Here is a 63959-nt window from a genome sequence, read left to right on the forward strand (position 1 = left end):
CTGCAAAAAAAAAAACCTATACCTTAAAAATATGTCACTGTTGGGTCGAGAGTTACTGTCGTATTTGGTAATAAGTCACCGATGGTTTGCAGAATGTGTCACTGCAGGATGATTAACCAATCAACATTGCTGCAACAATCGTCCTCGATTCTCCAAGGATGGTCTTCCACCACACAGTTAATCATCCAGCCATTCAACAAAGTATGGGTCTCTAAGACGCTAAAAAGGACAAGACTTCCTTACAACAAAAAAGTTTAAGAAAACATGTTTAACAATAATAATTTTCGGCATCACTTATGTAGTATAGGGCAGCACGGTGGCGCAGTGGTAGCACTGCTGTCTCGCAGTAAGGAGACCCAGGTTCGCTTCCCAGGTCCTCCTTGCGTGGAGTTTGCATGTTCTCCACGTGTCTGCGTGGGTTTCCTCCCACAGACACGCAGGTTAGGTGCATTGGTAATCCCAGATTGTCCCTAGTGTGTGTGTGTGTGTGTCCTGCGGTGGGCTGGCGTCCTGTCTTGCGCTCTGTGTTGGCTGGGATTAACTCCAGCAGACCCCTGTGTTGGGATATAGCGGGTTGGAAAATGACTGACTGACTTATGTAGTATAATGAACTACAGTGCTACCTCGGTAAACGTCTGCTTTGGAATAAGTCCAATATGGTATATGTCCTGTTTGGATGCGAAAAATTTTGCTTGGTATACGACCTTTGTTTGGAATACGACTCGCGTGCTACCCTTGTTTACCTCTCTCGAGACAAAGCCAGGACTGCCCATGAGCGTCAGTGTGCCAGTTGCTAGCATTCAATGAACAACCCGCACCATAACTCTCTGTGAATTTTCACGTGTGTGGTATAGCGGGTCCACAGTTCCTGCCAAAGGCCAGTTTTAAAATAAATAAGCACCACGTTCGCTGCGTGCTGGCTCTGCAAGTGGATAGTATTGGGCTGAAGTGGTTCTCAGGGCAATTCACGATGTGGCCGTTTCTCACCCAAGTGCACAGGTGACAGACCATCCGCATTCGTGATTGTTCCTGGGGCTGCTGATTTCAGCTGCCATGCCCTCTTGATAAACAGAAGCGCATGTCGGCTAGAAGGGGAGGAATAAAGAAAGAAAGGACGGACGGGAGGTTGCAGGAGAAAGGAGGAAGCAGCAGCAGCAGGAGAGAGAGAGAGAGAGAACAGAGGCAGGCTCGCGTTGCAGCTGAACAGGGAGCTTGGGTGTTGGGCCTACACCCGGTGAACAGTAGTAGTGGTCACTCCCGCTGACTGATCATGGAGCGGGATTGACCAGAAGGAGGTCGCTGTGGATCCCAAGTCGCTGTCAGGAGGAGCCTACCGGAGCCAGCGATTGGAGAGGTGAACTGAACAGCTGAAGTAGGCAGAGTCAAGGTCAGCTGCAAGTAGGGCGACTCTCCTGTTGGGAAGCCCAGTGGGGAGAAGCAGGGGGGCTGCCAGGTAAAAAGGCATCGGGCTTCTTGTTATTTATTTATTTATTTATTTTTTAAAGAATGCTTCCTACTCTATTTTAACCTTGTTGTTTTTAAGAAGACTTTTCTATTGTTTTTAACCTCCACGTTTCACTTCTGATTATATGGAATTATTTATTGGAACTTTGGAGACTGCACTTTAATTTGAACACCTTGTTCTGTTGATTGTTTTAATAAAAGCACTTTGCACTTTTTCACCATCCCATGCTTTGTTGTGCCTCACTGCTAAGCTCATCTGTAACATTACCGACGGTGTAGGGTTCAAGGGCTCCCCGACAGCAGATGGGAGCATACAGCAAACCCGCATCGTCACAACGTGATTTTGTGTTTTTCACATAAATTTGAATTGATTGTTGAAATGTATGAAGGTGGTATGCGTATCCGGGACATGGCTGCTGCATTCTGTATGCCGAGAACGACGGTATCTACGATTGTGAAAAACAAAGACATTATTAAAAAGTAAAGTGAGGTTAAATTTTCATTTATTTAATCTAATTGCTTTTGTATTTATGTATTTTAGTATTAAGCAGTGTTTAAAGTTTATACAACCCCATCAATGTAAAATATGCCAATAACAGGATTTTTTTTCATGGGAACGGATTAATCATTTTTCCATTATTTCTTATGGGAAAATTTGTTTGGTATACGTCCTGTTCGGTATAAGTCCAAGGACCTGGAACGGATTAAGGACGTATACTGAGGTACCACTGTAGAATTATTCTTCTGCATATATTTTGTTTAAAAATCATAAGAAAAAAAGAAGCTGTGACTACAGCCACTATGCTACTGACTTGCAAACAGACAAGCTACTGTCTTTCTTATTCTGCAACCACCATAAAACAGAACGAAGGCAGACCTTCCCATCCATTACATGTGAAAAATCATTGGTTTTTATTTTAGGTTGATCGTTTTCTGGGCCTCAGGGACACAGGATCAATCCATTAAAGAAAAACATTTTTCCTTCGGTTGTCCCAAAATAGCCAAACATTTCTTGCTTTTGAGTCAATCAGGAATTTTAGATTTCACACACAGACAGCAAAAATTGTACAGGTAATTGTTCATAATTCTATACAAATGCTATATTTCAGTGTGTCAAATAGGTGTAAGGTCCCCATGTAAATAGAAAACCTTTAAAAACGAAGTCTTAAAAACTTTTCTCCCTGGACTCACGTACACCAATGCATTTTAGGATTACTGTACCTTTATCAAGGCCAGACATAAAATAAATGAAAATACATCCATCCATTATCCAACCCGCTATATCCTAGCTACAGGGTCACGGGGGTCTGCTGGAGCCAATCCCAGCCAACACAGGGAGCAAGGCAGGAAACAAACCCTCCACGGGGCACACACACAGTAGGGACAATTTAGGATCGCCAATGCACCTAACCTGCATGTCTTTGGACTGTGGGAGGAAACCGGAGCACCCGGAGGAATCCCACGCAGACACGGGGAAGCGAACTCGGGTCTCCTAACTGCGAGGCAGCAGCGCTACCCACTGTGCCACATGAAAATACACACATAAATAAATCTATCAAATGAACGACTGTTTAAAATTTGTAATACGGAGGCTGAGTCTACGTTGTTGTCATTTATCAACATAAGTACTTTTACATTTCATGATGTCATTGCCATTCTGTACTTTGCTTTGCATATTAAGTGCAATGCAGAAATCAGTCTATGATGGAATGGCAATCAAACTGAAAACACACCCAAGTACCAGACCAGATTAAAATCACAATCAACCTCACACCCCTAACATCGAAGACTTTTAATCCAGTTTAAGATTATGGGAGCTTGAAACCTATCCATGCAGCATCAGGTGCAAGGCTTGAATCTCCTCTGCACAGGATGTCAAACTCAGGAAATGTATCTAATATGCATCTCTTTCAGATGTGGGAGGAAAACTGCAGTACTAGGAGAAACAAATTCCAACAGTGACGGGTACTGCAGACAAACTCAATAAAGCCACTGCAAAGACTATGGAGATGTGAGGCAATGTTTCTAACAACTGTGCCACATTGGCACCCAACTATTAATTTTACGTTATCATCATTTACCACTGAATTATTCTATCTGTTTCATTTTAGCACTTGTAAAAGACAAACTGAAATCACAAAATATAAGCCCTGCTATTTTTTTGTGGCTGACATCTAAACATTAAAATCTTTGTCATTAAAACAACAGCCGGCAAAGTTTTTGCTCATCCACAGGTTTCCTTGCTCTCATGTCTTCAGCATTAGCAATGGAAAAGCCTCCGTAGTAAGCCTCCAGACAGTAAACAACTTAATACTTAAGCTACAGCTTCAAGGTCACAGCTCGAAAAAGGAAAGAATCAAGAAATCTTTGAAATTACCATTCACATCATACGTTAGATTTTTTTTAGTACCTAATGTATTTTTTTTTACTAAGCCGTCGTTTTATACATGAAATCATATTACTACTACACGAAGATACCACAATAAACACAATATTATTAAAAGAAATGACTCCTATTGTTTTCAGATTTCAAATAAAATTTGATTTTAGCAAGTTGTTTTTAAACACAGCGACAGATTCGGAAGTGGGCAGCCCGTAGTTCCAAGTTTCGATTTGCCGTCACCGCTAATCGGTTTCATTTCTTATGGTGTAATTCGACACGTTGCTCAAGCGCAATGACAAGAATAATATCGGTTCGGGTAATAAGAAAGCCTTAAGAAAGGGTGCGCCACGAGGCCAAAAATTATTACGAGATGGACGCAGTTTCAAAGTATGGGGAGCGATATGTACGTAAATCGCTTTCTAATTCGCTTCCAAGCACAGTAACAACTTCCATATCAACTTACCCAGCTCACCAAAGTGGCACCAAGAACGGCTCCCATCACTTCAGGTCAATTACACAGATTCAAGAAAGCTTTAAATTCTCAACCTCCGAGGATCCACTTGCAGGACTGTTATGTAGCCTTGCTCATCCAACTAGTGGAGGACGACTCCACCCCTCGCCTGTCAAATACTGCCGTGACGTCATGCAAATGCAGAGGTGTGAGGGCAAGTTGTTTGGGCATCTAAGCCGAATTCTTAAAATTCACGTCCGGGGCGGAATGGCCGCCGGTAACACCGGCAAATTTCCTGGTGGGCTGGTGACCTTTCAGGGCCAAACGAGCTGCTGTGCACACGCTTTTAGATCCCCTCCTCAAGTGGTATAATCCCGCTTCGTCCAAGAATTCCGGGAAAATAAGGCGACTCTTTCCCCAAATGGCATAACTCCTAAATGCATGAAATTGAAACTATTTTCGTAACCCGCTCATTGCATTTAACCGTTTTACAGTTTACACCAGAAGTAAAAGAAAAAAAAAACAAAAACGTAGTGCTGAGAAAGCAAGGATTAAACGAAAAAAAAAAAAACAGGACTGGAGTTTTTTTTTAATCCTTTTGCATGCCATCATTGTTACAACGGTTTTAGAGATTACTAATGCAGAAGGAACAAATATGTATTTTATCAATTATTCATAATACAGTAAAAGTATATTGTAACAGCACTGACAAGTTGAATCAGGATTGAGGATGGGTCCATCTCAGGGTTAGCACACACACACACTCACACTCACACTCACACTCACTCACTCACTAAGGCCAGTTCAACTAACCTGCATATCTTCCTGGGGTGAGATCCAGCTTTCACATGATCCTGCCCTGGACACACAGGATGGATAGATGGGGATAAATCACCAACATCATTAGCCGGTGTATGACATTAAATTGGTGCGAGAATTGGGACAAAGAGAAGTCAGACAGTCCAACCTCGTAAAGCAGGGGTTCCCAAATCTGGTCCTGGAGGGCACCGGTAGCTGCAGGTTTTCATTCTAATCCTTTTCTTAATTAGTGACCTGTTTTTGCTCCTAATTAACTTCATTTAATTTGACTTGCTCTTGAAGACTCAGACCCCTTAACTTTTTTCTTTTTCCTTAATTAGCAGCCAAACAATAATGAGACACAAAATGAATCAAAACGGGACCAGCAAAACATGACCAACATTGTCCACCATACAATATCTGAAAATAAAGAAAGGTGAAGGTCTCGGGAATGTTGATCTGTTCAGGTCCCCAAAACATTTTAGCAGTGCTCTTAAAAAAGCAAAATTCAATAATTTAGAAAATGTTTGCTATTGCACAATGACAGCAGCAACAAGCCATACATCCATCCATCCATTACCCGATCCGCGATATCCTAACTACAGGGTCACGGGGGGTCTGCTGGAGCCAATCCCAGCCAACACAGGGTGCAAGGCAGGAAACAAACCCTGGCCAGGGCGCCAGCCCACCGCAGCAGCAACAAGCCATGAAATTAAAAAAACTGGTTTAATTAACGACAAGACTCTGCACCTAATTAAGCAACTGGTTGGAGTGAAATTGGTTGGAGTTTCAGGTCCTGACATAGAAGGTCTTCTGTTGGATCACTCACTTCACATTTCATTTCTTCTTGGATGCCATTTACAAAAAGAAATGAAGCAATTCAGGGGAACAAATCTTAAAAAAACAAGTCAATTAAAATTAATTCAAAGATGTTAATTAGCAGCAAAAACAGTGCACTAATTAAGAAAAGGGTTAGAATGAAAACCTGCAGCCACTGGGGACCCCTGTAGTAAAGTGTTGAATGCTCTGGAGACCTAAATTAGACTTGCTGGGCTCTTCTGAGCAGCTGCTGAAGAGTCTTGAGACTGATATCTGGGATCTGGAATGCCAGTTGCATAGTCCTGGATTACTAATTAAGCAAAATAAGACACAACCTTAGAACATCGGCTTTTCACTGCAGAGATTATTCCCCATGATACCAAGCCCTTAAATCTTTCATTGCTACACTCAAGTTTTTTGTAATTGTCCTTGTCTGTTGTGCTTGAAATACTACTGATTACTTGACTACAATGCCCTCAAACTTGCCAGCGTATGACTTAGAAGGTACCCAAAATGGAAATGCATCAGAAGTACAGTTTATATAATTATTGACAAACTAAAAAAGCAGATGAGAAGAAAAGGATAGATGTACAAAGAAATAAAGACAGACATTCTTTTCTGTGATGTGTCTAAAAATGTAACCTCACCAATTGAAACTGAAGGGTGTTGTATCTTTGCACAAATTCAGAATTAAAACAGGTGTTGTTTTCATTTCCTGAGCATTCCACAATCCTTCTCTGGATCACTCTATTCTCATTTGAATTGAATTGATCTCATCTCATCTCCAGATCTAATCTGATGCATTTTCCTCTTTTATATTCCACCTTTGGACTTTTTAATCTTTACAAAAAAGGTTTGCTTAAACTGAAATTTTCCTTATATATTACTAGCCATATGCCCTCGGAGTAGTGAAAAAGGACAGTGAGGAGGGCCCGGCCCGGCTCTCTACTCCTCACGTCACTCTTCCCCCTCCCTTCAGCCCACAGCCTCTGTCTTGGATTAGTGCAAATATATTGCTCCTGCAAGCAAACTATGATTCTTACCTCAATGAGAAAAGTCGCAAAATCAACCGAAAATTATAGAAAAGAAAATCTAAATTGGTTAAGTAGTTCTCTCGTTCGCTATTTAAGCGGAGTTAAGGTTACATCACAAGGCAGATGCATGAGTCAGGAGGGTACCACCTCCCTCCCCGCAGCCCAATGAGTCTCTCTCAGATTCATACTAATAAATTGGTACCGCAAGCGAACTATAATACTTAGCGCAATGAAAAAAGTCGCAAAATCAACGGAATGTTCAAGCAAATTATAGAATTTGGACTATGGCCAGTCCGTCATCCTGGTCAATACCCCCAGGCAGCCAGTTGAAGCTCTCCCAGCAGCATGGAGGTGCCCTGAATGCCAGCAGGGAATTCGGAACATTGGAGTTTTCATTCACAGACCATCTGGATACCACAGGGGCCCCTAGAGGACGCTGCAGGGAGGCCCAGAGAATCATATGTGCCCTATAACCCGGAAGTACGTCTTAGTCACAGCGACAGGGCAAATGACGTACTTCCGGGATGAAGAAGAGGACTTTTTATCTGACCCGGAAGTGATAGGAAGTCACATGGACTGAAGGATTGGAAACACTTCCGGGTCAGGCAATATAAAAGGAAGATGGGAAATCCCAGACGTCGAGCTGAGCTGGGCGGAAGGGTGGCAACGTGTCTGGGAGAGTTAGAGGATTGTTATTGTGATTATTGGTTTATTGTATGAGTATTGTGGAGAGGAGGGTGCTTTGTGCACGGTGTATTAATAAAAAGTCGAATTATTGGACTTTTACCTGGTGTCTGATGTATTGTCTGAGGGTTCAAGAGGATGATAGCGCCCTCTATCTGTCACAAGAAAAAAACCCGATCTAAATCCGTGAAGTAGTTCTCTCATGAAAAGCAGACAGACATACAAATGGGTTTAAAAACTATAAGAAATTTCATGCTTCGACCACAAAATTTTTAAAACTGTTTCTTAGCGAGCACCTATGGGCCAAGGGTTATGGAGGAATATTTCGGACAAAATGAAATAAATAAATAAATGCGTAAATAAATAAAGTACTGTCATGTGAGCATAAATAAATAAATGTGTCATGAAATGAGAGCCTTAATAAATAAATATGTCATGAAATGAGAGCATAAATAAATAAATGTGTCACGAAATAGGTTTTTCGTTGCTTATTTATTTATTTCATTTTGTCCGTAACATTCCTGCAAACCGTCATGAAATACGGCTTGAAATAAAACTGTCACTTTCACTCGTCAAAGTTGAGAGGGTGGGCTCTAACACGCCCTCTAGTTACTGATTGGTGAATCGATAGCACAAGAATTCATTAGAAAAATGGTTACTACTACCGATGAAATGGATTCTGGCGAAGATATTACGTATTTCAGAGAGAGAATTGAAGATTTATCGGAAGAAATTACAATGTTGGCGGCCCTTTTAGAACTGAGTATTTGACCCTTGTTTTACGAGTATAAAGTCAGTTGCATATTCGCAGCTACTTTTCAAACAACTGTACAGCTCTGATCAGTGGCAAAGTTGTTCATCCATCCATTTTCTAACCCGCTTGTTCAGTTCAAAATATTACTTGGCGCTGCTTTGGGCATTCCATGTCAAAGTACCTAAACTAATACAGCCGTTGCAGCTTACCGTATATCAAACTGGCTCATTCGCCTTGTGATCGTCTTCTCCGATACACCTTATAGATCTGTAATCTGTCGTACTTTTAAACCGCATAACAGAAGGTGTTCTATTGACTCAGCTGGAATGTCAAAGGATGGACGTCCAGAGCAGGGAACTGCGTCACCAGAACTGGAGTGTAGTAGAGTTCGTTCCACCTGTTCTTCGATAATTTCAAAATCAGTTTCATCTATATCGGAGTCTAAAAGGGCCGCCAACATTGTAATTTCTTCCGATAAATCTTCAATTCTCTCTCTGAAATACGTAATATCTTCGTCAGAATCCATTTCATCGGCAGTAGTAAGCATTTTTCTAATTTATCCGTGTGCTATCGATTCACCAATCAGTAACTAGAGGGCGTGTTAGAGCCCACCCTCTCAACTTTGACGAGTGAAAGTGACAGTTTTATTTCAAGCCATATTTCATGACGGTTTGCAGGAATGTTACGGACAAAATGAAATAAATAAATAAGCAACGAAAAACATATTTCGTGACACATTTATTTATTTATGCTCTCATTTCATGACATATTTATTTATTAAGGCTCTCATTTCATGACACATTTATTTATTTATGCTCACATTTCACGGTACTTTTATTTATTTACGCATTTATTTATTTATTTCATTTTGTCCGAAATATTCCTCCATAAAGGGTAACCTACATTCCAAATTTCAAGTCCCAAGTCCTGATGGTTTGGGAGATTTTGTGATGAGTGAGTCAGTGGTATTTGGCTTTTATATATATATATATAGATATACAACACAGGTAAGTAAAAAGAGACATTTCTATAATCATATTTATCTATCCATTATCCAACCTGCTATAGCCGAATCACAGGGTCATGAGGGTCTACCGGAGCCAATCCCAGCCAACACAGGGTGCAAGGCAGGAAACAAACCCCGGGCAGGGCTCTAGCCCACTGCAGGGTGCACATACACACACTCACACCCCAAGCACACACTAGGGACACTTTAGAATCGCCAATGCACCTAACCTGCATATCTTTGGACTGTGGGAGGAAACCCACGCAGACACGGGGAGAACATGCAAACTCCACGCAGGGAGGACCTGGGAAGCGAACCCAAGTCTGCTTACTGTGAGGCAGCAGCGCTACCACTGCGCCACCATGCCACCCCAATCATTATATTTAACATAACCAAAAAGATTTCAATATATACATTGTAGTTATTTTTCCCATACATATCAAAAGGTATTCTCAGTATTCTCAAAAGCTAATTGATGCTTACCCAGAGGACTTGGACACTAATCTCTCTGCTAAGCTTCAGCAATTTCACAAATATGTGTGGCACAAATTAAGTGCAAAACAAAAAATCTGTGACAACCCGATTTATTAATCTTTATAAAATAATTTTAGAAGATAAAATTTAGTGTGCGTTTGGAAATACAAACATTGCCTTGCATATATACCAGATCATACCATAATATTTTAACCTGAGCAGGGTATTGGGTGGGCACCTTGCATATATTTTTAACATTATAATCACATTTGCACAGCTCAGGCATATTAAAAATCCCGGCAAAACAATTATGGGATAAGACATGCTGGGTTAAGTACAAAAGCAGATTTGAAACACCACATTTGTTTTGAAAACTTGATCAAAGACTCTGGAATTAAAAAATGTGGACATTTTTAAAGTATAAAAGTTATAAGTAGACAACAATAAGCATTTATTTGCATCTTTTTTGATCCATGTATTTTGAAAAGCTATATATATAGTATCTTCAAGGTTAGAAAGCAATGTAATAAAACATGTTTTTTTTTTTTCGTTTTTTTTTTCCATCAGTATATCTTAAAAATCTTTTTCCACCTATATTGATTTCTGTAGAAAGAGGATTTTCATAATTGAAAAGTAAGCTGTTTAAAAGAACATGATTTAAGTAGATAACATCATTTCTTTGATCAAATCAAAGATCTGTGGCAGATGAAATTGTAATGTTAGTAAACGTATGTATGGGATTACATTATCAAGGCACATAATCCAGGCTGATCTACTAGACTGCGTATACTCTAGGTAAAGCTCACCTGATTTTTAAGTTCCAGCTGACTATTGAATTACCTGATGGCCAAAGGGAAAGTGGCCACCCGCAGTGGCATGGTAACCACAATGGGAGATGTACGTTAACTCACATAGACAGAGAGACTATTGTCGATGTCAAAGCAATAAAACCGTGGATGCAACCAAAAGGTGAATGGGCAGAAGTTGATAATAACGAAAGACGTACTGTTACAAAATCTAACAGCCAAGCTAACAGTGAACAGTCAAACTTTGTATTACAAGGAGCTGAAAACCAAGTGACATTTAACACTATGAGTACACACACTTAAAATAAGGCTTGAGTCTTTAAACCAAGGATTAATAAGTCAAAGCCAAAGTGTGAAGTGATGATTAATGCCAAAATGAGAAGTGGTAGGAGTTGAAACCAGAAGGAACATTGCAAAATCAACAAAATCTACACTTTAAACTATATTTATAATCAGAAGATGTGCTAACATCTAAATATAGATGTAAATGCTGTAATTATCTGAAGACATGCTGCCAACAGAATCTAGATGTGAAACTATACAAGAGTCGGATAGCATAAAGTCATCAAAACCTAGGGGCAAGACTGTTACAGAAACTGAAACAAGGATTTCTATGAATCAAAATTCAAAAGCCGTTCATCTCTGGAGGAAACCCACGTAGACAAGGGGAGAACATGCAAACTCCATGCAGGGAGGACCTGGGAAGCGAACCCGGGTCTCCTAAATGAGAGACAGCAGCGCTACCCACTGTGCCACCGTGCTGCCCAAAAGTTTCATACTTTTTCAAATTGTTCCATTTTTATTTTGGTATGGTTGTTGCCATTTTGAGAGATTATCAGATTAGCGATTAGGATTGATGTAAAATTGATTAGACTTTTAAGTTTTCAAACTCTTACATATATTTTTGACCACATTTCATCCTTTTGATCTTTGTTCATAAATTTTTCTGTATCTCAGTGATAGTAAAACCATTTGACTATTGGACCCAGAATCTTGGATCCTGGGAAGCATCTGTGGTATGGTGCATAGTGCCTTCTGGATGGCAATCCTTAGCAACAGTTAATCACATTTTAAGCAACATAGTCACAGAATATTGAAGCTACAAAATGCTGACACATTCAAAAATTAAAAAGAAAAAAATTTGCAGGTAAACTATTAATAGAAAACATTCATGTATTAATATTCCCTGATACATAAATCCTCCAAGAATCCACAAGGCAGCAGGAAAAATTCTCCTAGATCAACAAACATTAACAAAGTGGCCCAAGTCATATTAATTCCCAACTGTTCCATTGCAGGATGTAAAAAATTCCTTAATGTTTTCTGTGACAAAATTTACAACTAAATATTCTACTAAGACCAGTTCGTCTTCTTCTTCTTCTTATGGCTGTTCTGTTAGGGGTTGTCCTCTACACCGTGCTCCGTCACATTCATCACCTGCATGTCCTCCCTCACCACATCCATAAACCTTATCTTAGGCCTTCCTCTTTTCCTCTTTCCTGGCAACTCAATTCTTAGCATCCTTTTCCCAATATACCCAGCATCGCTCCTCTGCACATGTCCAAACCAACACAATCTCGCCTCTCTGACTTTGTCTCCCAGTCGTCCAACCTGAGCCAACCCTTTAATGTACAGTACTCATTTCTAATCCTGTCCATCCTCGTCACACCCAATGCAAATGTTAGCATCTTTAACTCTGCCACCTCCATCTCTGTCTCCTGCCTTCTGGTCAGTGCCACCATCTCCAACCCATATAACATAGCTGGTCTCAATACAGTCCTGTAGACCTTCCCTTTCACTCTTGCTGATACCCGTCTGTCACAAATTACTCCTGACACACTTCTGCATCCATTCCACCCTGCCTGTACTCTCTTTTTCATCTCTCTTTCACAGTCCCCGTTACTCTGTACTGTTGAACCCAAGTATTTAAACTCATCCACCTTCGCCAACTCTACTCCCTGCATCCTTACCATTCCACTGACCTTCCTCTCATTCACATACATGTATCCTCTTAACTTTTTCCCTGTACTTCATCTCTTTCCACTTCCTTTACCAAATTTTCAGCAATTTTATCTTCTGCTATTAAAACCCCTTAACGCGCACACATACCGGTCCCGGGACATAACAGCGTTTTAAAAACGTTACAGTAATGTGTGCATGCCCATCTGCCATGCATCTCGATATACTACCCATCAAATGAAACTTCAAAGTCTCGTCTTACCGATATAAACCATTTTGACACACAACAACCACAGCACTGACACTAAAGCCTTTTTTACAGAGAAATACATACTTTTAAGAGTTGACTTTCCCTACCTTTGAAGACCCCCTGCAAGTCAAACATCAATATTTCCGAGCAGTATTGATCCCATTGTGTCCGTAAGGCTCCAGCGAATATAATCCAGTAAAACGATTAGGTCCAAAACACACGATATATCCTCAAAGGGACAAAAACTCCAGAAAACGTTTCATAACTAGAGACTAGCTACGTAATTTTTTTTCATTTCTATTGATCATATTAGACGTAATTTGTTTCTGTCGGCGATAACCATGCTACAGCATGTAACACGGAAGTGTTAGCTTCTGATTGACACCTAAGTTGGCCATTTACGACGGGTCTGGGGTTGACTACAACCTCGTATTGCCAACGAGTGTCACAGACAGCTGAACGATGACGTACAACACCAAACCCTGGTAGAATCTACCAGTTTGATTGGACACTGTGAGTGACACTCAAAACTTACAGCCAATGAGCAGCCGAGCATTTTGATATGTAACTTGTCATACTAACTTGTAAACAAAACGATCGGAGCTGCGCGAAGGTGGCATTTGTGCCAGTCTGCAGAGTTGGTGCGTGGTTGTTTATTGTGATTTCGCCAAGTTTTTTCGCATTTTAAATATGAATAAATGTACCGATAAACATAAATAAAATCTCGATTAAATAATAGATGCATGTACGCGGCGTGAAAGTAATCAATCGGCCCAGGAGACGTCTAATGGCAGAGAGCGACATGTGACATGCCCTTGTGCTTTCTGCTTGCTAGTGATTGCTGCCATCAAGTGGCACATGGAAAAAGCTGAGCTGTGTTGTAACAGTTTGTAAAAGAAATGTATAGAATTTGTGCGCATTTTATAAAAAAAAAAGTAAAAAATAAAAATATATATATATTTTTGGCCCATAAGACTTGTATTGACTATTTTTACATAGAAACGTGTATTTTTTATTGTTTTTATTATTTTTAGAACTAATAGAGTGACACTGTGTGTGTAGATATAGATTCCTTTAGGTGTAAGCTTTCAGTAGAGCCCTCATTGATATCTGTGGGTTGAAGCATTCACAAGTTATTACACTTTTTCCATACGTTCCAAAATGTGGATAATGGTCCCTCTAAAAGCACCTGGGCATTCCCACATAAAAACTGGTGTAAAATGTCATTTTACAGGTATTCTTTTCAAATTTGAAATGTGAGTAGTCAACAAGTTATTCTGTTGGTACATAGTGTGTTTCTGTCCCCACCTACCTACTGCAGCTTTATTTTCCTTTATTTTCATAAAAAAAACTTAGGCGAGAACAAAAAAATTTGTTTTTTTTGTGAGTTCTAATGTGCATAACTTTTGATCAGTCTCACCTACAGTGATTCTGACTACTAAGGGTAAAACTAGAGAATGTTACCTTTACAAAGAGACCAAACATGTGTTTATACTCCAGATAGTTCAATAACAGCAATGATTCTAATTTGGAGAGGTCGAATTACAAGCGATTTAGCAAAAATGACCCCGCTTGATAAGGGGTCCTTAGGGGGTATTACATGAAGCATTTCTAAAGAAATTGATACTTGGCTCAGGAGTCCTCGCTTGAATAAGCGTCATTTCCCAATCGAAACTCAGTTGATTCTTTGAATGCCAAGTGTTTCTCCTCAATTCAAGTTAGTCCTCGGCAATCCATGATTACACATGCACTGATTGTCAGTAATGTCTATCAAGGCTCAAAAAGCATAGATAAGCAACGATTGGGTACTTGTGATTTTAAGCATGACTATTGCTTTGTATGGTGTATTATGGGATAGCTTTGGAAAGTTATGTTTTATTTAATTGTCATAAAATAGAAGAATATGTAACAGTGGCAGTGAAGGTTCTTTCACCAGTTGATCAAGAAATAATTCTTGATCGTTGAAGAAGACTACAAGGAAACTAGACCAATGCCTAAAATTATGTTACTGAATGTTACTGTTACTGAATTTGTGCATTGCATAATTAACTATTAATAGCATTATTCACATACAAATCTAAACATTAATTTGTAAACATCATACAAGAAACTCTTAAAACAGGTATTTATCAGCAATATCAAGCACATCTGGCAGCAACTAAAAATTATGTACAAAGAGCATACTTCAGAATTTCTGCATACGATATATTGTGGAATGACAGGCTGATACACAGTTCAGGTTTGGGGAGCCAACCCAGCCATCTCCATTTACTTAAGGTTCTTAAATAAAAATAACTCACAATGGTGGCCAAAAAAACAGGAATTTCATGAACTCCTAATCTACGGCTTTACACTAAGTTTCACTTGTATCCTGTTATGGACCAGACTAAGACATGAAGTTTAGTTGCCTCAGCTACTGTGCATGGCTTTCCCTAATCCTCTTTGGTGGAACCGAAACTGGCTCAGATAAGCTCGGTGTCTTCATTTAAGTGAGGCTTACATGCTAATCATGCTTCATTGAATAACATATTGCTTTGCAAAATTGGGTCTACCACTACAGTGTACACTCTTAAAAGTTAAGGAGCCAGAGTGGTTCTTCAGAGTGACTACATAGGGGAACCATTTTTGGTTTCCAAATTATCCATCCACATGAATTCTCCGGGTAGAACCTTTATTTATCTAGATTTATCACAGGAATCATACAGTAAAACACCATGGATAGATGGTAACAGATTTGTGAAATACCAAAGGGTGGTGCTTTGCAAAGGACTCTTGCTGTATTCAAGACCACAAGCTAAGTTCGGGTTTTCTTAATCTGTTAGTGTCCTGCTAGGCAGCCTACAGTACATTAAAGATTTCCATTTTTTCCATATATTAGGAACTTTTTCAAAGCCCAAAGAACCAACTTCATATGCAAAGAACCCTTCCCATAATGAAATGGTGCTTTGTTAAGAAACGGGTCTATGAGGAACCACACAACCCAGTAAAGAACCATAAAATGTCATTAAAGAACCATTATTTTCAAGAGTATCCTGTACATCTGTCTCTTTGTCTTCATATGTACTGTTCACCATGGTTAATGCATCGCTGTAAACTGTTTGATGGTGTAGAGGCAAATAACTCATTTATGGCTGAGCACAGCAAGTCATTCTTTATTCAGACTTTGTATACAGGAGATCCAAGGACAGTGTAATGCTTTTAAAAATCTCAGATATTCAAAGCTCTTGCAGTTAATTATATACACAAGATAAAGGATCCTCCCTCACATAGAGAAAGGATGAAGATAAGCATATCTAATGGCCAAGGCCATTCTCATTAAATTAACTTCACTTCTGAAAAAAAAGGAGACAGATCAAGTTACTTTTACATCTGCAAATAATGAAAACCTTCAGGTCATATTAGGCACACAGCCAAGTTAAGTAAACGAGAAACACCGTCATTTAAAGTGCCATCACAGACAATCACACTGTCAATATAAACATATATTTTAATAATGAGATTAAACAATGGTCACAAAGAGCCCAGCTATGCACAGTGAGGGCAGTTTTTTGCCATAGTATCAGACCAACTGCTCTGACAGATTGTAACATAAAATTGCCGAATGCCTAAATGAGACTTCATTGTGTTTTTATAAGCAATGTTTTGTCTAAAATTGAACATAGGGAACACAGAGTTAAAGTGGTTAACACTTTTACTGTATAAGTGAACAAAATCAAGTTTTCTTTATGAGGTTCTGTTCACAATTTGTCAAGAATTCATTAATATAATTCTAAAGCAAACACCTGCGATGAACCTTTTATTTTATTTGCTGTTTTATTCTATATGAAATGCCACTTTAAATGAGATTTCTTGTCATATCACTCTCTAAGTCAGACGGGGTCTGATTGCTGACTTTGTTGTACTTTTTTTTGATTGGATTGTGTTTTTTGAATCAGTTTTTGATCTCTAAATAAAAAAATATAAAGGATGTTCTCCTGTAGATGGGAAGGAAAGTGAAAAGGAAAGACCAGAAACTGAATCAGTGAGGCTAAAGGGGCAGATATTTTTAGGATTTGTCCAGGGAATTTTATGTTTGCATCTATAAACAGGAAGAGGGATAGAGACTGTGAAGAGCAGAGAAACCGACATGTTGCCAGCAGATAGGCCAGATTTACAGACCAGGCTCAATACACTCAAAGTGTGATTTTTTTGGAAGATCGTAAGTCAGTTTTGTGTAAACATTCCACATAAATAAGTAACTCACACTTAATTTACTGTAGTTGTAAGAGCCAATCTTAGAAAGTTAAAGTTTTGAGTTAAAACTATATTAGTGTTTGTTAAATTTCAATAGAATATAAATTTCTTTCATAGTCATAGACAATGGTATAGTCGATAACACTTTACAATAAGTGTCCATAATTACACTGTAACTACAATGTAATTACCTACATAAATACAGTGTAACTATGAGTTAGTACTCTGTACTTGCTGTGTAATACAAAGTAACGTTATAGTTAATTACTCATTTGTCATTGTTATTCCACAGTTAATATCATTACAATGTAACACTTTATCTCTGATCCAAAAACAAATGTATTTACATAGTTACATTGTATTTGTACTTTCAAAATGTAATAAATACATTAGGGTATGTAACTACAACTATGTAACAGATATTCCATGGTCTGGGCAATTTTAATGGAGATTTGCAGTGATAACTGCATAGGTTTTTGATGAAATTTCAAGATTTTTTTTTAAATGTTGAAAATACCTACAAATTGTTATAAAAAGGAATGTCTGGAAATGTTCGAGCACACACACATGAACCTTGCAGCTTATGTCTGGGTGTGTGACAATAAACAAAATCCTTGCTTTGTACAACTAAGGCATAACAGTGTCTGTGATTTATTTTATTTAAGTAAATTCTTACTGAACCCTTTCATAATGCTGCAACTTCATTAGTTTTATGGCTTGTGTTTATTCGTGGAATGAGTGGGACTCACCAACTTTGTTATGAAGTTGACTGCTCTCGCACACCCCTATGATTAACAGACACACACACATACTCAAACTAAAGTACTGATTATGAGTGATGCCTGCACAGTATATCATGCCTCAATACTCCACACAGGAGCCCACTAGCTTTGGTTTGACTAGACCACACCAGTATCCCCTAGACATAGCAGAATAGTATAACTTCTCATGCTTCAGTCTGTTGAAGGTGTCCCTTCTCAGCTGCTAGCCCTGTGGGATGGAAGTCACTATTTACCCACACCAGTGTTTTCCTAAGTCACCCTTGATATGCATGCTAACTCTAAAAATTTCAAAACAAAGCAATACTTATAAATTATTAATTAATAATAGAATAGTCACTATATAAGGCCCAACACTTTTGTCACCTATAAAGGCTGAAAAGTGAGAAAGAATGTTGAAATGAGGTGCCATGTCATAAGTCTAGTTGTTTCAAGGACAGTGTCCTTGATGTTCAGGTATATGGTGTCTTTTCTTCTCTTAACAATTAGTGTGTCTTTTATGCCAAATCCTCAATGTGGAAATGAATACTCTTTGATGTTACTCCCAGATAATTGGCTACATTTTCTAATGATGGACATTTTGGCCTAAAAAGTGTTAATAGTGAAAATATGGGTAAAATGTCTGATCTTGTTGATCTTGATCCCTAGGATGAGACTACTCATTTGGCTTTTAAATTATAACCTAACTGGACATTCTAATCTAAAATTGTAACTTCAGTTACCCCTTAACGCGCACACGTACCGGTCCCGGGACATAACAGCGTTTTGAAAACGTTACAGTAATGTGTGCATGCCCATCTGCCATGCATCTCGACATACTACCCATCAAATGAAACTTCAAAGTCTCGTCTTACCGATGATATAAACCATTTTGACACACAACAACCACAGCACTGACACTAAAGCCTTTTTTACAGAGAAGTACATACTTTTAAGAGTTGACTTTCCCTACCTTTGAAGACCCCCTGCAAGTCAAACATCAATATTTCTGAGCAGTATTGATCCCATTCTGTCCATAAGGCTCCAGCGAATATAATCCAGTAAAACGATTTAGGTCCAAAACACACGATATATCCTCAAAGGGACAAAAACTCCAGAAAACGTTTCATAACTTGAGACTAGCTACGTAATTTTTTTTCATTTCTATTGATCATATCAGACGTAATTTGTTTCTGTCGGCGATAACTATGCTACCGCATGTAACACGGAAGTGTTAGCTTCTGATCGACACCTAAGTTGGCCAATTACGGTCTGGGGTTGACTGGCACCTCGTATAGCCAACGAGTGTCACAGACAGCTGAACGATGACGTACAACTCCAAACCCTGGTAGAATCTACCAGTTTGATTGGACACTGTGAGTGACACTCAAAACTTACAGCCAATGAGCAGCCGAGCATTTTGATATGTAACTTGCCATACTAACTTGTAAACAAAACGATCGGAGCTGCGCGAAGGTGGCATTTGTGCCAGTCTGCAGAGTTGGTGCGTGGTTGTTTATTGTGATTTCGCCAAGTTTTTCGCATTTTAAATATGAATAAACGTACCGATAAACGTAAATACACTCTCGATTAAATAATAGATGCATGTACGCGGCGTGAAAGTAATCAATCGGCCCAGGAGAGGTCTAATGGCAGAGAGCGACATGTGCCACGCCCTTGTGCTTTCTGCTTGCTAGTGATTGCTGCCATCAAGTGGCACATGGAAAAATGCTGAGCTGTGTTGTAACAGTTTGTAAAAGAAATGTATGTAGTTTGTGTGCATTTTTTTTAAAAAAAAAGTAAAAATAAAAATATATATATATTTTTGGCCCATAAGACTTGTATTGACTATTTTTACATAGAAATGTGTATTTTTTTTATTGTTTTTATTATTTTTATAACTAATAGAGTGACACTGTATGTAGATATAGATTCCTTTAGGTGTAAGCTTTCAGTAGAGCCCTCATTGATATCTGTGGGTTGAAGCATTCAAAAGTTATTACACTTTTTCCATACGTTCCAAAATGTGGATAATGGTCCCTCTAAAAAGCACCTGGGCATGCCCACATAAAAACTGGTGTAAAAATGTCATTTTTACAGGTATTCTTTTCAAATTTGAAATGTGAGTAGTCAACAAGTTATTCTGTTGGTACATAGTGTGTTTCTGTCCCCACCTACCTACTGCAGCTTTATTTTCCTTTATTTTCATAAAAAAACTTAGGCGAGAACAAAAAAATTTTTTTTTTTTGTGAGTTCTAATGTGCTTAACTTTTGATCAGTCACACCTACAGTGATTCTGACTACTAAGGGTGAAACTAGAGAATGTTACCTTTACAAAGAGACCAAACATGTGTTTATACTCCAGATAGTTCAATAACAGCAATGATTCTAATTTGGAGAGGTCGAATTACAAGCGATTTAGCAAAAATGACCCCGCTTGATTTAAACACTGAAATAAAAAGAAAATGTGCATAGTGTAATGCATGAGAGCATGGTGAGTCTCTCACATTCATTTCTGGGTAAAACAGGGTTGTAACAACTAGGTGGAACATTTATTTACTCAGTCTCAGTTTCCTTCCTTAGAGAGGAAGAACAGCAGACTGATGATGCGTAGTGCCTCATCTTTCTCAATCTCAGCCTCTTCCGTTCTGCTGTGATAAAAGCCCAACTGCAGGGTTACAAGATGTTCTTTATTGCCTGGGACAGTCAAATATTTCTTGCCCAATTTATTTATTTTTTTTTAATTCTCATTTGCTCCATATTCTAAGCATAACCAATTTCTCAGTTCATCAACAATGGCAAATCATTGTATAAAGAACATTTTGGAGTGTACATGTTTCAATTCAATAAAAATCACCAATCACATCAATTCTGAACCTCTTAAATTCAATATCAAGCCCCTTACTTCTGAGACATCTTGCTTTAGCCACGTGCGTAATCCATCAGCAGGTTAGTAGGTTTATTTATTAATTTCAGCCATCATAGTCTCTAGGACTTTTCTCCTGGTGTTACATTCATACATATATACACACAAGAAAAATGCAATTAAAAACACAACATTATATACGGTAGTAAAAAAACTATATTGCAGAAAACACAAATATATAAAACAATATAGTAAAGTAAAATTGCACTCCCACCCATTAAATATCAAGTAAGTCTTAAAATAGACATGATTTAGATGGTATGGAGGAATTTAGATATCGGAAAGAACAGAGATAAATAAGAGACTATGTTTAAACATAGTGACTGCAGTAGGAAAGAAACTGTTTATATGTTCAATAGTTTTTTCATTTACTGATTTAGTGATCATGTTTCTTTGATGGTAACAACTGAAGAAGATGGAAACCCATGTGAGTGTAGTCTTTTATTATAGTATTTCCAGCATGTTTCCTGGCCTGTGATGTATACAGGACCTCAGTGACGTGCAGTTTCGGGTCTACGTTTTTTTCTGCTGTTCAAACAACATGCTGAAGGTTATGTTTCAAGTGAGCATTGCCATGTCAGACTGTTATGGAGAAAGTAAGGATGCTTTCAATAGCAGCTCTGCAAAACTATACCAGCACTGACTAAAACAAGGTAAACTTTTTAAGTTGATGGAGAAAAAAACAACACTGCAGACGTTTTTTGATAAGAACAGTTATGTTTTCATGCAAGTTCAGACTATGAATGATAGTTGTGCCAAAAACACAAATGATTCCATCCTTTTCACAATTACACCATTTATAACTAGGGTGTAGGAGGTGAGGAGTGTCTCATAAAGTCCACAAACATTTCCATTGTTCTCAGGGAATTCAAGTTAAGACTCCTGAATGTGCACCAACTGGCCTGCTGATCCAGTTTAACAGATGAATTACTGAAGGCGCTGTCATAGGTGTAGAGAGAGAAAAGGAAAGGATATAAAACACAGCCCTGAGGGGAACCTGTGCTCAGAGTTCACGGCCCAGATTGTTAGTCTCCCATCTTCACTATATGAAATATATATGTTCTTTACAAAGTCAGGGATCCAGAGACATATGGCACAGTCCACATTCATACTGAGAAGTTTGCTATGTAGAATATCTGGTATGCTTGTGTTAAATGCAGAAATGAAGATCACAAATGAGATCCTACTAGAAGTATCTGGAGAGTCTGAAAATGCTGCAAAATGTACTGGAGAGTCATGTTTAATGGCACAATAAGCAAATTGGGGTATGTCAAGGATAGAACTTGTGACAGATTTGAGATGGTAAAGAATCAGAATCTTTATGAACATTTAAAGAAGAATTTCATAGAGATTTAAATTTCTGAAAAAAAGATGTGTTTGGTTCCAAGAACAACAAACTGATATGAAGATGTGGAGGCAGATCTTTTCTGGGGGAAGCAGATATATTATTCAGCATAAAAATACCAAAAAACACAAAGATAGCGTACAAGAGTAAGTCTTCCAAGCTGGCCAGGACTTGAAGCAGGAACAATTTATGCAAGCATAAGGCTATATTGTATGCATATCATTCAGCAACATAAATAAAATATGATTTGAAAGGCTATAGGGTTTTATAATTTATAATTTAATTGAGTAGCGTTAAAGTGGTTGTAAATAGTATTGTAACATAGCAATACACCTCCCCGGTAAGTGCATAAAGTGTTGTTTAAAGAACACAGAAAATATTATACCTTTTTGTGTGTGTGGCTTTGAATGCTAGATTTATTTGGTTTTATTCTTTAATGTTGTGAGTATGAGCAACTAAGGTAGAAAGTATGGAATTACACTAACTTTCATTACTATACTTGAGTAGATTTTGTAGGGAATTGTACTTTTTAAATCTTAACTTTAGTCTTTTAAAAAGTGTATATTTATTCAGTAACGACTTCATTATATTTCCAAGGCGGGTCATTACAAAGTTCAATTATTTATTCATGTTCAACATCTGGATATCCTAGTGGCCAATTAAAATAAAACTATTCATAAATTGTGGGCATTAAAAGTCGTACAGAGCCCCGTAGGAATCAAACAAAAGAAAAAGAAAAAAAAGAAAAGAAAACTCGTTCAAACAAATTACATAACTCATTCGAATGGATTATTTTATTTTTTTCCCTGAATCTTACTTCAGTAGTAAAGAGCCCCATTAATTTGTTCAAACAGATTATCATAATGTTTCCCCCTTGCAATCAAGATCTTATTACAGAGCGCTGTACGGTTTTTGTGGCATGCAGTTTAGTGAACCGTACTGTAAGTGAACTGTAAGGTCTATGTTAAAATCAGTGAACCGGAAGAAGAACTAGTTTGAAGACTACCGTGGTTGAAACAGTTATTTTGAGGAGTCCTGAAATGAGTTTTAAATACAGGAAAAGTTATAAGAATGGATTTAATACATTTTCACAGAGAATGTAACATTCCAGAGTCAATGTTAATAGGAGAAAAGGACGGTTTAAAATCTAGTTTATAATGGCACTACACAATGCAGTATAGACAAACTATTGGCTGACAATGTTCTTCTGATTCTGGCTCACTAAACTGCATAACAGGAAAAACAAATAGCCACTGAAATAAGAAAAATGTAAAAATACTCCATCCATACGAATTATGGAATGAGTTACTTGATTCGTTCGAGGGAGTTACTAACTTTTTTTTTTCATACCTGACACCTACGGGGCTCTAAAAAGTCGATCTGGAAGTGTGAAATATTTTATTAAATAGCATAATGGCAATCAGTTTTCTTTTTTTACCAGGCTAAGTAAGTGGACGCATCTCAATATATAATGGCCCAGTTTATTGGCTATGGTGGCTTTGATCCTGCCTTTTGTCTGCAGTAAATGTAGGGTTTCTGCTGCATGTGGAGGTATCTGCACAGTGGAACATGCAGCAAAAAGTTTCAGGTGTAGTGATACATGTGGCACTCTTTATAAAAAAAGAGATGATACAATACATAACTGGTCATATTTAGAAAAGCTGTTCAGTGTCAAGGACATAAGACAAAACAGCTACATTATGCAGTGTAAACTGTACCCCAAAAGTTGGTACCAAAACATACTCTGAGAGCAGCTTCTTCCAACCATCTAAGAACAGTTTGGTGACCAACAATGCCTTTTCCAGCATGATGGAGGACCAAAAGGCAAAAGTGATTACTAAGTGGCTCAGGGACCAAAACATTGGAATTTTGGGTCCATGGCCAGGAAACTCCCCAGACCTTAATCCCATTGAGAACTTGTGGTCTTCCTCAAGAGGCAGGTGGACAAACAAAAACCCACAAATTCTGACAAACTCCAAGCATTGATTATGCAAGAATGAGCTGCCATCAGTCAGGATTTGGCCCAGACGTTGATTGACAACATGTCAGGGCGAATAGCAGAGGTATTGAAAATGAAAGAAGGGCCAACACTGCAAATATTGACTCTTTGCATAAACTTAATGTAATTGTCAATAAAAGACTTTGAAACCTATGAAATGCTTGTAATTACTGTATACTTCATTACACCATAGAAATATCTGACAAAAAGATCTAAAAACATTGAAACAACAAACTTTATGAAAACCAATATTTGTGTCATTCTCAAAATGTTTGACTACATTGTACAAGAACTCTTCCTCAAACATACAAACTTCTGATAACCAATTCTTGCTATGAACAAAGCTTTATACATTTGCTGTCCTGGGTCCCACATCCTGCTCGACCACAAAACGTTTACTGTAGCATATTAATCGATGCTCTGCTGTGCTATTTAGGGATAACATATTAAACATGGTTTAAGTTTTAAATCCTTTCTTCTTTATGTTGGTTTTATACAGATTGCACTTGCCTAATATCAACATGATTCAAAAGCTTTCTGTCTCCTAATGCACTTGATTTGCAAAACTGTTTTTTTTTTTTGCTATCTAAAATTATACTTTAAAATGATACCTACATTGAGCATCATCTGCTGATATTTAGAGATAAATTTGATTACTTGCTTACCATGCATTTCTTGTCATGTCATTTTGCGTTAAGGAGAGCAACCAAGTGCATCCCAGGACTTAATGAAATGTCCTGCTCTGACAAACTCAGAGAATTAAACCAGTTTAGTCTCAAACAGAGGAAACTGAGTGAGGACCTAATCCAGGTATTTGAAATCCTTGAAGGCATTAATGAAGAAGACCCAGAAACATTCTTTCAGTTTAAGTTTAAATCACATACTGAAGGAGTGGAATTTAAGGGGAAGTGCATTTAAAACTGAAGTCAGGAAGCACTTCTTTATGCAGAGTTGAGACACTCTGAAACAACTACCGAGACATGGAGTTAAAACAAAAACCTTGACAACCTTTAAGAAGAATCTGCATGAGATATTGGGACAACGTAGATATTGTTGTGGAGAAATCTTTAGAAAAAACAAGCAGAGTCTTCAGAAAAGCAATCAAAATTTTAAACTTTATTGCACAACATATAAAACAATTGCAGAGCACATAAAGCCTGTCTCAGTTCATGAAGTGAGACCCAAGTGTCCAGAGACTCCCGAATATATTACAGTTCTTATCACAAAATGCCCCCATTCCAGACTAGTTTCCCAACATCTACTGTATAGAGTTTCCCATTATGTTTTCCCCACTCAGCACCTTTACCCATAACAATCACCCGATGTTCCAAACCTTCTCATAACAATATTCCTGCCCCTGAGGACATCCCCATAATAGCCTCCTTCCTGATAAACCTTCTCATAACAATATTTTTGCTGGCAAGACATATTTGCCATCTGGCGATAAACATCACCTGATTACCCCTCTCTTCATTCTCACAACCTAATCCTGAGCTGTTAAGATCGATGGCCTTTCAGTTGTTAATCAATTCTTAACAATTCAATACGTACCAATTAGGTTGAGATCAGAAGGACCCATGTATGAAAGCTGGACTGTCTAATTATAATTCAATTAATGATTACGTGTTGCACTAGCATCCTGTAAGGCTAAGGCTAACATAATAGGCAGCGCACAGCTTCGCTGATAAGGGCCAAGCTGCGAACAACCTTGACACAGTGCTTCATGCTTGAGAGAAAGAAGGAAAAAGAGAAGCCTTTAACAATTGCTTCTTTAAGCTAACTAATATGTGCTACTGTATCTTTTTCATAATACATTGTATTTTAATTTTATTGCCTAAGGTATTGATGAGCCCTAATGCTTCTAAATGTCATTTGATTGCTTATATGTTTTATGCGCTAGCTTGAGAGCTTGCCTTTTACTCACACAGGCAAAAGCCTTGCATGCAGTTGGTTTTGTTTTCTGTCAGTAAGAAGCTCCGCACCTGCATTTTTGCCTACTTGCTTCCTCAGAGAGCACATGGTGACCTCGGCTCACAGCTTGACTCGCAGCAATTCAAAGCAAAGCAAGTAAGAAGGAAGGGCAGGCAAGAGGCCTCTCTAACAAAATAAATGGTGTCCTTTAAAAGTTGTTTTCAGGCCTAGACTCCTTCATAGCTAAGAACACAAAAACTAATAATGCAGCACATTGATCCTTGATCAAAATTCTCAACACTATTAGCTAAACAAATGGGTTTGATGGACTGAATGACCTCCTCTTGTTTGTCAAATTTCTTATGTTCTTATGATGTCATTTTTTGCATATTTTAGTTTTGGAAATGTATGTTTCTTCAGTGATGTGCACTGGTATTGTAATAGGGGAAGACGAGTGTGGCCAATAACTTTTTAATAAGCTAAATAATATAGCATCCTTATTAGTTTCAAATTGTAATATGTATAGTGCACATGTAGTAATAAAAATATATTGACATGTTTTCATAAATTTAAAATTAATTCCAGGTGAGACTTGCAGTTAATGAAGATCTCAGTTTCCAAGAAGCAGATACAGTAATAATAAATACAGTTTGAAAACAATCGCGGCTGCTGTGCTGTTTATTTGGATTTCAGTTTAAAAATCAAAATGTTTTCATATGTGGAAATCCAGATGACACTAGATTGTTCTGTCATTTTTGGTCTATGTTTGGAATTCAGCCACTGTTGAAATTTAATAAAAAAAACTGACAGTTGCAGTTTTGCGTGTAAGATTTTCTGCTTAGTTCTGCTAAGGTACGTGAATTTCTTTTTAAACAAGATATAAATAAAAAACATGGCAACCTCATTGAATTCATATTTTAATTATCCTTGTAAACTTCTTTTGGCAAAAACACATGGCCTGCTTCCATAACTTTAAATCTCATTCCAGTAGGTGGGAGTACAATGTGCTGTACAACTGATGATGGGCCCATTTTAAATGAAGTGTACAAGGCTGCCATGTGCTTTTTTCAGATTTTCTAGGAATTTTTTGTATTTCATAAATTTGCAGGCAATTTTTCATTTTATTTAATTACTATATAAACTACAATACACTATTTACACACTTTTTGTCTATCTATCTTATTACTATGCCTATTTCTTTATGCTTTCCAATGCACAACATGATTTGTGAATATTTGCCAATTAATTTTTTTTCTATAGAAACTAAATTGTAGTTTGTGATGGACAGCTCCCGGCCAGGAGGCCAATGTACTGGAAGGACCGGGGAAGCACTGCCTCACCCAGAGCTCTAGATAGCAGCCCCCATTGGTTGCAGCAGCACCTTGGATTCCCACAGGGTCCATGGGAGTTGCAGTTTGGCACAGCCCTGTTGGGTTCCATGTGGGCCACCAGGGGACGCTGCAGAGCTCTACTTTGGGTTTCCACCACACCTGAGAGTACTTACAGATTAGGCTGTGTAACATAAAAGGAGCTGCCTCACTTCACTCAAGAAGCCAGAGGGATAGGACAATGCTTGCAGGAGGAGGAGGAGGAGAAGGAAAGAAAGTGTTGGCTTACTGTGCTGCTGTAGGCAACAATGGAAAAATTCTTCCCCAACTGGAAATAAAAAGTGTGCATTACAGAGACTGCCTAGAGTCTGTCTGTGTCGGGGTTGGCGGCTGAAGCGTTCCCTGCTGGCCACAACTTTCAATTGAGCAGTTTTTCCTTGTCTACTTTTTTTCTTTTACTTCAGTAGTTTCCATGTCAGACACTTTTACCTGAGCACATTTTTGTCTGCTTTACAATATTTCTGCTTGAGCAGATTTCTTTAGCACATTTTCAACCTGTGATGAGCAGTGTAAATGTGTTGGTATAAAGCACTGCAAAACCGCAATACCCCTCATCCCTGCACCACAATAAACACACAAAGAGGCCATTCTGTATTCCTTCAGAAAATAATGTGTTCACCCTACTCAACAGGAACCATCTTTTCTGACCAGATGAGTTTGAGCTAATAATATGGTCCTGACATTCTTCAAATCACCCACAAGAGAGAGCCAAAACTCCATATTGAGGTAAAATAAACTACTTTCTTTGAAAAAAATATATATATATATATATATTTTGTGATACCTCACATTAAACGGCGGTCTCCAGGCTAGAGCACCAAACCTTTTTTCATTTCCTTTGTTCCTCTGTATAAAACAATTGTGAGTAAAGTTTCAAATTTGTGCATAAAAGGTTTTGTTTACAATTCACCATAACTCATCTGTGCAAAAGATAATAATAATAATAATAATAATAATAATAATAATAATAATAATAATAATAATAATAAAGTTTATTTTTTATAGCGCCTTTCCCATGCTCAAGGCACTTCACAGAGTTTAAGAAAGAATGGCAGGGTATACAGTATATAGCATTGTACTAAACCAGATAAATAAATAAAGAAGATAGTGAGATAGTAAATTCAGAGAAAAGCCTAACAGACAACATAATTAATGGTCTAGCACACACACACAAAGGTTACATGAGCATCTTGACATGGAGATAAACTGAGAGAAGGGTAATAAAGTCAAGTAGAGCTAAAAGCCTTCCTGAACAGATGAGTTTTGAGTTGTTTTTTAAAAGAATTCATGGAGTTAGCTGACCTGATTCATTTTGATAAGTCATTCCAGAGTCTGGGCGCTTTACAGCTGAAGGCCCTCCTGTCACCCATGGAGTGAAGATTAGTGTGAGGCACAACAAGATTGCCAGAATCAGAGGACCTTAGTAGGCGGACAGGCACATAGTGATGGAGAAGGTCACTGATGTAGTTTGGCGCAAGGTCATTTAAGGCTTTGTAGGTTATTAATAGAATTTTATATTCAATTCTGTAAGCTTCTCCACAGCAAAATTCAACAGTATGAATGTGGACTACTAATCATACAGTGAAGATGGGCGAACATCTGTCAGGGTCCCTGACCATGATCACAGTTTCACCTCACAGCTGTGTTCTGTCCCCTCTCTTTTGCTCTGTGTACACCAATAACTGCATTCCCACTGACCCATCTATTAAATTGCTGAAGTTTGCTGATGACATCATCCTGTATGGCTTGATCCCAGACAGGGAAGAGGAGTTGCATTGGAGGGAGGTGGGTCAACTGGCCTGTTGGTGCACCCTCAACAATCTTAATTTGAATTACTTGAAAACAGCATAGATTATTCTGGATTTTTAGGAGACACTCCTCTCCTTCTACTCCATTAGTTATAAATGTCAACAGGGTAGAATCAATCATTTAAATTTCTTGGCACAACTATCACTCATAATCTCAACTGAGATGAAAAGTAACTGGTCTTATCAAAAAGAAAAAAAAAGAAAAAGCTCAGCAGTGTATGTTTTTCCTCCAACAGCTTGAAAAGTTTAACTTGTCTCATTCAGTGTTGGTATATTTTTATAGAGCCATCACTGAATGTATCCTTACTTCATCCATAACAATCCAGTATGACAGTGCATCTGCTCACACCAAACCTAAATGTCAGTGTTTTATTCAAAGAGCAGAAAAGATTGTGGGACTGAATCTGGACTGCACTGAGGAGTCTGGAAACAATCTGGAAAAATAAACAAAGACTACACTTAGCTGGGCAACTATCTCTTTCAGTAATTACCGTCAAAAAAATCTTACTAAAAGCAAGAACTTCTCGATATAGAAAGAGCTTTTTTTCCTATTGCCATCACTACGGTTAAACATGGTCTCTGACTCATCCGTCTCTTCCCGATTTCTATTCTCCACTTTTCGTTCTAAATGTTTATTTTATGTAGAACGTACCTAATATATTACTGGGTAGAAGTGCTACTACTTTATTAGATTGCTTTATTTATCTGTGTTTATTGTATGTAATGTTGTGATGGTGTCATTTATTGCATATTGTGTTGCTTAATTCTATGTATACTGCTATGCGTATGGATATAACACAAACAGAAATTCCCAACAACTATTTTGCCTAGAAATAAAGTTCAAAACATGCAGCAAAAAGCATAATGATGGCTACTGGAAGCCCTGGAGACAAAATGAATATCACTCCCTTCCACAGAAATGGCTGATTAATTTTATTTGTGTCAAACTAGGATGTGTGGCAACATGCAGAGGGATCCAAAATGAACTTTGTTACAGAAGACAATTAACTCATAGATCATAAACCTTCGCTTAATTTTCCCATTAACATCGTTACAACTACAGTGAGGCCTCAATGTTCAGAATAGTTATAATAAATGAGCCAACTATCTCATGGAAGGAAGGCCTGAATAAGTCATAAAGAAGCAGAGATTGCAGCAGAGAGAATGGAAGGAGGACAGACCGCAGTCATGTACAAGAGGAGTTGGGTTCCCAAGGCTTTGTGGGCTCATCCACTCCATGCTTCAAAGAGGCATGGGAATGAGAGCAGAAAAACTGATTAAGATACTGAAGAAGCTAGCTAACTCTTAGCTGTGGTTAAAGAAGGAAGGCAAAAGCTGGGGAAAAACATGGCTCACAAGGCCAGCAGCAGGCCATGAAAGTATAAGGAGAGGGACTCCTGTTGTAATTAACACCTCTGAACATCTATGATGGGTGGATATCAGTTGATGACCAAGATGCAACATGGAAGACAGCAAAGAAGACTGTATGGCAAGCAAAAGTGCCCAGCAGACAATACATCTACTTCTACATTTAACTGGTCTGCTTTAAGTAATCTTAGAAATGCATGTTCCATGTTGGTCTGGCACCCACTCCAGGATAGGTCATGGCCTTGCAGTTGTGGCATTCAGACCATGTTGACCATAAGTTGATTTCAAATCCATGAAATGTGTGAGGTTTGCATGTTTTCCCCATCGGGATTTTTCTCCCACATAGAAAAATTGGAGAATGTTAGTGGGGCTGGTGATCCTTGTTTCCCCACCTACAGTGTCCTTTTCTGTATGTTATTGAAAAAGGCACAAGCTCTGCAACTCTGAAAATGAATTAAGCAGATGTGTTAAATTAATGAATTAAAATTTAATTAATAAAAGTAACTATTCTAGCTGGAATAGGCCATAGCACCCCCAAAACCACTTTGATCTGGATTAAGCGGGTTAGAAAATGACATGACGAGAAACGAACATAACAAATTAAAATGATACGGTTAGCAATATTAAAAAAACAAAAAACATGAAAATGCAACACATTTCAGTTCTTGCAAATAATACTTAATTTCTGCAAAACAAAAAAATGCAAACAGCCATTAAATATATTTACCACTAGAGGTCAGTAAACTACAGCTATTTTAATAGTTATTCTCTCATCACAGATGCTTTTGACTGGACCAGTCTTGTAGTGAGGAGGCTTAATGGACAGCTCTGACAAGGAGTTTTTCTGTTAGTTTCACAAGCCTGCCATTGAATTGGCACAAAAAAGGCTCTGTGGTGGTCTATTGTGTTCTTGTAGCTGATTTTTGGAAAGCTCTGAGGGTGTTCTATGTATTCTTGCTGTTGATTTTCTTAGATTCCAATTGTGGTTGCAGGCACAAAATACTTACAAAACAAGGCTGCAGACAATAACAGGAAATGAGAGCTAAAAAATAAAGAATGTATACAATATACTACTAGTGACAAGACTTCAGTTTAAAAACAGTAAAGTGAAGCAGGGGTCCCCAACTCCAATCCTGGAGGGCTCCAGTGGCTGCAGGTTTTCATTCTCACCCTTTTCTTAATTAGTGCACTGTTTTTCTTGCTAATTAACTTTGCTTCAATCAATTTTAATTGACCTGTTTTTTAAGATTTGTTCCCTTGAATTTCTTCGTTGTTCCTCTGAAGTGCTTCATTTCTTTTCTTAAATGGCACCCAAACAGAAATGAAATGTGAAGTGAGTGAGCCAATTGAAGACCAAGGTAAGTCAGGGCCTGAATCTCCAATCAATTTCACTCAAAACATGATTCTTGTTGTTAATTAAACTTGTTCTTTAATTCTGTAGCTCGTTGCTGCTCTCATTGTGCAATAACACAGATTTCCAAAATTGGTGATTTTCTCTTTTCTAAGAGCACCATTAAAATGTTTTGGGGACCTGAGCAGATCAGCATTCCTGAGACCTTCACCTTTCTTTATTTTGAGATATTGTATGATCGACAATGTTGGTTGTTTTGTTGGTCGTGTTTTGGCTCATTTTGTAGCTTATGATTGTTTGGCTGCTAATTAAGGAAAAAGAAACAAGGGGTCTGAGTCTTCAAGAGCATTTCAAATAAAATAATTCAAAAGAAGTTAATCAGGAAGGATTAGAATGAAAACCTGCAGCCACTGGTGCCCTACAGGACCGGAGCTGGGGACCCCTGGTCTAAGATATATCTAATGCAGTGTGCAATGGACCTGAATCCCTTTCAGTATTGATTCCTACCAGGTTTTTATCTTGTACTGGACAAAGCAGGTTATGAAGCTGAAAAATGTGTACAATGAAACTTAACTTTAGTCCAGCCTGCCTCCATTCTGCCTGTGTTTTCTATAGTAGTTTGTGTGATGTTTACCCATAATAAGTTTTCATTTGTATCCCCATATTCTTGTTTAAGAATTCATTATGAAATAACTGGGATCCACTGTACTAATTTTGGTCATAATTCTGAATATCAAACACACCAGTTCATGTCATCTTCATTACTTGAATTTGTTCTGGCTGCTACTCTGGAAACGAGTAGCTAGAAAAAAATATTAATTTTGTATTTGTTGTTACGTAACAACTGTGGCGAGCGGCCAGTGTTCTTACCCCGCCGGGACGCCCTGATTATGAAAGGACCGGGGGGAGAGAGTACTTCTAGGACAGCTTCTCCCCGGACTGACAGAGGGCAGTCCCCATGGTTTTCAGTGGGGCCACAGGTCATGAACATGGCAATAAAATGGATGAACTCTTGATTTTCTACAGATATAACAAGGGTTTTTCACTTAATTCATCTGTTTCACAGAAACCTGACTAAATGCATCTCTTCTGGACATTGAATTACACTTGTAAGGTTTCATCTTCATAGTGCCCAACCACACAGATATTAAGCAAAGTAGTTCAAGGCCATGAACTACCTACATTTATACAGCATGTGAAGGGGTCTGCCAAGAACAGAAACACTCAGGTCCATTGTTATACAGCGTTAAACAATGTCTACCTCACTCTCCCTCGTGCAACTTTGGGACTGGTCTGATTTACCTGCTCTCAACCTACAGAAAAAAGTTAAAAGGTTGGACAACTAATCTAATTCTTAGATTAACACTGCAAGAAAGTGGACTAATGAGGTCGAAGTGGAAGGTGCAGGCCTGCTTTTCAAAATGCAACCCATTTGTAAGGGCCAAGTGATGTAGTCACATCCCAGACTACCTTTTGTAAGAATACAGAGGGAGTCAAAATTATATTAACACTAATAGCACTGTTACATATATACTGCATACAATTTATGTGCCACATATGGTAAATGTGTTGAACATGATGGCAAAACAGGTTGAGACATTCCTGTAAATCTTGCACATATGAAATATTTTGTGAATACATGGTTTCCACCATTCAAATGTTAGCAGAATTTTGACTCAACCTGTACGTGTGTCTCCACCAAAACCTGGTTAAGATTTCATAACAGATCATGGTTCATTCTGAACTACTGTGGAGAATTATCTGCATGATTTGCCAGTGCCCTGACCGACACTCCAGAGTGAACACACTACAGGACTAGAACTCACCAGAAACAGTCCAGCTTCACTACACTATTTAAAAGTGCTGTATGATCAAAATGCAATACTTCAATGGAAAAAGGCTCTACCTTGAATGGATGGGTGGCTCTGAAAAGAGCCGTTGATTTGAATAATCGCACCGTCCTAGTTTACTTGCTCTTAGCTGGTTTCTCGGTCTTCTTGGGCAGAAGCACAGCCTGAATGTTCGGCAGCACGCCACCTTGAGCGATAGTCACACCACCCAATAACTTATTCAGCTCCTCGTCATTACGGACAGCCAACTGCAAATGGCGAGGGATGATCCTGGTTTTCTTATTGTCGCGGGCGGCATTCCCGGCTAACTCGAGAATTTCAGCGGTCAAGTACTCGAGCACAGCAGCCAAGTACACTGGAGCACCAGCGCCCACCCGCTCAGCATAGTTGCCTTTTCTCAGAAGCCTATGAACACGACCAACAGGGAACTGCAGACCAGCTCGAGAAGATCGAGTCTTAGCCTTAGCGCGTGCCTTACCACCGGTCTTTCCTCTTCCGGACATATTGAGATACAAACACAACAGTGCTCTGTAATAAAATGTTCCAGGAACCCGGAGTAGCAGCCTTTATAAAGGCTTCATTCGCGCTCGAAGTGCTGAACGAGCTGACTGCTGATTTGCATCTGCTGTTACGTCACTCGGCTGGCGGGAGTCCTGGGCACTGCCCTCGAACCCTTCTGAACAAAGCTTCACGTTGAAAACTAAAGCTGAAACGAGAGGTGGAAACGTGCCCGTTTCGTTGTTTTGATATTTGTGTAACTACATTCACAGATACATACAGAGAGATTTATTTCTATCTATTACCTTTTCCTGGATTTCAATGCACTGATTTTTTTTTTATTTTATCTTGTATATATATATTTTGTCTCTCTTCCTTCATTGCACCGGCTAGTCTGACGTCTGAACGCTGCTTTGGTTAACACGTTTCATCTTTAGATGACTGTCTTTCAAATCGCTATACGGGGAAAAATAGGAACTCCTTCAGCAACAAGTGCAATAAAAACCGTTTGCTTTATTCTGTATAGAGTGCCGCGTAGCCCCCATATGTTCACAAGTTGAGCAGGGCTGTCTACAGAAAATTATCGTATCTTTAGTATTTGAAGTATTCTAAAGTACAGTATTTTGATATTTTTGCAGAGATGTGCAAGTTACTTTGTTTTCCCTCCTGTGATGAACCGACAGCATGTATTGAATTCACCACGAATATCCAATTGTCCTGAGGCAGATACGAATACAGCCTGACTTTAGACAAAAAAACCCTCGATGTAAACATTTAAAAGCAGAAAGCTCAAATGGAAAAAGTGTGCGCGAAGTTTATCCCACCCATTAACACAAAGGCCCCGTCTGAAATGAGGGAAACGGCTCCTCCCTCCCTTGTCGTCAGCGGCTACGTCGTCAAATGCTGCACTGCCTGGTATTTGCATGACTGGCTTTAAAAGCAGAAACCCAAGGACGCTGCGGCTGTTAATTTCTCGTTGCTATAATTTGCAATTATGCCTGAACCTAAAGCCGCTCCTGCTCCCAAGAAGGGCTCGAAGAAAACCGTTTCTAAAAGCCAGGCGAAGGGAGGAAAGAAACGCAGAAAGACTAGGAAGGAAAGCTATTCCATCTACGTGTACAAAGTACTGAAGCAAGTTCATCCCGATACTGGCATTTCTTCTAAAGCGATGGGTATCATGAACTCGTTTGTGAATGACATTTTCGAGCGCATCGCCGGTGAGGCTTCTCGCCTTGCTCACTACAACAAGCGCTCAACCATTTCTTCCCGGGAAATCCAGACTGCTGTGAGGCTCCTGCTACCGGGAGAGCTTGCTAAGCACGCCGTGTCCGAGGGCACCAAGGCAGTTACAAAGTACACCAGCTCCAAGTAAACGGCAAATGCTTGCTTAAAACCAACGGCTCTTTTAAGAGCCACTCACTTTCTTTGAAAAGGAGCTCCATTAAATCGAATAACCGCATTTGTGCTATTTATTGTATCTTTTTCACATACTGCATGTGCCTGGAAATAATTTTTCTCCACGCAATGGGAAATGCGAAAAACCGCCCGGCAACACTTTCCCTCGAAGGATTAGGTAGATTAGGGGTTCCCACAGTTTTTCAGCTTGTAAGGTACTTTTAAAATGACCAGGTCGAAATGATCTACCTACATTAAACATGATTGGGTGGGTTTGTGTGTCTAATAGATAGAGATATATATATATATATATATAGAGAGAGAGAGAGAGATCTATTGGTATAATTTTATAAAAATCTATCTTGTCGTACCTTACATTAATGGTCACTACAGTATTTGGATTTAATAATCTTCATGTGGGGAAAACGCTGACTCGCATAAGTAGAGCCGAATAATGCAGTCAAGGAGCTTTTGAATTCAGCCGAGTGAAAAATGACGGCTGTCTGACTAACTGATTTTACTTCCCTCTCCTTTCTCAGATCGCTTTTTGGAAGGAAGTCAATTTCGTAGTTTTTATGAACAGTTCGAAAGTGCCTTTCCACATTTTTTTCTTTGGAATAGCAATGATAGATTGACAGATCAGACAAACGCACTTCGATTGTGACATTGTGGGGAAACAATCCTCTTCCAATTCCACATCCAGCCCATACCCTTCCCAAACATTTTTTTTTAAATCCCTTCTTTAGTCGACATAAATTGGAAGGCTAACTAGATCACAGCCGGAGTTTTGCAGTAGCTCGCGCGTGCGGGAAGACCAGTGTGTTAGAAGAGATCTCAGACTTGCAGCCCTGTATGTCAATCAAGTGGCAAATACCATAGGGAGGATATGATTTTTTTTTTTTTTTTTTAAAGCAACGCGATCTACCTGCACTAGGGACCCCTGAGGTAGATGTTCTTATCCCGGAGCGTCTCTGTTCTAGCAGGCAGTACAACAACGAAGCTCATTTTCTCGGATTAGTGTCTAAGAGACTTAAAACAATAAAACATGATTGCTAAACTCGATAAGCGGCATTTACCCTTTACACAAACGGCTAGTAACTAGAATTCAAAATGCTTAATTAGCAAATGAAGAGCACTATCGATTGGCTACGTTTTATTTAATAGGCGACTGCCTTATCACTCAAGGTCACCTTACAATGAAATCAAACACCAATAATTAGCAAACAGGTAGTAACATTTCAAGCTGACGAAAATGAGAAGAGAATGCTCGGGCTCCCATAGAACGGAGGGCTTGAGAAAGAGCTGCAGATGAGGATCTGAGGGAGTGCAAGTCTGTAGGAGATCAGTGAGGTTATGGAGAACTTTAAATGTTAAGAGCAGCACTTCGGCAATGGCAATCAAGTTGTCGCGGTTTACAACTCGGGGCTGCTGTAGTCTGAACAGTCACCGGATCGCAGAGATTCGTCTCGGCCGACAGCAGCACCACCCCTGTAAGAAAATTCTCTTTAGAGCGTCCAAAGCTACGTGGCACAGGTTCGTCAACACTCCTTCTCACACATATAGGTACAATTATGTCCGGGAAGAACACAATACAGGAAAAACTCTCCAAGTAGAAAACGTGGGTGGCTCTGAAAAGAGCCTTTGGTGGTGGGGGCCTTAGGGGAGGTTTTGCTTTAGAATCTTTCAGTAGTCACTTAACCTCCGAAACCATACAGAGTACGACCCTGTCTCTTCAAGGCATATACCACATCCATGGCAGTCACGGTCTTCCTCTTGGCGTGCTCCGTGTAAGTGACAGCGTCCCGGATGACATTCTCCAGAAACACTTTGAGCACACCACGAGTCTCCTCGTAGATCAAGCCAGAAATTCGCTTCACTCCACCTCGGCGAGCTAGACGGCGGATAGCAGGCTTTGTAATGCCTTGAATGTTATCTCGCAGCACTTTACGATGACGCTTTGCGCCACCCTTACCGAGTCCTTTTCCTCCTTTACCACGACCAGACATCTTTCTGTCACGTTTCTACTCAAACGACTATTAACATTACCTACAATAATCTCACTAATATGAATGGAAGGACGACCTGCTCGAAAACAGCCCAGGAAATGGCTGCGCGGGCTTTTAAGAAATCGCGCTTTGTATTTGCTCTTAGGTTTCATGAGCGAGACCCAGGACAAAGCAGCTAATCCGCCACGTGGAACCTAATATCAATGCGCTGCTGAAGGAGTGATAGACTTGTGCTTTCTTTAACCATATCTCCTTTCTTTGTCTTCTCCGTTCTGCACGTGTGACTGGTAACTCGCACCTTTTCAGCCGCTTGGGCAAATGTTGCTGGACGATGGTTTTCTTTCTTTATGATGACTAAATGACAAACATGCAGAAAAGCATAATCTTGTACATCCGCGTCCACTCCGCTTTCCCCGTTTAATTGCAAGTACAAATATTCAAGCAAAGTAAAATCAAGTCTTATTTATTTTTTTGAGTCTGGATTTCTTTGTGACAACACAGAAATTGACTTTGATTTCCTTGGTATGAGAACTTCTCCTAAGGACAAAAAGTGCTTTTTCCATTTACTTTTGATGCATTTGCTTGAAAATATATTTTCACCAACGATTGTAATTTTTCATTGCCTTCTCATATTTAAAACGAAATGTAGTTATATAACATGAACATAATTTTTATTTAAATATTATACTATATAAACATTTATATAATTGTAAACTTAAACTCAAGTGAAAACGACAAGGGCGAAAACATCCATCCATACATAAAATGTTTCTTTCTGCCATGCTACCAAGGCTGCCTTGGGAAAGCTCCTTCCCTCACAATACTGGGTGACATTTAGCTGCTTCTATTATGAACAGATCACTTAATGGACTTCAGTAAAAAAAATAAATAAATACATGGGATATTTCAATAACGATTAAAGGAGATTTCCAAATTATACATGCTTTGAAACTGAAAGCACTGCACACAACAATTTTTTTTCTTGTTAATTCAGATCAGTTGGTATTGATATAGTGCTAAGGATTGAGTACAGGATCAACGTGCACACTTAAACGTACAGACAAATGTCATCAAGTATAACTTGCAAAACCTTTTATCATGTACATAAAGGTAATCACACAACAGCAAACAAACAGTATCCTGGAGAATATTCTGCTTCTGGAGTAGCACAACTGTAAAAACTCAAAATCTATTCTAATTGAAGAATGGCCAGATGACAACGAAGGAGATTGTGAGAAAATGTGGTCAAAATCACAACTGAAGGCTGTAACATAGGTATGTAAAGACTAGAATGCGTCTCACTTTATCACTCAGGCTGGGTCAAAGCTCTGGCTTACAGGCACAATCCCACTATTGACCGACACAAGGACTTAGACTTGCTCTGTTTCCGACTGAAGTACGTTGACTTCTCCTTAATTAACCTTATAGCTCTAGGCTCTGCCAGGAGTACTATTCTGACATCGAACTTAGCATGGACACTTAGTCAACACAGGGCTACTCCCATCGACGTCTCTTGAGCTCAGGCAGTTCTCCATGCTTGGAATCTTGAGCACTCTGGATTTTAGTTCTAATCACAAAACATCGCTTCATAGATTTTTCTTGTCTTCCACTTTACATGTTATCTTCATAATAATGATCTTGTTCTATACCTTTTTCAATAACAATTGCCTAATAATCATAAATCCTTTCGTAACAATCATTTCAACTTAAACATCATACTGGCTGTCAGGCCTCAAGATGACCATCACCTAATCATCTTTTACATTCCTCATATTTTCACATTCCTAATCTTGAGATAATAAAAAATGGTGGCCTCTTAATTAATCAGTCTTCATCATTAAGTTGGAACCAGGATGCCCCACATATGAGAAACTGATCTGCTCAGTCAATACGTACTTGTTGCATGTGCATCCCATACAGCTAAAATCATAGGCAGCTTCACTAAGGGCTAAGCTGCTGGAACTGGAAGCAGGCAGGTGGCCTTGAGCAGGCAAAAGCAGTACTTCCTAATAAGAAAGAAAAAAAAAAAAATACAAGCCTTTACTAATTAACCCTTAAATTCTTATATTGCTCAAGTCAGCTGATATCATACGTTTTGCTTTAACTTGATTAATTAAGATACTGATTCATGAGGAAGCACTGACATATAGACTTAACTGCTATCTAAAAAATATATATGCTAACATGAAAACCTATTTAGTCTTCTCCGAAGTTGCATTCTTGCATTTTCAAAACAATGGCTTGTTTTGGTTCACTCAAATTACATAATATCCTTGACTCACTGAAGTTTAGAAATAACAACTGAAGAGACAGATAGGCTTGTTTATGAGCAAAGAACAGGGGCCTTTATGCCTATAAATAAATGGTAACCATTTAAGCAACTTAAAGGAAATAATAAGCACAAGCTTTTAATAGTTAACAGCTCTAAAGCTAATAAAAAGGCACATTGATCCGTAAATTTTCAATAACAGGAATGACATGGCAGCTTATATAACTGACAAGATTGGTTTCTGAGAGGTGTATGTTTTCTTAACATCAACAATAAGAAAGGAAGTTTGAAATAACACTAATAAATTGAGAACAAAAACACATGCTAGAAATATAATACAGCTGCATTAAGCTTTCAGGAAACATATGGGTCCCACAACCACTCCGCCATCACACACATGAACACAGCAAACAGCAATCTGCTTCTACCTACTGTAAAAAAGCCAACATTTCATTTTTCAGCCACACCCACATCATTTGGCATAAAGCCTGCACCGTCTTCTTGTTCAGTGAAATGATTACTGTTCAGTGTTACCATTTTTTTATTTGCAGCCTTAACAGTTTTGATTTCATTCATTCATTATTAATTAATCAATTAATTAATTTGTTCAGTGGATGTCTCATTCTTCATTTAATTGCATTTTTGGCAAATCCTTAGGTGTTACTTCCACTTCCTGTCAATAAGGAACACTTAAACTACACAAAAGACAAACTAATTCAAAATTAATCATTGACGGACTCATGGGACATGGAAGCATTTAGTATATATAGTTTATATCAACAGCTGTTGTATGATTCTGCAAATGTTTTTAAGAAAATACATACTCATAAATACTGACTTGAGGGGATAGAGATTCATGTGATCAATTACTTTGTTATGTTTGAGACTAACACTTTATTTTCCATATGTACATTACTCAAAGTAGAGAGCATGTAGTTGGTCATTGTGGAACAAAAGGAGAATCTTCAAGTGAAAAAGTAACATTCTCACATTGCCTTCATACTTGGACCAGAAGAACGTAATGATTAAGTCGCCAAGAGCCACAGAGTGAAACAAAGGTGAGGACTTAACTTAAGCTCTTGCTAAAAGTCGAGCCCCTGAGCCATTTCAACAATATGCAGAGAAGTAGCTACAGTAATCTCCTTATGACAAAAAAGGCATAAACCTTTTAGAAAAAGATATGAAGAATTTACTTTGGGGTCAGAAGGAGAGGGTACCTAGAAAAAATTGGGAGCCTCCCCTAGACTTTCTCATATACACAGATGGGATGGATATTTGAGGGGTAAATCGCAATACAATGCTTATATTTATACTGTATATTATGTACATCAAAGAACCATCAACAACAAACCAAATCAAATTAATAATATATTGAACAATTGCTATAGAAGTGAATTTGAATAAATCGGACTCTGCAGCTGCAGGAATAAAAAAGTACCACTTCCGGTTTGCGGGAATAGCTCAAAAGTTTAAAGTAATCTAAGTTTTGTTCATAATAATTGTCTGCAAAATTTGGTTGACCTAAACTGAAAGCGTACTCAAGTTATCATGTTTACATACACACACACATAGACAGACATAATTCTAAAAATGGTATTTTATGACTCAGGGAGGTCTAAAACATCAAGATCCATCAAAATCACAAAATCAAATTTTTGGACGATGACAATACTTTCCCTACGAGAAAGGAAATCAGACTCATGGAAGTCTAAAACTTTGAGATTCATCAAAATCTCGAAGTTGGTTTTTTCCTAGTTTTTCTTTCCCCATACACTGTCAAACTGAAGATAGTTCCACAACTGTTCCAGAGATGTTAATGGAAAATTGGTCAATGGAGTGAACGCAGCATATGTGATTTCCATTGCACAAATGAATTTGGAATATAATTCTTCACATTTGAGAAAAAGGAAATCTGATATATGACATTATGTGGAGGACTCTTATATGACAAGGTCATTTTGGAAAGTGCAATAGAATATCACCAAATAACGCAGCCTACCCCAGCCTCTTTTCACCAGCAGCAATTCCACCACCAACATCCTTAATATGGGTTATTAAAAGAGGGAAATTTACAAAAGAGTTGGCCTGAGCCTGGCTACAGATTAAGAGCTGAGACATGATGGACACATCAGATGATAGTATATATTGTCCACAACTAAAGCAATTGCTACTGCTAATCTTTCCATTGATTAACTGAGTTTAGTTTCACAGTGTCCAGAGAACAACCTGACAGCATGGGTCGGTCAGAAAGAACGATTTCTGGACGGTTTTGAGCTCATTCAGTTTGGAGTCGTCGATGCACCTAACACACAAGACTTTTTGATAGCGGGACAAAAAAAAACACACCTGCCTGTCCACAGTGAAACACAAAAATACAAACAGATATTGTTATTTTCCACTGGGGTGCTTAGGTATGGGTTTCCTCCAAGTCCAAAGACATGCATTTTAATTGGACTGGTGTTGCTATATTGGCTGTAGTGAGTTTGTGTGTTTACCCAGTGATGGACTGGTGCTCTGTTCAGGTGTTGTTCCTGCCTTGTATCTTATGACTTCAGGGAGAGGCTCCAGCTGCACCACAACACTGCACTGCTTAGTTAGTTTGGAAAATGAATAGATCTGCTTCCCCTTATTCTAGCAGCCATTATCATACTTGTTATGAAACATGAAGGAACAAAAAAATAGATAAATAAGCTTGAAAGCAACTTTTTGTATCATTTAAAATATTTGCTTGATTGATTTGTCCTGTAGGTCATTCATCATTTCTTGGCCATAGCATTACAGGTGTAAGTATGAATGAAATGAAATGACGCTGTACACTTTGTGTGTTTGTCAATCGCTTACAAGTCTCTTTTCCATAACTATTTCCCAAATTAACAATAAGAAATCGTTGTTAATCTAACAGCTACATTCAGCTTCATTCCTTTTATCTATGTCTCTCCTCTTTCTCAACTGCACACTTTGTAAGTACTAAAATACACGTGGCCAACTTGGGAAACCGTACTGGTAGGGGTTATGGCAAAGCCAACACTATAATAAGGGAGAGTAGATGCTGTGTACCTCGCTGACTTTCTGAGAACAGTTGCCAGCAGTAACCGTTAGACGTTGAGAGCACGGAAACAAAGGCAGCTTTCAAATTGCGCGTCAAGCTTTTAAGTGGAGCAATAGAAAGGAGACTTCTAGGCCGAACCAAACGCGTATGCCCGGCCCCTTTTACTTTCATCCAATCAGAAAACAAAAGGACCTCAATATAATGCGCCTCGTGCACCTCTTCCCCTGTTCATTTTTTGGATTTGTTTCAGGTCTTAGTTGGTAGTAAGTTAGTAAAATGGCAAGAACGAAGCAGACAGCTCGTAAATCTACTGGTGGCAAAGCTCCGCGTAAACAACTTGCCACGAAAGCAGCTCGTAAGAGCGCACCTGCTACCGGTGGGGTAAAGAAGCCTCACCGTTACAGACCCGGCACGGTAGCTCTGAGAGAGATCCGTCGCTACCAGAAATCTACTGAGCTGCTTATTCGTAAGCTGCCTTTCCAGAGACTCGTGCGAGAAATCGCCCAGGATTTCAAGACAGATCTCCGTTTCCAGAGCTCCGCTGTCATGGCTTTACAAGAGGCCAGTGAGGCTTACTTGGTCGGCCTGTTTGAAGACACCAACCTGTGTGCCATCCACGCCAAGAGAGTGACCATAATGCCCAAGGACATCCAGCTGGCTCGTCGTATTCGTGGAGAGCGCGCCTAAGGACACAAATTAAAAGCAATCTACGTTTCGTAAAAGGCTCTTTTCAGAGCCGCCACAAGTTCAGTTGCAAGAGAGGAAATCCAACTTAACATTACTTATAAATGTGTACATATTTAATTATATATTCATTATTTAAAAGCCACCTATTAATGGTGACTCTAAAATCCGTACTGACCCCTACTCTCTCCTGTTTATTTTTCCGGTTTCTTTGTGGTGGCGGCCTGCGCCACTACCACCTACTCAAAGCATCATGATGCTCCAACTTTGGGCCAAAGGCCAGAAGTCCACATGACCAAGTCCTTCGGTGAGAACTCTAAATAAAAAAAGGACGGTTTAATTTTTAAGTAGACGGGGACTGGGCGTTCTCATGGTCTGAAATCCTGCACCTTACTCATTCTGTTAATGATGTCTTATTTTATTTGTTCTGTATTTCTATTAATTATGTAAAGCACATTGAGCTACATTTTTATATGAAAATGTGCTAGATATAACATGTGGTAATTATCACGCCCAGTGTATCCCTGCCAGAGAAGATCAGATGCACAGAAGTCCCTCTGGTTGCCTTATTGGCCCCGTTAACAGACACCGTAAATGAACCTCTGTGCCGCCGTTAGTTTGAACTGTACCTTTGTGAAACCAAAACGAACTCTTGTCACTCTCTGACGATATTTTTTGACCGATGCTTTAATTCAAACTGATTCAACGTATTCGATATTGGTTATATTTATGGGACCTCGAGCGGGAATAACTTGCTCATGGTCACACATTGTCATGTGGTTTCCAAACGACAACTTAAGGGTTTGAAATCAAAATCCCTCACCCACTGTTATTCCCCTTATGTTAAGGGCAAAACGGCCACAATCACCCGCGCAATTCATTCTTTTTCAAAACTTAAAAAAAGATTCGCCCTTGTCAAGGATGTGGGGGCTCTGAAAAGAGCCGTTGATCTCTAGTTATCGGGTCACGTATAAAACGGATCACTTTTTCGGTGCAGCCTTCTTCACAGTTTTAGGTTTGGCTGCTTTAGGCTTTGATACTTTGGCCTTCTTCGGACTCTTTGTTGCCTTTTTAGGCTTTGCAGCGGGCTTCACTTTCTTGGGACTCTTGGCGGCTTTCTTGGCTACGGCAGGCTTCTTAGCGGTCTTTTTGGCTGCGGCAGGCTTCTTAGCGGTCTTCTTGGCTGCTGCGGGTTTCTTAGCTACTGGCTTTTTCACTTTTTTGGCGGCAGCCGGCTTCTTATTCGGAGCCGCCTTTTTCTTCGTGGCTTTCTCCTTGGCTTCTGCTTGCTTCTTGTTGATTTTAAAGGATCCAGCCGCGCCGGTGCCTTTTGTCTGCACGAGAGAGCCTTTGCTCACAAGACTTTTTACAGACAGTTTTACGCGTGCGTTGTTCTTCTCCACATCGTAGCCACCAGCTGCAAGAGCCTTCTTGAGCCCAGCCAAAGATAGTCCATGACGCTCCTTTGAAGCCGACACAGCCTTCACGATCAAATCGGACACACTAGGGCCAATCTTCTTAGGCTTCGAGCTCGGTTTCTTCTTTGGCGCTTTAGCCGGCGCGGGAGCTGCTGGAGCGGTTTCTGCCATTTCGAAAAGACACACTTGGATTTCTCTGTAAATTTCAGCTGCGAGCGCAGGCTCAGCCTCTCATATTGGATAGGTGAGAACCGTGCAGACTCAAGCAGTCCGTTGCACGTGCAAAGAGATCTGGCCCCCGTGTTTCCTGCCCCCATAAAATCCCGTTTAGTACATGAAAAAAATAAAATAGAGAAATCACAACCACGAACTGTATACATATCGAAGGAAACTCGTTGTTAACGGTACGTGTGCCATCGTTTAAAAAGAAGGTTCAGTGGAAAGGCCAGACGGAGAAATGGCACTGTGTACAGGGCGGGCACTCACTAGTTACAAGTCCAAATGAAACGTCGTTACTGATACACGGTTGACTGCAGTTTTTTCATAGTGAAAACACGACAGACTAATAATAGAGAGGTCCATGACTGATGCCGGAAAGTGTTTACGTCTTTTTCGCAAAAATCCACAGAAAATCCGAGCTTTCTACAAATTCAGATGAACTCAACAACAGGAGAAGTGTTTTCCAAATTTCTTGAATATTTCCTTGAAATATTCTTGTTACGGAAACTACAGTACTTTATTTTAAAAATCCGGCGTGGAAAAACTATATCATGCTTGGGAAATTAAAATTGCCTATTAAGAGATTCCTCACTAGAAGGATTCAGTCAGCTTGTCTAAAATATCTTATAAACACAGAACAGAGGTTTGATTACTGACCTTGACAAAAATTCATCTTTAGCAATGAAAGACACTTTGAAATTTCCGTTCATGCAGTTTTCATTAAACCAAGCTTCCATTTTCAGCTTTTGCAGTACCCAGACACATCGATCGATCCCTATCAGGTCCGTCTGTGTATACTTTTTAAATTGAAATAACCAAGCATAATCAATCGAATGAAAGCAGTCACACCATCTAAACAGTAGAAAGCAGTTACAATTTATAAGTCAGTTTCCTGGCCACCTTTAGTCCATTTTGAGGGCTTGGAAGAAAATAAAGACAACAACCGTTATCTGTCAGCTTCAAGTGTAAAACAAGAATCCAGACTTTGCCAGAATTAAGCCATTCATTCGCAATCCACACTCACTGACATGCTGCTGGGCCCTTTTAGTGAATTTCAGGTTGAACAACGAAATAAAACACCTGAAAATTTACATAAAATAAAAATACTCAAGACGGCAAGGACATGTGTCAGTTCTGCGCAGGCAGTGATCAGAGTTAAATTTCAACCCAAAGTAGTATTTGTTCCTTTTCAATACTTCCCCCCACTGTGTAGAAAACCACACGCAGGCCAACTGAATTAAATAATCAAGACTGTTGCTGACATAATTTCCACCTCGAGAGTCCAACGATTTGGCAAGTGCTAGATCCAGCCAAACTGGTGAAATATCGATACTGCTTAAAAATTGTCTAAAGATTGATCATGGGGAACCCTCAGATTTAGTTCTTACAGGGATTTCAAGATTAAAACTATATACATATCTTTAAAGACCACGTAACACTGTGGAAATAAGGGTAATGGGCGTCCACCTGCATGCCAGTGATTACAATATAACGCATATTTGTAAAAGACAGAACAGTAATTCAAACACGGCTCACATTTCAGGATGCACCTCCAAACTTGCATGAGAGCATGTATTATGTATGGGATGTTAGCGGAAAAGTAAGATACGTGTGGGTTTGTTGTTTCCTTGTAGTTATTTCCTTAAGTAGTCAAAATAATTGCAATAACTAAGACTTTCTGATATAAAGAATCAGTCACAAAGTGTGCGTTGAAGACCTGAAGTTTGTTCATTTGTGTTTGACTTGCATTGCATGCTTGTTATACATTTAGATGTCAAGTTATTTGAAGTGTACTGTTAATTGTTCATGCGTTTGGAATGTGCCCTAGTGTCACGTACCTGTACATGCAATATTTCAATAAGTTTATATAGTTACAATGTACCTTAAGCGTGTTGATACCGTTTACTGATGAACTTAGATTTGAATTTCATACGGGGGACTTGAGTAATATTGACATGGAGTGGACGAAGTGAAATTTACTAAGCTTTATTTTTCTGTTATTGTAGACCACACATATACCTGTTGAAATAAATGTATATGTTTTCAAATAAATCGGTCAATTTCATTCTGAAGGGCGCTGTAGAATTCTCTGCATGATTTGTCAGTGCCCTGACCGACACTCCAGAGTGAACACTACATAACCTGAACTCCTCACAGATACAGTCCACCTTCGCTACACTATTTAAAGGTGCTGTATGATCAAAATGCAATACTTCAATGGAAAAAGGCTCTATTTAGAATGGATGGGTGGCTCTGAAAAGAGCCGTTGGTTTAAAGAATCGCACCGTCCTAGTTTACTTGCTCTTAGCTGGTTTCTCGGTCTTCTTGGGCAGAAGCACAGCCTGAATGTTCGGCAGCACGCCACCTTGAGCGATAGTCACACCACCCAATAACTTATTCAGCTCTTCGTCATTACGGACAGCCAACTGCAAATGGCGAGGGATGATCCTGGTTTTCTTATTGTCGCGGGCGGCATTCCCGGCTAACTCGAGAATTTCAGCGGTCAAGTACTCGAGCACAGCAGCCAGATATACCGGTGCACCAGCACCCACCCGCTCAGCATAATTGCCTTTTCTCAGAAGCCTGTGAACACGACCAACGGGGAACTGCAGACCAGCTCGAGAAGATCGAGTCTTAGCCTTGGCGCGTGCCTTACCACCGGTCTTTCCTCTTCCAGACATACTGAGATGTGACCAGAACAGTTATCTGTAATAAAATGTTCCAGGAACCCGGAGTAGCGGCCTTTATAAAGGCTTCATTCGAGCGCGAAGTGCTGAACTAGCAGACTGCTGATTTGCATCTGCTGTTACGTCACTCAGCTGGCGGGAGTCCTGGGCACTGCCCTCGAACCCTTTTGAACAAAGCTTCACGTTGAAAACTAAAGTTCCAAGCAAAGCTCGCAACGTGCTAGTTTCGTTGTTTCGATAACATCAATGTAATTACATGCATATATAGACACATGTCTTGTGTTCATTTGATCTCTTCCTGGATTTCATTGCATTGTTTTTTTTATCTTGTTTATTTTTCGCCTCTTTTTCTTTACTTTATTGCACCGACTAGTCTGATGTCTGCACACCGCTTTAACACTTTTGCTCTTTAGAAGGCGTTGTACGGGGAATAAAGATGAACTCCTTCTCCAACAAGGGTAATATAAACCCTTTGCGTTATTCCATATCGAGTACACCTTATAGCCACACATGTTCACGAGATGAGCAGAGCTACCTAAAGAAAGCTATTGTGTATTTTGAACGAGTATTGGTCTATTAGAATGTATAGAGTATTTTAATTTTTTTGCAGTAATGTGCAAGTTACTTTGTTTTCTCTCCTGCGATTAACCTATAACTTGTATTGTATTCACCATGCATATCCATTGTGCAGAAGCAGGACCGAATACAGCCTGACATTAGGAAAAAAACTTCGATAAATGCATATGAAAGCAGAAAGCTCAAATGCAAAAGTGTGCGCTAAGTCTATCCCATCCATTACGACAAAGGGCCGTGCCTGAAATCATGGAAACTACTCCTCCTCCCTTTTCGTCGTGGCCACGTCAAATGTCGCACCGTCTGGTATTTACATGACTGCCTTTAAAAGCAGAAACCCGGGAAGTTGCGGCAGTTAGACTCTTGCCGCTATAACTTACAATTATGCCTGAACCTAAAACCGCCCCTGCTCCTAAGAAAGGCTCGAAGAAAGCCGTTTCTAAGAGCCAGGCGAAGGGTGGAAAGAAACGCAGAAAGACTAGGAAGGAAAGCTATTCCATCTACGTGTACAAAGTGCTGAAGCAAGTTCACCCCGACACTGGTATTTCTTCGAAAGCGATGGGCATCATGAACTCGTTCGTGAATGACATTTTCGAGCGCATCGCCGGTGAGGCTTCTCGCCTTGCTCACTACAACAAGCGTTCGACCATCTCTTCCCGGGAGATCCAGACTGCTGTGAGGCTCCTGCTACCGGGAGAGCTTGCTAAGCACGCCGTGTCCGAGGGCACTAAGGCAGTTACCAAGTACACCAGCTCCAAGTAAATGCCTACTTAAAACCAACGGCTCTTTTCAGAGCCACCCACTTTCTCTGAAAAAGAGCTCTATTAACCCGTTGTTGGTGATGCTGATTTATTGTACCTTTTTCACGTACCCCCTTTGTTAGCTTGCTCTGTCTGCGTGCACAATTGTGTATTATCTGGCGCCTTAACATGCGTAACATTTGTTTAAATCTCCAAAAAAAAAATATGCATCTCTCCATTACGAGAGCACATCCGTTTAAATTAGGTAGATTTTTCTGATCCCGGACCGTATTTTGCCTTCAAACAGGCAAGTTCAAAATCAAAGCTTATTTTCTCAGTAGTGTACTAGAGAAGACAGACATTTCTAACATGCATGTTTACTAACGGTAGGATCTCTATAACTAGCTGCTTTAGACACGAGGTTTAAAGCTCAGGGTCATGAAGACGACTTATTCCTTAAAAGCTAGTGCAGCCTGAACAAATCACTGATTAGCTAAGGTTAACAAAACGCACACCGCTCGATTCTTTCGCGCGTGCGAATCTGGCTGGAAGTGGGTTTAAATACACCAGATCCCCTACAGCAAAACATATTTGGGAACACAACACAGGAAAAACTCTCAAAGCAGAAAACGTAGGCGGCTCTGAAAAGAGCCTTTGGGGATTTCGCTTTATAAAGCTTCAGTCGTCACTTAACCTCCAAAACCATATAAAGTACGACCCTGTCTTTTCAGGGCATATACCACATCCATGGCAGTCACGGTCTTCCTCTTAGCATGCTCTGTGTAAGTGACAGCGTCGCGGATGACATTCTCCAGGAACACTTTGAGCACTCCGCGAGTCTCTTCGTAGATCAAGCCAGAAATTCGCTTCACTCCACCTCGGCGAGCTAGACGGCGGATAGCAGGCTTTGTAATGCCTTGAATGTTATCTCGCAACACTTTACGATGACGCTTTGCGCCACCCTTACCGAGTCCTTTTCCACCTTTACCACGACCAGACATCTTTCTCTCACGTTTCTATTCGAACGACTGTTAACACTATGAACGATAATCTCTCTGATATGAATGAAAGGACGACCTGCTCGAAAACAGCCCAGGAAATGGCTGCGCGGGCTTTTAAGAAATCGCGCTTTGTATTTGCTCTTCGGTTTCATGAGCGAGACCCAGGACAAAGCAGCTAATCCGTCACGTGGAACCTAATATCTATGCGCTGCTGAAGGAGTGATAGACTTGTGCTTTCTTTAACCATATCTCTTTTATTTGTCTGCTCAAAAGCAGCCAGATATACCGATGCACCAGCACCCACCCGCTCAGCACGTGTGACTGGTAACTCGCACCTTTTCAGCCGCTTGGACAAACGTTGCTGGACGATGGTTTTCTTTCTTTGTAATGAGATCATGGCAAACATGCAGAAAAGCATAATCTTATTCATCCGCGTCCACTCCGCTTTCCCCGTTTAATTGCATGATCAAATTTTTAACCAAAGTAGAATCAAATCTTATTTTCTTTTTCTGAGTCTGGATTTCTTTATGAAAGCACATAAATTGACTTTGATTTCCTTGGTTATGGTAACTTCTCATAATGACAGCAAATGCATTTTCCATTTAATTTTAATGTATTTGCTTAAAAATATATTTTCACCAACAACTGTAATTTTTCATTGCCTGCTCATATTTAAAACTAAATATGGTTATATAACATGAATAAAATGTTTATATAAATTTTATACTATATACATTTATATCATTTTAAAGTTAAACTCCAGTGAAGAAGACAAGTACCAAGACATCCATCCATACATACAATTGCTACCAAGACTGCTGTGGCACAAGCTCCTTCCCGCACAATCCTAGATGACATTTAGCTACTCCCACTATGAACAAATCACTAAATAGACTTGTAAAAAAAAATACATGGGATGTTTTAATAACTATTAAAGGAGAAAAGAAAGGATTCTGAAAGGAACTGAAAGCACTGCACAAAACAGTTTTTTTTTTTGTTTTGTTTTTTTTTGAGGTGCCGTTTAGGACATAAATTGTTGTCAACTCTGCATACACTTAAAACGCTTACACTGCATATTGAAAGGCATACACTGCATACTGAAACACTTCAATTGTATACTGAAATGCATACACTGCATACTGAAATGCTTACACCGTATACTGAATCGCATTCACTGCGTACTGAAATGCTTACACCATATACCGAAATGCATGCACTGCATACTGAAATGATTATACTATAATGAAACACATAAACTGTACCTTAATGCAGTTACATTATATACTAAAACACATACTATACAGTACATGGTACATTAAAATGCATATATTGCATACTTAAATGCTTACACTGTATCCTGAATTGCATACACTGTACTCTGAAACACATACACTATATACTGAAATCCATGCACCATATACGAAACACATACTGTATACTATATACTTAAATGCCTGCACTGCACACTGAAACATATAAACAACGTATTGAAATGAATACGCTCTAAACTGAAATACACTTTACAGTGAAACCCATACACTGTATACTAAAACTGTTACACTTTATATTAAAATGCATACATACACTTCATACTTAAATGCTTACTATATACCAAAAAACACACACTGTATAATGAAACGCATACACTCTATAGTGAAATGTATACACTCTACACTGAAATCTATCATGTGACTTAATTATACCACCCAGTGAGATCAAACAAAAACAATCTTTTTTGAAGAAGGGTGCTATTCTGGAATATGCTGGCCAAGAGGTAAATTGGTTGTACCTAGTTGGCTTAATTTTTTTGACGTTGATTTATTAATTGAATTAAAAATAAGAAAAAGAAAAGAAAAGACAACATTCCTTATTGGCAGCGAGAAACTACAGATAACTCAACAAATTAAAATATTTTAATTGATAATTTACATCTATGGAGCATTATTCAGACTGCTACAAAAGTTAGGTTTATCCATCCATCCATCCATCCATTATCCAACCCGCTACATCCTAACTGCAGGGTCACGGGGGTCTGCTGGAGCCAATCCCAGCCAACACAGGCCGCAAGGTAGGAAGCAAACTCCGGGTGGGGCAGCCAGCCCACCGCAGGGTGCACACACTAGGGACAATTTGGAATCGCCAATGCACCTAACCTGCATGTCTTTGGACTGTGGGAGGAAATGATCTCATATAGAAGCAAAGTATAGTTTCTAGTTTCTAAAAAAGAGATTTATTAAAATCAAAATAAATGCAGAATGCAGTCTCAACTATTTGATAGACCTGAGTAAACAACCTTTACCCAAAATATTCTTTCAGAACACTGAACGTATTCTCTGTGTTTGAAAATTACAATGTGCGTACAAGTGAAATGTCTACAGTCATGTTAATGCTTATTTCTTAGTGAAGTAAGCATATACTGTGACCCTTTGTGAGAGGCTGATAATATCCAATATTGTTTCATAATAATCTTTAGAAGGATTATACAATACAAATTGGGCAAACTATTAATTTTGTGAATGTATTGCTCAAAATTTTTTTTAACTTTTTATGATTTTTAATGGGAACTTCAACACAGGTTGTTTAATCTAGTTTCTGAATTATTTTTAATCAATTATGCAATATTTTAAATTATGTTAAACAGTAAACTTGTTATAAAAATACAATGTTGCATTTTTTGATATGCTCACAGGAAGGACTGAAATATCAACAGTATATAAGTTGTGTAATAATGCAAGTGTTTTTATTTACAGTGCATATATGCTGCATGGGTTGTTACATTTGTGGAAAAAAATCATCAGAATACTACATTAAAGTATAATCAGTGTATGTTTGTGTGTGTATATATATAGAGAGGTCAAGAACACCAAATATTTCATATTCAGCTTTTTACAATTATATAATACTGCTTTCAAATCCAAACCATGATAAAGTGTTAAAACAGAGCAGCAAACAGATACACTGGGATAGAACAACTGTGAAGGAAAAAATCTGTGAAGCTTTCTGTGTAAAAATATCATCAGATGTCAGGTATGTGTTTTATATGGTGTGTTCAGTAAAATGCAGTAACTGAGTTGTATTTCAAAATCACAACTTTTTTTAACTTGGTGTCACAAATTTGTATTTTTCTTTTTTTTACTTTCTCATATATGAAGTGTTTGTGTCTCAACAGACAGTACATATATTTCATCATATAGCACATGCACTTCAGTGTACAGCATATGCATTTCACTACTCAATGTATGTGTGTTATTTGATAATGTATTTATTTCACTATACAGTTTAAGTGTTTCAGTATGCAGTTTATTTGATTCACTATGTAGTGTATACATTTCACTATATATTGTATATGATTCACTACAGAACATGTGTTTTAGTGTACAATGTAACCATTTCAGTATGTAGTGTGTGCATTTTACTGTACAGTGTAAGAGTTTCAGTATACAGTGTATTTGTTTAACTATACAGTATGTATGTTTCACTGTAGAATGTATGTTTCATGATACAGTGTACTTATTTCACTGTATAGTGCATGCTTTTCACTCTGGAATGTATACATTTCAGTATACAGTGTATGGATTTTACTTTAGAATATGTGCATTTCATGGTATGCATTTCACCGTTGAATGTATACGTTTCAATATTGAAAGTGTATGCATTTCAGTATAGATTGCATGTACTATTAAGAATGATTTATGTCATAATTGGCACCTCATAGATTTTTGCTTGTTAATTAAGATAAGTTGGTTTTAATATAGCACTAACGATTGAGTACAGGATCAAAGTGATCACTCAGATGTATAGCAAAACATCATCAAGGATAAACTGGAAAATCTTTTACCATGTACATAAGGATAATCACACAACAGCAAACAAGCAGTGTGCAGGAGAAAATTCAGCTTTGTGAGCACCACAACTGTGAAAACTCAAAATCCATTCTAATTGAACAATTGCCAGATGACAACATAGGAGATTGTGAGAAAATGCAATCAAAATCACAAGTGAAGGCTGTAACATAAAGGCCAGAATGCGTCTCACTTTATCACCCAGGCTGGGTCAAAGCACCATCTTACAGGCACAATCCCACTACTGACTGACACAAGGACTTTGATCTGCTCGGTTGAAACACCTCCTTCTGGGAACACCGGTAACACCAACACAACCCTCAGCAGCCTTCACAATAGTTCTCCCACATCACATTACAATCGGCAGTCACACCCACATCCACAAGTTCCTCACACAAACTGAGTGCAAACCTATTAGAAACAGTCTGATCTTGGAGTCTGGCTAAGTCCAGGCTCAATTTTCTACTAGGTGGTAGCCTACTGGACCTAAGCTGGATCTGCAGAGTAGCAACAACAAGTCTGTGGTCAAAATTCACAAATTGAGCACTTCTGTAGACCCTGCAGTTTTGCAAGGGCCTTCAGTGTCTGCCCACAGGGATGTGATCAGTCTCCTTCACTGCACCACCAGTATTGGAGTACCAAGTCTAATGATGCAGCTCATGGCACTGGAACCAGGATCCAGCAATTTGCTGAATGTCAAGGAAAATGAGGCTACTTTCACCATGGTCACCATACCCATGGGGACCGAGACTATCCACATAGCCAGCCCTGTCAGTGCCAGTGGTTGCACTGAAGTTATCCATGACCATAGGAGTGTCACCTTGTGGACACCCATCAACCACCAAGCGAAATAGCGAATAAAAAGTCTCAATCACCGAGACATCACTCACTGAGGTCAGAGCATACACTGAGACAACAGACAAGGCACTCGGAGTATGCCATAATCTGAGTCTCATAATATGCTCATTGAAAGGAGTGACATCGAACACCATTGGAAGAAGCCGATCCACTACAGCAAAAGCTACTCCCCAAGAATGACAGCCATTATTGCAACCATACCAATAAAAGCTGTATCCACCTACAGAGATCTGGCCAAACCCTTGTCTGCGCACATCAGAAAGTGCCACCACTGAAATGAGGAGTTTACGCAGTTCCTCCGACAGCAGAGTAAGATGATCATCATGCCAGAGAGACAAGACATTCCACGCACCTACCTGGATGGGCCGCCTCAAATTTAGACCCGAGTGCTACCGTGCAGCGGGCAACACTTCAGCACCATGCCAGTTCTGATTCCCAACAGACCTGACCACATTGTCTCTCTGACGGTTTTGACTCTTCCAGGGATGGGGCTCCCGAGGGCTCTCCCCCATCCCATTCATGATGTGAGCAGCATTCCTATGGGTGGCTGCAGCAGAGCTACTCCCATGGAGAACAAAAAGGAGTACTATCTGTGTGAATATTTTTTACATTGGCTGGAGTGCCAATCCTGTCACCAACCCCCATGATTTCCCTGCAAGTTGGAGGACCGCTTGCGGGGCCGGATGCAGTTTAACCCAGGGTGATCAATTTTGGTATCAAAGAAATGTAAGAAAGACTGACACTGTTCAGCTGTATTGGGGGCATGCTAGAGGAGGGGTTTGGAGGAGTTTATTAACAGACCTAAAAAGAGTTCTATCTATCTATCTATCTATCTATCTATCTATCTATCTATCTATCTATCTATCTATCTATCTATCTATCTATCTATCTATCTACAGGGTTGTCCCGATCTAATTATGCAGATCCAGATTGTCTGGATGACTTTTATTTATGCGGGGACGATTCCAGTTTGCACACTTCTCGATGGTCCGGGATTTTTCGGGTCATTTTCTATGTAATAAACTTAGTAAGTTATAGCGTAATGAAAACTGCATAATTAGATCTGGACCACCCTATACAATGGTGGCACGCACAGACGCTGTGCTCCCTGAATAGGTGCTCTTTTCTGCTATTATTGTTCTTAATATTGACTTTCATCGTTTTACACACGGAAGCGAGCATCCATTACAGTTGTCAAAAGCTTCTACAGATCCGCTTTAATAGCAAAGATAATCATTATAACACAGGAGGACTTACGTTGACTCCTACACTTGAAAGATGGCAACGGAGAAGGCACAAGAAGAGGAAGAAAAAAGAGGCAAGCGAGCAGGATTACTAGCTAGGCTAAATGCTGCTCCGCGTAAAACCCTTACTATTATTCTTCTTGCGAATACTAGATCACTCGCAAATAAAATGGATGAGCTCCGACTGGATATTTCCACACATAAAACTGCAAGGGACTGTTGCCATTAGATTTTTTCGGATACGTGGCTGGATCCTACCATACCGGACACAGCAGTTGAACTTTCAGGCTGCACCCTCCATCGAGCCGATCGAACCGCCGATTCTGGTAAGAAAACAGGTGGCGGACTGTGTGTCTATACTAATAATTCTTGGTGCACTAATATAACTACAATCAACAAGTTTTGTTGTCCGGACGTGGAATATCTGATGCTTAGATGCCGACCATTTTACCTACAGTACCAAGAGAACATACCATTGTTATTGTTATTGCAGTATACATATCTCCTCAAGCTAATGTTAAGTCAGCACCTGAAAAAGTTTTGATGTTATCAGTAAACAACAGAAATCGCACCCTGATGCAGTTTTTATCGTTGCTGGAGATTTTAATCAAGCAAATCTTAAGGATGTATTCCCCAGATTTTATCAGAATGTACATTGTAAAACCAGAGGGGAAAACACCTTAGACCACGTCTATACAAACATAAAAGACGCCTATAAGGTCATTCCACGCCCCCACCTTGGCACGTTTGATCATCTCACTTTGTTTCTTGTTCCAGTGCACAAAGCCCTTATTAACAGTGGTAATCCAATTAGCCAGACTGTTAAAGTTTGTCCTGAAGCTGCCATTTGCCAACTCCAGGACTACGTTGAACAAACAGACTGGAATATATTTTTTCATCAGATAGACTTAGAGACATATACTTAATCTGTGCTGTCATATAATAATTACTGTGAATAGTGAAGTCAAACAGCTGCTCAGGGAAAGAGACAAAGCCTTTAAATTAGGAGACACCTCAGCCTATAGAGCTACCAGAACTAACCTCAAGAAGGTCATATCTAATGTACAAACAACGGACTGAGGAGGACTTTGACAGTAACACAAACTCACAGCAGATGTGGCAAGGCATCCAATTAATTACGGATTACAAAAAGAAAAATGACGTACAATACACACTGTGATCAAAAACCTCTATGCACTAGGACTTGCTCCTTCCATATGCAACTGGTTACTGGATTTTCTCACCAACTGCCCCCAGTCTGTCAGGATTGGCAAACACACATCCTCCACCCTTACCCTGAGCACTGGTGTGCCACAAGGATGTGTACTAAATCCCCTTCTCTATACACTCTTCACCCATGACTGTCAACCCATCCACCATTCAAACATTATTGTTAAATTTGCGGATTATACGACTGTCATTGGGCTTGTAACAGACAACAATGAAGCTGCATATAGGGAAGAGGTTCAGAATCTGACAGCATGGTGCAACACCAACAACCTGGTCTTAAATACCAAAAAGACCAAATAAGTTATTCTGGACTTTAGGACCACTAAAACGACCAATCATAGTCTGATAACAATCAATGCAGATGCTGTAGAGAGAGTTTCCAGCTTTAAGTTTCTAGGAGTCACCATCTCAGAGGACCTGCCCTGGGCTGACAACAAGTTGGCCATAATAGGCAAAGCACAACAACGCCTCTATTTTCTCAGGAAGCTAAGGAGAGCTGACCTCCCCCAGATGCTGCTGGTTAATTTCTATGGATGCACTATAGAGAGCATCTTAACTAACTGCATGATGGCCTGGTACAACAGCTGCACCAAGGCTGCTAAAGAAGCCCAGCAGCGGGTCGTAAAAAGAGCAGAGGCTATTATTGGGACTGAACTACCATCACTCAAACTCTTGTATAAGACTCGCTGTGTGAGAAGGACCAAAAACATTCTCAATGACAAAATTCATCCTGGAAATTCTCAGTTTGAGCTCCTCCTCTCAGGAAGATGCTTTAGGTCAATCCGTGTATGCACAAACAGACTAAAAAACATAAACTTTCTGAACTCTGAATCTCCTCAGTCTGAGATCATTTTTTATTGAACATGTGCAATAAGTTATATTGGTAATGTACAATATACTAATGTAATACATCCATCCGTCCATTATCCAACCCATTATATTCTAACTACAGGGTCACGGGGGTCTGCTGGAGCCAATCCCAGCCAACACAGGGCGCAAGGCAGGATAAAAACCCTGGGCAGGGTGCCAGCCCACCACAGTACTAATGTAATACAATATATAACATGTAATGTACTATTCATTAACAGGTGCAATAACAATTTATGCTGCTGTATTTTGAGTAATAATTTGCTCTGGTTACTTGATCACATAACACTGTATACGACATGTTTGGAATTATTTGACTTTTCTTTAAATGCACCTTGGTGCTGTCACAAAAAGTAATTACATTGTGTTAGCACCATTTATGACAGAGGAATAATAGTTGGAGCGAGCAGTGTTAACGGCATCCCTATAAAGCTGTGAGTGATCTAAGAGGCTTGTTTTCTTATCAAGACACCAGCTAGTGGTTTTCACACCTCTGAACTCATGGGTGTACCAGAGACAAGAGCAGGTGGCTGGAACCTGCCAAGTCCTTAAAGGAGCAAAGTTATCTAGCAGTTGGGAAACACAGTTGTTATAAGGGGAAACCATGTTGTCAGGAAGGAAAAGACTATGCAGTCCAGAAAATGAAGAAGACAGAAAGGAAGCAGCAAACAAATCAGAATTAATACTTAATATCAGTATTGGAAACTGACAATAAATAATTGTATCAGTATCGATTTCAAAAATATTGGTATTGCCCATCCCTACTGCAGGAGGCTGAGGTAGCGGCCATTATAAAGTCTTCCTTCTAGCGCAAACTGCTGAACGAGCGAGAAGGGTATTGCTGCAGACCGGAGACATTATGGGCGGATCTGAAGGCGGGATAACTGTGAATCAAATTTGACAACAGCAAATCATATTGTGCTAATTCAGAACATCGATGAATTAAATTATTGTTACTCTATGACAATCAAAAACTAACCTGTTCAATTATCGACGTTTGAAGTTGCCTATCAAGTGTAAGTTTAACCACATATTTCACAGTTCGTGATCCCTACCTCTTTGAGGTTCCGCCTTATAAAGTTTCCGCTTAAATAACCTGCCTTTGTACCAAGCAACGAAACACCATTAAACGAAAAGAGACAAAAAAAGAAGCTGTGGTGATGAAACCCCATTAGACAAAATAAAAAGAAGTGACGAAACTAATTGCTTGTATTTTTGACAATAGAAGTAAGTGTGCTTCGAAATGAAAACGTTTGAAATCTGCAGTTTTTTCGTATTTTAATAACTGTTTTGCATGGTTATGTTTGTACCGTGAATACGCTTGCATTAATAATCATTTTCGCTGTAGTAATTGATTTATATTCAGTGCTTGAAGTGGACCAGCGCTCAGCGGTACCGGCAACTCTGCAAATTCCACAAGGCAAGTTTCACGAGAACTCCTTGACTGTGCATGGAAAATGAAAAAACTTTAACAAGCATCTAGCAAACACTTGAAAAGTTATTCTATCGTGAAGTAGGCTTTTGATAAAGTTCAGATTGACTACAGTGGTGCACAATATTACTTTTTTTTCTTTTCAGTTTAGTTCCTTATGTTGCAGTAATGTGACTAAATTGTAATACCAAATAATCTGCGATGTTTTTGTACCATCAATTATAATACAATTTCATGTTAGTTTTGTGCAGACAATGCGTGCCATTTCTAAATTGTTAAAGACTTTCTTGCAACGGGCAGTGCACCACTTAATTAATTGTATGTGACTCAGACCGACAGTCGCGATGTTCACAGATGCCTTTTCAATTTAATTACAAGTGACATTTATATTTTTTCCTTTCAGCCATTTTGTTACAAGAATATCTTCTGGAAATTGGATTTTAATGAAAAATCAGGTTAATTGCAAAAAAACATTTCTTAAACTTGTAATTCACTTGTAGTGTTTGACTTTCACATGTATCTTTTTTTTTCTTTCCTTCTTTTACTAGGACATCCCCACTGGTTTAGTAGACTGTGGAACAGACATGTTGATGGTATTTGAATATTAACTGTAAGCTTTATGTAACTTTAAATTTGTGTTTAGATTGTGTAGGATTTCAGTACTTTTTCTCTTATTCTCTCTCAGTATACTCTTTATCTGACCATTGAGGATCTCTTTGATTTTACTGTCAGTCTTTTAAAGATGCTGATAATATATTGTGAGACTTTCCCGGACACCACCAGTCGGAAACCACATCTTTATAAAATGCACAAGTTTATTTCTCTCTATTATCTCAGTCGTTGGCCGCCTTTCCTCTCCTCCTGGGAGCTTTGTCCTACTCCCACTCTTGACTCAAGCTCCTCTACTGTAGGAAGGCGGCCCTTTTATTCCTGCCCGGATATGCTCCAGGTGGCTGATGACGTACTTCTGCCAGCATTTCCCGGTGTGGCGGAAGTGCTGCCCTTTGCACTGGAAGCACTCCGGGCATCCCTGGCAGGTTCCTCCGCCACCAGTAATTGTTCCCCGGGTTCCTTGAGGTTTAAGGCACCCCCTGGCGGTGGCCACGGGTCCCAATGGGTTGGAATGTCCTTGTTCCTCTCCCATGGTTGTCTCCTAGTCCAGAGCGGTTGCCCCCTCATGGCCCGGAAGCTATTAATGCCACCTTCCGGTCCCTCCAGGCATCCCGGCTGGGTAAGGACCCCAGCACTCTGTGACTATATATATATATATATATATATATATATATATATATATATATATATATATATATATATATATATTTTTTTTTTCTTCATATGTGGCATACCTTTAATTGTGGCATTTATTTAACGTTCCCTCCACTATTAATGACACCCCTTATAAAAATGTTAATTTTAAAAATATTTATTTCTTGATGAGGGCTTTGTTTTTCTTTGAATGAAATTGTTTCAATTGAAAGTTAGATGTTTCTAATTTTTTCAGTGCAAGATGACATTTCTTCAGCAAATAGGGATTTTGTTTTCTAACCCTTCTTCCTAATTTATACAAGTGGTGTCAATAATAGTGGAGAGCATTGTATTTATCCTTTTTATTTTAGGATGACATGCCTGTGACTTGCATATTACTTTAAGTAGTGTCCAGATTGGCATATTCATAACACTCTGAAATTATTGATGTATTCTAAAAAAGGGTTGAGATAACAATGAATGAGAGTTTTTGTAGTGAACCACAGAGTAATTTTAACAGTTTGAACTCTATTCCAAAGTGTCAACTTTTATGAGAAAACAGGAGTGTTCAGACCAAAACCAGATAGCTTGCACAAGACATATACTACATATGACAATTTGATGTATTTATTTGTATATGTGTCCACAGTGGCTGTGTGGCTGCAGTAGGGCAGCTGACTTGAGAACAAGGGGCTCAGGTTTTTGTGGCTGCAGAGATCAGCAGGGCCTCCAGGAGGACTCAACATGAAAAACTTTTGGAGTTCATCATAAAGGGCCATTGAGCAGATGATCACTTGCTGGTAACTTACTTCAGATAACAAGTAAATTTCGTTATTGTAATCTGTAGCAAAGAGCTATGATTACTTTATAGCACCAAATTCTTGTATTTTCTTGTCCAACAGGCTGTTGTATCTGAAAGGTGTCATCCAAATGGTTTAAAAATTATGAAGATCCTAAAGGTCACCAGATAATGACCTATATACAGTGATGAGGAGCTGACAGATGGCCTCTACAACTACCTTGATGAAGTGCTGTCAAGAGCTGTAAGCTCTTTTGAAAAGATTGACAGAGTTCACATCATTCTGGATGTGCTGATGACAGAGGCTCATTTGGCTTCAGTGAATCTCTAATGAGTACAGAGAGTGTCTCTATGAGTGAAAAGCAGAAGGTCTGTTCATTGATGGACCAGTAGACAGTGAGTGGTACGTCATGTGGTGTTGAGGAACAGACAGTCCTTTCTTTTTATTTTCAGCACCATTATTCTGTTAATCAGAATACCATTTTGCTTGTAGTGAATTTAGACAAGAATATAAACTAAATACATATAAATGTAAATATACAGTATGTTTAAAGTAAAATTTAAAATACGCATTAACACACTTTTAGTATTGGCAAAAGTAATTTTTTTTTTAAAGTGAGCGAAGCATTTGGCAAACTTGTGATTCAACTGTTGCAGTACAAGGACAGACAGCATCACTAAGGCATTTCAACTTTGGATTCCATCTCAACCCCTCCTCTAATAAACATGTCACTTGCTTTATTTGTCTTTTTTATTTCTGAGTGTTAAAATGACTGTGAATAATAGAGTTGTATATATTTGATTTAACTATTGATGTAAATAATAAAGGACACTTTGTTGATTAAGTTCTGTATATTGAAATTGTCTGTCTATCTGTTTTAGCCAATTCATGCCATCTGCATTTTTTCTTTCATTTTTATAACTGCATTATGCAGTTTTATTACTTTTTTGAACATTGCAAGCAAACATGTTTATCCCCATTACATATTATTTATATGCTGTATAATATATAGAGGTGGGCGTGCTTCAGTATATTCCCAGATCAGTCTGTTTGTTAGAATAAACAAAGAAGATTAATTTTTCTTTCAGTTCAACTGACCCATCATTATTGTTAATTGTAAATATTTCTTGAAATGGTTGTACAATTTATACTGAATAATTATTAATATAATTTTGTCTTTGGTAGTGACAATGCTAAGTGTTTTAATTTTTGCTGGCCCAATCAACTTGTGTATTAACACAATTAGAACTGATAGATTTGAGCAGAGCCTCCACTTGTATCAACACTGTCTACAAATGGCACGCTGGACTCGCCGGTAATCCCACAGGATAAAACAGCTTGGAAACTGAGCATCCTGATCAAGACTTTGCTGTTCACTTGCAAACATAGTCTAAAACAATAAGGTTTTACTTTTATCTATTTTGGAGTCACATTTTCAATAAAAATTGTCTTTAACTGGAAATGCAGTCTGTATATATAGGAACAAAATTAAAGGAAAAGGATTGTATACTCTTGATAAATGGAGAGTCAAAACTTTTCAAGCTCAGTATTGTAAAACTATAACTCACAGCTAGAACCTTGTTATTCTAAGGTCTTGACATTAAGTGTGCGTCAGTGTTTATGTGTGTATATATATATATATTGTGGTCCCCGGCCGGGGCTAGAGCCCGGCCGGGACGCCCAGGAGGACGTGAGGAGGGCTTGTGCCTCCTCCAGACCGCGAGGGGGCGTCCGTCCTGGTTTTGTTGGGGACCACGGGTGGAGGGCTTGGAAGCCCAGCCCTGTAGGGGCCCGTGGTCACCGCCAGGCGGCGCCCCGATGCCGGTTTATCCCGTAAGGTCCTCGTCTGGGGCTGGAGCCCGGCCGGGACGCTTTGGAGGACCAGAGGAGGGCGAGTGCTTCTCCAGACTGAGTGGGGGTGTCCGTCCTGGTTATGCAGGGGGCCTCGGGTAGGGGGCTTTGAAGCCCAGCCCTGTAGGGACCCGTGGCCACCGCCAGGCGGCGCCCCAGTGCCTGTTTATCCCGGGAGCCCGGCACTTCCGCCACACCAGGAAGTGCCGGGGGGAAGACGACCGGGGAGACA

General features: G+C 39.2%; 9 protein-coding genes across 10 annotated transcripts in view; 3 read left to right on the top strand and 6 right to left on the bottom strand.

The window, feature by feature from the left end:
- LOC120514783 (serine incorporator 3-like) overlaps window positions 1-5284 on the bottom strand; it is a 102676-nt gene extending 97392 nt beyond the window's left edge. Inside the window, exon 1 of one of the 2 annotated variants that reach the window (XM_039735339.1) lies at window positions 5112-5284. In XM_039735339.1, the coding sequence (XP_039591273.1) occupies window positions 5112-5117 (6 nt within the window). In that variant the 5' untranslated portion in view covers window positions 5118-5284. Of the gene's footprint in view, window positions 1-4310; window positions 4760-5111 lie in introns of those variants that run through there. The other variant, XM_039735337.1, reaches the window with a different exon arrangement.
- Window positions 5285-33888: 28604 nt separating this feature from the next.
- On the bottom strand, window positions 33889-34352 carry LOC120514802 (histone H2A-like). The gene has a single exon (XM_039735363.1). It carries the CDS (start codon window positions 34320-34322, stop codon window positions 33936-33938), a length of 387 nt encoding a protein of 128 aa, XP_039591297.1. The 5' UTR covers window positions 34323-34352; the 3' UTR covers window positions 33889-33935.
- Window positions 34353-35269: 917 nt separating this feature from the next.
- On the top strand, window positions 35270-35733 carry LOC120514897 (histone H2B 8-like). Its single transcript, XM_039735532.1, has one exon. The coding sequence runs from the start codon at window positions 35312-35314 to the stop codon at window positions 35687-35689; it is 378 nt and encodes a 125-aa protein (XP_039591466.1). The 5' UTR covers window positions 35270-35311; the 3' UTR covers window positions 35690-35733.
- Window positions 35734-37360: 1627 nt separating this feature from the next.
- Window positions 37361-37754, bottom strand: LOC120514938 (histone H4). The gene has a single exon (XM_039735596.1). The coding sequence runs from the start codon at window positions 37716-37718 to the stop codon at window positions 37407-37409; it is 312 nt and encodes a 103-aa protein (XP_039591530.1). The 5' UTR covers window positions 37719-37754; the 3' UTR covers window positions 37361-37406.
- Window positions 37755-43272: 5518 nt separating this feature from the next.
- On the top strand, window positions 43273-43751 carry LOC120514993 (histone H3). Its single transcript, XM_039735668.1, has one exon. It carries the CDS (start codon window positions 43313-43315, stop codon window positions 43721-43723), a length of 411 nt encoding a protein of 136 aa, XP_039591602.1. The 5' UTR covers window positions 43273-43312; the 3' UTR covers window positions 43724-43751.
- An 895-nt stretch (window positions 43752-44646) lies between these two features.
- On the bottom strand, window positions 44647-45370 carry LOC120514992 (histone H1-like). Its single transcript, XM_039735667.1, has one exon. It carries the CDS (start codon window positions 45307-45309, stop codon window positions 44701-44703), a length of 609 nt encoding a protein of 202 aa, XP_039591601.1. The 5' UTR covers window positions 45310-45370; the 3' UTR covers window positions 44647-44700.
- Window positions 45371-47604: 2234 nt separating this feature from the next.
- Window positions 47605-48076, bottom strand: LOC120515133 (histone H2A-like). The gene has a single exon (XM_039735869.1). It carries the CDS (start codon window positions 48036-48038, stop codon window positions 47652-47654), a length of 387 nt encoding a protein of 128 aa, XP_039591803.1. The 5' UTR covers window positions 48039-48076; the 3' UTR covers window positions 47605-47651.
- A 721-nt stretch (window positions 48077-48797) lies between these two features.
- On the top strand, window positions 48798-49417 carry LOC120514482 (histone H2B 8-like). The gene has a single exon (XM_039734881.1). The coding sequence runs from the start codon at window positions 49002-49004 to the stop codon at window positions 49377-49379; it is 378 nt and encodes a 125-aa protein (XP_039590815.1). The 5' UTR covers window positions 48798-49001; the 3' UTR covers window positions 49380-49417.
- Window positions 49418-49989: 572 nt separating this feature from the next.
- LOC120514484 (histone H4) lies at window positions 49990-50376 on the bottom strand. The gene has a single exon (XM_039734883.1). The coding sequence runs from the start codon at window positions 50356-50358 to the stop codon at window positions 50047-50049; it is 312 nt and encodes a 103-aa protein (XP_039590817.1). The 5' UTR covers window positions 50359-50376; the 3' UTR covers window positions 49990-50046.
- Window positions 50377-63959: the final 13583 nt, after the last annotated feature.

Source organism: Polypterus senegalus, chromosome 14 (genome assembly GCF_016835505.1).
Source record: "Polypterus senegalus isolate Bchr_013 chromosome 14, ASM1683550v1, whole genome shotgun sequence".
Lineage (NCBI taxonomy): Eukaryota > Metazoa > Chordata > Cladistia > Polypteriformes > Polypteridae > Polypterus > Polypterus senegalus.

Excerpts from the sequence above, each read along its gene's own strand:
- LOC120514938 (XM_039735596.1), bottom strand. The coding sequence starts at position 37,718 with ATGTCTGGTCGTGGTAAAGGAGGAAAAGGACTCGGTAAGGGTGGCGCA.
- LOC120514992 (XM_039735667.1), bottom strand. The coding sequence starts at position 45,309 with ATGGCAGAAACCGCTCCAGCAGCTCCCGCGCCGGCTAAAGCGCCAAAG.
- LOC120514802 (XM_039735363.1), bottom strand. The coding sequence starts at position 34,322 with ATGTCCGGAAGAGGAAAGACCGGTGGTAAGGCACGCGCTAAGGCTAAG.
- LOC120515133 (XM_039735869.1), bottom strand. The coding sequence starts at position 48,038 with ATGTCTGGAAGAGGAAAGACCGGTGGTAAGGCACGCGCCAAGGCTAAG.
- LOC120514993 (XM_039735668.1), top strand. The coding sequence starts at position 43,313 with ATGGCAAGAACGAAGCAGACAGCTCGTAAATCTACTGGTGGCAAAGCT.
- LOC120514484 (XM_039734883.1), bottom strand. The coding sequence starts at position 50,358 with ATGTCTGGTCGTGGTAAAGGTGGAAAAGGACTCGGTAAGGGTGGCGCA.
- LOC120514482 (XM_039734881.1), top strand. The coding sequence starts at position 49,002 with ATGCCTGAACCTAAAACCGCCCCTGCTCCTAAGAAAGGCTCGAAGAAA.
- LOC120514897 (XM_039735532.1), top strand. The coding sequence starts at position 35,312 with ATGCCTGAACCTAAAGCCGCTCCTGCTCCCAAGAAGGGCTCGAAGAAA.